The sequence below is a fragment of the Hydra viridissima genome, unplaced genomic scaffold (genome assembly GCF_058129835.1).
Source record: "Hydra viridissima isolate aposymbiotic clone 2 unplaced genomic scaffold, HvirCarnegie_v1 scaffold_31, whole genome shotgun sequence".
Taxonomy (NCBI): domain Eukaryota; kingdom Metazoa; phylum Cnidaria; class Hydrozoa; order Anthoathecata; family Hydridae; genus Hydra; species Hydra viridissima.
Window position 1 is genome coordinate 37,239 of NW_028324326.1, and position 69,838 is coordinate 107,076.

General features: G+C 35.0%; 4 protein-coding genes and 2 long non-coding RNA genes across 10 annotated transcripts; 4 read left to right on the forward strand and 2 right to left on the reverse strand.

Moving 5' to 3' along the window:
• The first annotated feature begins 3,692 nt into the window (after positions 1-3,692).
• Positions 3,693-10,978, forward strand: LOC149876103 (uncharacterized). 2 transcript variants are annotated; one of them, XM_090075699.1, is made up of 5 exons: positions 3,693-3,765; positions 7,018-9,837; positions 10,071-10,136; positions 10,396-10,452; positions 10,611-10,978. In XM_090075699.1, exons 2-5 carry the CDS (start codon positions 7,047-7,049, stop codon positions 10,928-10,930), a joined length of 3,234 nt encoding a protein of 1,077 aa, XP_089931825.1. In that variant the 5' UTR covers positions 3,693-3,765; positions 7,018-7,046; the 3' UTR covers positions 10,931-10,978. The 2 variants fall into 2 exon arrangements, with proteins under 2 accessions (XP_089931825.1, XP_089931824.1); XM_090075698.1 differs by having other exon boundaries at positions 3,693-9,837.
• LOC149876104 (uncharacterized) lies at positions 7,657-11,722 on the reverse strand. The gene is made up of 2 exons (XR_016448917.1): positions 11,626-11,722; positions 7,657-10,818 (listed from the first exon to the last, which is right to left on the reverse strand). It is a non-coding gene; the product is annotated as an uncharacterized LOC149876104 (long non-coding RNA).
• Positions 11,723-21,214: 9,492 nt separating this feature from the next.
• On the forward strand, positions 21,215-28,500 carry LOC149876105 (uncharacterized). 2 transcript variants are annotated; one of them, XM_090075697.1, is made up of 5 exons: positions 21,215-21,287; positions 24,540-27,359; positions 27,593-27,658; positions 27,918-27,974; positions 28,133-28,500. In XM_090075697.1, exons 2-5 carry the CDS (start codon positions 24,569-24,571, stop codon positions 28,450-28,452), a joined length of 3,234 nt encoding a protein of 1,077 aa, XP_089931823.1. In that variant the 5' UTR covers positions 21,215-21,287; positions 24,540-24,568; the 3' UTR covers positions 28,453-28,500. The 2 variants fall into 2 exon arrangements, with proteins under 2 accessions (XP_089931823.1, XP_089931822.1); XM_090075696.1 differs by having other exon boundaries at positions 21,215-27,359.
• A 10,239-nt stretch (positions 28,501-38,739) lies between these two features.
• LOC149876106 (uncharacterized) lies at positions 38,740-46,025 on the forward strand. 2 transcript variants are annotated; one of them, XM_090075701.1, is made up of 5 exons: positions 38,740-38,812; positions 42,065-44,884; positions 45,118-45,183; positions 45,443-45,499; positions 45,658-46,025. In XM_090075701.1, the coding sequence occupies exons 2-5, from the start codon at positions 42,094-42,096 to the stop codon at positions 45,975-45,977; spliced, it is 3,234 nt and encodes a 1,077-aa protein (XP_089931827.1). In that variant the 5' UTR covers positions 38,740-38,812; positions 42,065-42,093; the 3' UTR covers positions 45,978-46,025. The 2 variants fall into 2 exon arrangements, with proteins under 2 accessions (XP_089931827.1, XP_089931826.1); XM_090075700.1 differs by having other exon boundaries at positions 38,740-44,884.
• LOC149876107 (uncharacterized) lies at positions 42,704-46,767 on the reverse strand. The gene is made up of 2 exons (XR_016448918.1): positions 46,673-46,767; positions 42,704-45,865 (listed from the first exon to the last, which is right to left on the reverse strand). It is a non-coding gene; the product is annotated as an uncharacterized LOC149876107 (long non-coding RNA).
• A 9,499-nt stretch (positions 46,768-56,266) lies between these two features.
• On the forward strand, positions 56,267-63,548 carry LOC149876108 (uncharacterized). Of its 2 annotated transcripts, XM_090075702.1 has the most exons (5): positions 56,267-56,339; positions 59,588-62,407; positions 62,641-62,706; positions 62,966-63,022; positions 63,181-63,548. In XM_090075702.1, the coding sequence occupies exons 2-5, from the start codon at positions 59,617-59,619 to the stop codon at positions 63,498-63,500; spliced, it is 3,234 nt and encodes a 1,077-aa protein (XP_089931828.1). In that variant the 5' UTR covers positions 56,267-56,339; positions 59,588-59,616; the 3' UTR covers positions 63,501-63,548. The 2 variants fall into 2 exon arrangements, with proteins under 2 accessions (XP_089931828.1, XP_089931829.1); XM_090075703.1 differs by lacking the exon at positions 56,267-56,339 and having other exon boundaries at positions 56,773-62,407.
• The last annotated feature ends 6,290 nt before the right edge of the window (positions 63,549-69,838 follow it).

Genomic DNA, 69,838 nt, shown 5'->3' on the forward strand with positions numbered 1-69,838 from the left:
GTTTTGCAATTCAGTGGTTCTGTTTTGCAATTCATTTTCTGTTTGTTTAAGTATCATCGATGGTGGTGTCGTGCATGCAAACTTTCCGAAACTCTGATGCTTGTTTTTCTTGAATGGAGAGATGAGCTTATACTTTAGGTGACTTTTAAAACTGCAGTAATTAGTGCCTCGAATGGAAAAACGAACTCATTCATTACAGACCAAGGTTGTTCCTGGCCATCCGTTAACATATTAGGCAACAGTACAGCGAAGCTGTTTGTTTTACAAGCTTTTGTCGTTTCGAGAAATCACTACATTAAGCATTCGATGGTGATACACGACTGATGGCCAGGTTCTGATTTTCGAATGAAAAGAAGAGTCGCATCCGACCACCGGTCGGCTTTCGACGCAAAACAGCTGTACACACTCGTCCAACGATCCAGTGACTAACTGTTGCAACGAGAAAGTTAGCTTTATTTGTCGTGCAGATTGTCCGCTTTGACGTAAAATGCTAGAAATTTGCTGAACGCTCGGTTTGCGCCGCCCAAGAGTCATTCTGTTTCTGCGTTGCCAGCGTCTGTCGGCTAAATACAACTGTAGACTCCGCGCAAGCTTTTTCACCGCAAAAGTTGTACAGAGCCACACCGAAGGCTAAAATCGACTTTAAGGTCGAAGGTTAAAATCGACCCTAGAGGTTTGAAAACGACGTCACGAAATTTTCAAGACATCATCGAAGAAAATTACGGCGGCCAGATGCAACTCTTAGTACTAACTCTACTAATCTTAGTACGTTAAGCATTCCAGTCGAGAGATCAGACGTTTTTTCGTCACCTAAGAGACCGGCCGATGCGTTTGCGACGCTGCGGAAAGAAAGAAGATGGCAAACCACAGGGTTGTTACCGTAACAAACCTCCGTGAGTACCTCCATCTCGAGTGGCTTTTGAAGAAACGTTCGTTTTAAACTCAAAGGGATGGTTGTTAAAGCTCACAAACGCCTGGTTAACGATTTTCTAACGGCAGACACCGTGTTTACAATGGATACAGACCGATTAACTGAGCCCAAAGCGCAAGATCTATCAGAAAACTCCTCTAGGTCGATGCAACGAGACGACTAGACACGTGCGTCTAAAGGCATTTTACAATTGAAGGACGCCCCTCGTGGGCCCTTTAACCTTAACACTAAACTCCTGCTTGATATCCTCGTCCCCAGGTTTCCAAACCGTAACCCCAACCCCCTCTAATCCTAACCCCCTTACCCTCTAACTCTCCCCCCTCAAAAAAACAAAAAACATAAAAAAGCAAACAAAACGAAAAAAAAACTTGCTTCCCTCCTCACTTTTAGCTCTAGGATGCAACACCTTTTTGCCGCCCTCCGCTAGAAGGGAGTAGGGAGTAACGAAAGCTTGACATCAAAGTAGCGTTTCGTATGAGATTTGTTTGCCAAAATTTGAGCGTTTTTAAAAAAGCCAAGACTTCGTCAGAGGGGTTTCTTCTTTTCTCCTAAAGCTATCGATCGATTAAAAAGCTCAAAGCAAAGAAATTCAAAACAAAATACAAAAACGGGAAGTTTTAGTTTCTGCACCACAAGCCAAGCACTAGTTCAAACTGGAGATAATAAAAGGAAATCGAATGATCTCACTTCTCAAACCACTGAGCTGCCATTGGTCGGCAGTCTCTTGTTTGGAGACCATTGAGCTGCCATTGGTTGGCTGTTTAATCGTTGCGATTGGTCGGCAGTTTTATCGTTGGAGACCATTGAGAGATATAAAAGGAATTTTTTTTTTGAGCACAACATTAAACGTTAAATCGTTAGATGTTGTTATAAAGGCACCATTAGAATGCGATGTCCTCAAATATTTTCCTCGATATTTTAATAAGTAAACAAAAACAAAACTAAGTCTTGCAACTGGCGAAAACTTTCAATAAGCAAACAAAGCAACAACTTTCCTTTCGAGTTTTTTACATTTTAAACAAAAGACAAACAAAGAAAAAAAAAAAACAAACAAAAACAAAAACAAAAACAAAAAAACAAAACAAAAACAAAACAGAAAAGGGAGAATGAGTGAGTCGACTGATTTCGCTCAACTGTCTTAAACGAGAAGTCATAAACGTTTGCTTGTGCCAGCAAGTTGCAAATTAAGTTGTAAATGAACTGCACCGCAAAAGCTTAACCACAGTTTATTAAGCATATTAAGCCTTTGCTGACATGTTAAGACATTTTAAGCCTTTGCTATTATCATGAGGCTTTTGCTCCACGAGCCAAAAAAGTACGCTAGAGTTGACAAACTGCATCGCGGTCGAAAAGTGTAATTACGCCAACACTTTTATCCGTTTTAAGCATTTCGTTTTCGCACGAACAACAATTAAAGCAGCTCGTTGAGCTTAACGACGTTCGTATTTTTTTTCGAAGCCAAAACTTCGGCTATAAGTAGAATGAAGAGGCACTTCGAAAAACAACAAAGCTGTTCGCAGTCGATAGCAACGAGCGACAACATCTCTGCGAGTCTGGCATCAAGGTAAACAGTTTTTTTTTACATTTTCATTTGTAAGTGCCACTTTTGTGTACATTATGTATTCAAAAATTTCTTGCTGACGCTAGATTTTTCGTTTTCAATGAACAACAGTTGCAACCTCTAGTCGTTTGCTAAAACAGCTTGCTAGGACAACCAAATCAATCATATGTTGTGAAAATTTCTTTTTGTTCAACTGACTAAGGAAGATCGAGCGAACGCTTTTTTTTTTATAACTTGTTTGTATCATATTGCTATTAAGAAAACAGCGTTGTGTATACTAAACGTGACATAATTGGCAATTATCCGTAACTAAAAATAAGATAGAAATTACAAACTTGATACCATATTTTAATTACTCTAACAAAACTAGACGTCATCGCGTGAGAAAATAAATGTTCATAACACATAACCTATTTTTTTGTTTTTTTTTTCTTCTCTTTTTTCCTTTTAATCTCTTTTCTTTCGTCCAAAAAGCGTTTTGATTTTTGCCTCGCCACAAGCGATGAAATCGATAAAAAAACCTGCTCGGACATTCTCAATTCTCAACAACAAAAGCAATCAAAGTTCTAGCTCTCGAGCACGTGCGCCGACAGGTTGATGAAACCGTTCAAATATGCTCGATCGCTAGAATTTAAAGAAAGAAACAAGCCAGAAACAAACCAAAATAAAAAAAACAAAAACAAAAATGGACATCTTTAGAACGCTTAAATTTTATAAAATATTTTCCTCTGCGTTTTTAACCAGCTAAACTGTCGTAAAGTTTTTTCGGTGCAGTTCATTTAAAAAACTTAGTTTTCAACTTTTAAACGTTTTAGACTTCTCGTTTAAGGCAGTCGAAAGAAATGAGTCGACTCACTCTCTCTCTCCCTATTCGGTTTTGTTTTTGTTTATTTGTTTTTGTTTTTTCTTCGTTTGCCTTCGTTTGCCTTTGTTTGCTTTTGGAAAAGTTGTCGCCATGCGAGACTTAGTTTTTTTTTTTTTTTGCTCAAATTGAGCACAAGTGAGTTTCTAGTCTTGAAAGTGTGCAAAGTGTGGGCCAATCTGGTGGCTGGAGTGATGACACGTGAATGCTGGAAATTCCAGACTTTGAGCGGATTCAGCGTACATAGAAAGAAAATGTAGCATTCACGTGGGTCTCTCCTAAGCGTGCCATTGGTCGGTCTGCTGTCCTTAAGTACCCCCCTCCCCCCCCTCAACGTCACGTTTGCTCAACTTTCTCGGTCTTTGGCGCCCAGAGAAAGCTTGAGGAAGGATAAAAAATGGCGAGGTTTCGGTACTGCGTTTTCTGTTTTTCTTATTTGTTTTTGTTTGTTTGCTTGTTTGTTTGTTTGTTTGTTTGTTAATTTTTTTAATTTTTTTTTTTTTGTTTGTTTGTTTCGTTCGTTTGTTTGTTTGTTTGTTTCGTTTGCTTCGTTTGTTTTGTGATGTTTTGTTTTCCCTTCTTGATGGCACAAAACAGAAGCAAACAAGACTTTCGGTTATATTCGGTTATATTCGGTTCAATAAAAGTTTGTTGGTTTCTGCACAACAACAACAACAACCACAACAACAAAAGTCCCTCTGTCCCTCAAAAGCAGTTTCTCCTCTGTCCTAAAGAAGAGCCTCTTTGTAATCGATCTTGTCTGAATGCAGCTCTCCTTTTGCCTACAGGTTTTTATTCCAACCCTTTTGTTGTTGTTAGTGCCATGTTGTTGTTATTGTTATACTCTGTAAAAGCAGTTGTTGCTGTTGTACTTGTTTGTTGTTTCTAAAGACACTGTTGTTGCTGCTGTTAGCGCTGTTAGTAATCACCCACTTGGCTTGTATTTTTGTTTCTTGTTTTTGTTTTTTGTTTTATTTATAAACACTCTCTGAGTAAGTGATGCTGTTGCTGTTGTTGTTGTTACAGTTGCAATGAGTGTTTGTTAATGTTCCCCCACTTGGCTTGTACTTTTGTTTTCTGTTTTGTTTTGTTTTTTTTTTGTTTTTGTTTTTTTTTTCTCAACACTCTCTGAGTAAGTGATGCTGTTGCTGTAGTCGTTGTTATAGTTGCAATGAGTGTTTGTTAATGTTCACCAACTTGGCTTGTTTATAATCTATTTTATTTTATCAACACTCTCTGAGTCAGTGATGGTGTTGCTGTTGCTGTTGTCGTTATTATGCTTGCAATGGGAGTTGTTACTGTTCACCCACTTTGCTTGTTTTGTTTTTATTTCTTTATTTTATCAACACCCTTTGAGCCAGTGATGCTGTTGCTGTTGTTGTTGTTATAGTTGCAATGAGTGTTGTTAATGTTCACCCACTTTGCTTGTGTTTTTGTTTTTGTTTATCAACACCCTTTGTGTCAGTGATGCTGTTGCTGTTGTTCTTATTACAGTTGCAATGAGTGTTTGTTAATGTTCACCAACTTGGCTTGTTTATAATCTATTTTGTTTTATCAACACTCTCTGAGTCAGTGATGCTGATGCTGTTGTTGTTATTGTGCTTGCAATAAGTGTTGCTAATGTTCACCCACTTTGCTTGTTTTGTTTGTGCTTTTGTTTTTGTTTATCAACACCCTTTGAGTCACTGATGCTGTTGCTGTTGGTGTTATTATAGTTGCAATGAGTGTTAATGTTCACCCACTTTGCTTGCTTTGTTTGTTTGTTGCTTTTTTTTTTTATCAACACCCTGCGAGTTAGTGATGCTGTTGCTGCTTTTGTCATTTTACTTGTATTTATAGTTGTTACTGTTCAGCCACTTTGCTTGTTTTTTAATCTGTTTTATTTTATCACCACTCTCTGAGTCAGTGATGATGTTGCTGATGCTGTTGTTGTTATTTTACTTGCAATGATAGCTGTTACTGTTCAGCCACTTTGCTTGTTTTGTTTGTTTGTTTGTTTGTTTTTTTTATCAATATCCTCTGAGTAAGTGATGCTGTTGCTGTTGTTGTTGTTATAGTTGCAATGAGTGTTTGTTAATGTTCCCCCCCTTGGCTTGTACTTCTGTTTTCTGTTTTGTTTTGTTTTTGTTTTTTTTGTTGTTTTTTTTCTCAACACTCTCTGAGTAAGTGATGCTGTTGCTGTAGTCGTTGTTATAGTTGCAATGAGTGTTTGTTAATGTTCACAAACTTGGCATGTTTATAATCTATTTTATTTTATCAACACTCTCTGAGTCAGTGATGCTGATGCTGTTGTTGTTATTATGCTTGCAATAAGTGTTGTTAATGTTCACCCACTCTGCTTGTTTTGTTTGTGCCTTTGTTTTTGTTTATCAACACCCTTTGAGTCACTGATGCTGTTGCTGTTGGTGTTATTATAGTTGCAATGAGTGTTAATGTTCACCCACTTTGCTTGCTTTATTTGTTTGTTGCTTTTTTTTTTATCAACACCCTGCGAGTTAGTGATGCTGTTGCTGCTTTTGTCATTTTACTTGTATTTATAGTTGTTACTGTTTAGCCACTTTGCTTGTTTTTTAATCTGTTTTATTTTATCACCACTCTCTGAGTCAGTGATGATGTTGCTGATGCTGTTGTTGTTATTTTACTTGCAATGATAGCTGTTACTGTTCAGCCACTTTGCTTGTTTTTTTTTTGTTTTTGTTTTGTTTGTTTGTTTGTTTGTTTTTTTATATATCCTCTGAGTTAGTGATGCTGTTGTTGTTATTATGCTTTCAATGAGAGCTGTTACTGTTCACCCACTTTGTTTGTTTATAATCTGTTTTATTTTATCAACACTCTCTGAGTCAGTGATGCTGATGCTGATGCTGTTGTTGTTATTATGCTTGCAGTGAGAGTTGTTACTGTTCACCCACTTTGCTTGCTTATTGTCTATTTTATTTTGTCAACACTCTCTGAGTCAGTGATGCTGATGCTGATGCTGTTGTTGTTATTATGCTTGCAATGAGAGTTGTTACTGTTCACCCAATTTGCTTGTTTTGTTTTTTTATTTGTTTTTTTGTTTGTTTTTGTTTTGCTTGTTTTTTTTTATCAATACCCTCTGAGTCAGTGATGCTGTTGCTGTTGTTGTTGTTGTTGTTATAGTTGCAATGAGTGTTTGTTAATGTTCCCCCACTTGGCTTGTACTTTTGTTTTCTTTTTTGTTATGTCAACACTCTCTGAGTCAGTGATGCTGATGCTGTTGTTATTATGCTTGCAATGAGAGTTGTTACTGTTGTAGTTATGTCTGTCATTTGTCCTTGTTAGCAAGTTCTATTTGCCCTCTCTTGCCTTTTTTCAACACAGTTTCTTTCTTTGAGTCATATGGTTGCGAGATCCTCTCAAACTCCATCTCTTTATTTATTTGTTTCTTTTTTTTTTTTTTTTTTCTCATTCTCCTTCTCATAATAGCAATCACTGCTGCCACCATGCATGTAATGCTAGTTGCTCTCATTCTTTTTCATTTGCTAGTGGAAACTTTGTTTCTTCTTGTTGCTCTCTTTTCTTTCTTTTTTCTCTTTTGCAGAGGATTCGAAAAAACACAGCTCTTCCCTGCAGTTGTAAACATTCCAGGATTCCAGGATGCAGGCAGAAGAAAAACACTCTCACTAACTGTCTTCTTTTTTTTAGCATAAACCGTTGCAAACAAACACCTGAACATGTCTTCTTCACAAGAAAACAACACTGTTGTTGCCCCTTCTCCGAACTCTAAAGCGAAAAAAAAGAAAAGAAGGCAGTCACAAGAACAGAGAGACTTAAAGCTCAAAAACAAAGTCAGGGCCGCATTAGTTGCAGCGTGTGGCTCCGTAAACAGGGTTGTACCTTTCTATGGTACCAAGAAGAGGTACGCTGTTAGCTGTCCGATGCCTTTGTGCAAACATTCCTCCACAAGCATTAAAAGACACTTGACTAAAAAAGATCATTCTTGGACTTTGGATGAAGCTTCCATCTTTTACTCTGCAATGGTCAGGAAGTTTCAGCATGCTCGTCTCGAACGCAAGTCCGGCTGTCCAAAACCTTACCCCTGTTTGCAATGTTGGAAGTATTACGACCGACTGGACATACACTTGAAAGAGACTCATTTCTACGATTCCAAGACGATCAAACAAAAGATTGCAGAGGCAAAGCGATACGACAACGACAAGCTCTATGTCCCTCAATTTATTCGACCTGCCTTCTTTGGTATTAAGCCAGTAGCTGAACAAGCGTCTGCATCAGGCTCTGCATCCTCTGCTCCTGGGCCTTCCTCCTCTTTTTCTTCTCCGGTTCTTTCCTCTGATCCTCTTTTAAGCTTGCCCTCATCAGTTGCTGGTTCGTCCGAGGCTCCTTCTGCAAACCACTGCACCTCTGTAGAAAACAAAGAGCTGAACACCGAATCCGTCCTAGACTCTGATTTTAATTCCTTAAAGCACTTGGTTTCCAACTCCTCCGTCTTGACAGAAGATAAGAGACTCTTGTTTCAGCTGGACAAAGATGCTTTTCACTTTTATTACCAGTCAGCAGATGAGCTCTTCAGAGATTTTGAAAAGTGGCTTGTGGTAGCCAACAACAACACTTTGTCACAAGCAAAGATCTACAAAAATGCAGTTGTTGAAATATTGACATGTTGTGACAGCACGCTGACGCTGCACCCGAACGCTCTCACCAATTCCAACGTTTTGGAGGATAGATACTTTTCCATGCACTTTAAAAACATTCAGCTCAATTCCAAGCTGAGTGAACTTGACCAAACAAAAGCCATGTCTTGTCACACGTTGTACAACCGCCTTGTCTACCTTTGTCTCCTGTTTCGTTTCAGTGAAGCCAGGAATGTCTATTTCGGACTTTCTCATGAGGCCATCCGACGTTTGCGCTGCAAGGTGGAGGAGTTACAAAAAGTGCTGAGGCCCTTTCGTTCTTTGAGGAGGAGCCTTGTGAAAAGCAAAAAATGCATCAACATCATCAATGTCAGTTTGCTGAACGAATATGGCAAGTCTGCATACGTAAGACAGTTAGTGGAATCGATTAGAAAGCCGTCTCTTACACCGACTAGAGACAATGCTGTGTCTCTACGAAACCATCTTCTGCTCTCTGTCACTGTAATTAACAGTTTAAGAAAATCTAACATTGCTCTTTTAAACATTAGAGACTACATGGCTGCTGAGAAGAGTGAGTGTGGATATTGCATTGTGCAAGAGCGCTACAAAACAGCATACAAGTACGGAGCCAAAAACATTCTAGTGCCGAACGACTTGAAAGTGTTGATCGATATTTATTTGCTGAGATACAGAGACCTTCTTGTCAACGACTCTCACTACATGGCTGCAGACACCAAGACTGTTTTGGAGTTGAGCGACTGCTACAGGCCCCTTTTTCCATCGATGAGACCCAACAAAGACGAATGTGTGACACTCGGTGCAACTAGAGTGCCTGTTTACCAGATGGGTTCCTCTGCTATCTCCTCTTGCCTGACGTCCTGCTTCAGAAAAAGCCAAGTAAACATTCCCATGAAGCGTCTTACTCCCACTTGCATTCGCGGTTCGATAGCCACTTACTTTGCCAACAACAGCAAAGAAGATCGCGAGCGGTTTGCTACACTCTACATGAAGCACAGCAGGAACACAATGGATAGCTTTTATGTGTCCCAGTGGAACGCTGCAGAGGAGTTGCGCTTTGCCCTGGGCATCGGACAGTCCTTCGGAGTCATAGAGTCTTTGACTGTTGAAAAGTCTGAGAGACCACCAAAGAAGGAGAAGGATGTGATGGACTGGCTCCAAACTAATGCAGAGGAGTACGGTTTTCATGAGGTTGAGGACATCTTTGAGGAAGATTTAGACTCCGGTTCTGACTCTGAAGAATGTGCTGCTACTTTCAGCTGTACCACAGTGGTTCCGTTTTCTCCAGCTGTAGAAAACAATGTTCCTTTAGAGGATAGCAACGACCATGCCGTAGATTTCTTGTGTGAACCTACCTCAACTCCTGTTTCGTCTGTTCCATCTGAACAAACAATCGCTGGTCCAGTTCTTGAACTATCCCCTGCTCTTGCACAACTAGTTCCTAACGAACAAGCTGTTTGTATGGATGTAGATCAGACTCTAGCTGTTCCTGTTGGCACAGCTTGTTCTCCTCTTGCATTAACATTATTTCCTGATGAACCGGATTTTATTGAACACCATGCAAAACTTTCTCCAGTTTACTTTAATGAGCAAGTGGTTGCCAAACCTGTTTCTGCTTCTCCTTCTCAGCAAGTCGCTTTCTGTCCTTCAAAAGAGGTCTTTTCTGTTCCTCTGACTCCTAGCCTTGTTGCTTTTCAGCAAACATTGGCCAAACCCAGTTTGTTTCTTTCATCTGATCCAGTTTCAGCTGTTCCTGTCCAACAGGCTGGTACTGTTCTTGCAAAGCAGCTCTCACCTTATGCTGTTCAATCTGTTGGTAGCCTATTTAGCCAAAGTCTTGCCTCTACATCCAGAGGTAAATTCTTTTTGATTTTTGATTTTTGATTTTTATGCAAATCTCAACACGCTTTCAAAAAATGAAAATGCCCAAATCAACTCCTTGCCCTATTGTTATTGTTAGAGCTGTAAAAAAAACAAAACAAAACAAAAAAACAACACAGAAGTGTGTATGTATTTGTTGCAGGACTAATTCTGTGATTGCTTAAATGTTTATACAAGTGAATGATACTAAAACTGATTATGTTTTAGAAGTAAAAGATCCAAGAAGAAAAAAAATCAAGTTGGAAATGCCATCTTTCACTCAAGAACTCATCGGTAATGTAAAACCTAATTTATACAAAGATATATAAACACAAACCTCTTCTTGCACAATTTCAGATGGTTAACTGTTAACAAAAACTAGCCATCATTGCTAAGTGCACTTTTAGAAAGTTGTGTCTACCCGATTTCTAATGATGAAGTTAGAAACATCACCGTTAGAAATCATGCACAGCTTGTTATCATCTCTAACACTTAGAAACTGTTGATGGTTTTTATGAATTAGAAAAATGAACATGGTTTTATTTTATTTCAGGATCAACTCAGCCAAGAACAAAGGAAAACAAAGCAGAAGTTAGCCAATGCCATTTAGGTAATCTTTCAAAAACCAGTTATTGCTATCAGTGCAAACAATAAGGTCAACAAAAAAAAAATAAATAAAAAAACAGAATAAATCTTGTCTTACTTCAGAACCAAATGAATATTTGATTTAATCACTTTGTGTTATGACTTGAGTTTGTAAAATTTTAGATGAAATAGTTGAAGAGCTGAATGCTTGCCCTGGCCACAACGAATGGTTCAACACCAGAAGTTTTCCACGATGTGCAGCTTTGGTGTTGGCATACATCTTGCAAGACGTGTTTACAGATGTAAGCTCAAGTTGCTCGTACAAAGATTACCTTGGCATCTTGGCAAATCATAGCAGTGACAAGCTCATTCATGTCTTGCAAAAGTACTCCTACCAAAGCCATATTAAAGACAAAATTAAAAACATGAAGCTAAAAATTCAAAAAGAGGGTAGTTTAGAAAAGTTTGTTCAATATGGCAATATCGTGAAACCATTTATGTAGTTTAGATAAGTTTGTTCAGTTTGGCAATAAAGATGGGCCTTTTGTGTAGTTTGTTTTATCTATGCTTTTGCAAATATTTTTATCTGTTTCGCTAAAGACATAATAAACAAGAAGTTCTGTTAAACTGTTCTCACATTTCTTATTTAAAGATAGTTCAAACTTTTTTTTATCTTTAAAAAAAAAAAAAAGAAGTCGTTTTGTTATTCTGTGAAAACTTTTAATAGAGTTGCATTTAGAATTACTTCTGATGTTTTTAAGAGTTTGTTAAAAAGCAAAATAAATTTCCTGTGATGTTAAACTGCATAAGTGAAATTTAAAAAAGGAAAACTGCTCCAACCATTTTTCGGAAAAAGAAATCAAAAAGTTCCTTATTTTAAAAGATCTAGACATCCATTTCTTCTTCAGCAAAATAGCGAGGCTTTTTTATGAACTCTTACTCTCTATTTTTTCATATCTTTACACAAAGGATTTTGTTTAGATCAATGTAAACATACATAGAAGTATATTATGTTTTTTTTTTTTTTTTTTGTTTTTATGCAGTCTAACTTTTGTTTCACTTCTATTTTATTTTACGTTTATCTTGTATTTTATCATGCCTTATTGGTTTTTGCGTTTTGTGATGTCAAGCTGCGTAAGCTAAACTTAAAAGGGGAAAACTACGCTAACTTTTCTTTGAAAAAATATTCAAGAAGTACCTTAAACGAAAGAGAAAGCACACGAATCTTGCCATCCAATTCTTCTTCTGCAAAGTAGCGAGGCTTTTTATGTACTTTTGCTCTCTAATTTATCTCTATTTACGCAAAGGGTTTTATTTCAATGTAAACACGTATAAAAGAATACTTTGTTAAAAATAATGTTAAAGGAGTTGCGTAAAAAAAAACGTCTGAATAAAGTTTCTTTACAAAAAAAACAACTAAGAAACAAGCGCGCCTAAGAAAAACCAGATCGCGATTCACTAAGTCAAAAAACGAAAGAAACAAAGTTTAAAAGGTCTTTCTAGACAACAAATTCTATTTTTGGCAATGCAGTTTTTGTATTTATGCAACCTAACTTTTGTTTGACTTCTATTTTATTTTACGTTTACCTTGTATTTTATCTTGCCTTTTTGTGTTTTGTGATGTCAAGCTACATAATCTAAACTTAAAAGAAGGAAACTAGGCTAACTTTTCTAGTAGAATATTATGTTGTTGGTTTTGTATGCAGCCTAACTTTAGTTTCATCTATATTTTATTTTGCGTTTATCTTATATTTTATCTTGTCTTTTTGAGTTTTGTATTTTGTGATGTCAAGCTACATAATTTAAACTTAAAAGAAGAAAACTAGGCTAACTTTTCTTTGAAAAATTGTTCAAAAACTACCTTACACCGATAGAGATAGCTCACGAATTTAAAAAGTTGCATCTATTCATCTTCTTCTTCAGCAAAGTAAAGCTTTTTATGCACTTTTACTCTCTAACTTACCTATATTTGCGTAAAGGATTTTATTTAATTCAATTTAAACATAACTAGTAGAATATTATGTTGTTGGTTTTGTATGCAGCCTAACTTTAGTTTCATCTATATTTTATTTTGCGTTTATCTTATATTTTATCTTGTCTTTTTGAGTTTTATATTTTGTGATGTCAAGCTACATAAGCTAAACTTTAAAGAGGAAATTTACGCTAACCTGTCTTTGAAAAACTATTCAAAAACTACCTTTAACAAAGTAGCGAGGCTTTTTATGCGCTTTTACTCTCTAACATACCTATTTTTGCGCAAAGGATTTTATTTAATTCAATTTAAACATGCCTAGTAGATTATTATGTTGTTGGTTTTTTATGCAGCCTAACTTTAGCTACATCTATTTTTCATTTTACGTTTGTCTTATATTTTATTTTATCTTTTTGTGTTCTGTGATGTCAAGCTACATAAGCTAATGTTAAAAGAGGAAAGCTGCGCTAACCTTTCTTTGAAAAACTATTCGAAATCTATTTTTGAGATAATCTAGATTTAAAAGAGGAACACTACGCTAATTTTGCTTTGAAAAAACTCTCGAAAACTAACTTATTCGATAGAGATAGCACACAAATTTAAAAAATTGTATCTACTCATCCACTTCTTCTACAGCAAAGTACTGAGGCTTTTTATGCACTTTTATTCTCTAACATACCTATATTTGCGCAAAGGATTTTATTTAACTCAATGTAAACATACATAGAAGAGTATTGTTACCCGTTTGTTTTATGCAGCCTAACTTTAGTTTCATCTATACATTATATTGCGTTTACCTTATATTTTATCTTGCCTTTGTTAGTTTTGTGTTTTGTTATGTCAAGCTTCATAATCTAATCTTAAAAGGGGAAAACTGCGCTAACTTTTCTTTGAAAAAGTACTCAAAAAGGACCTAAATCGATATAGATAGCTCACAATTTTAAAAAGTTGCATATAGTCATCTTCTTCTTCAGCAAAGTATCGAGGCTTTTTATGGATTTTTACTCTAACTTTCCTATATTTGCGCAAAGGACATTATTTAATTCAACTTAAACATGCCTAGTAGATTATTATGTTGTTGGTTTTTTATGCAGTCTAAACTTTGTTACATCTATATTTTACGATTAACTTATATTTTATCTTGCCTTTTTGAGCTTTGTGTTCTGTGATGTCAAGCTACATAGTCTAAACATAAAAGAGGAAAACTACGCTAAACTTGCTTTGAAAAACTATTCAAAAACTACCTTTAACAAAGTAGCGAGGCTTTTCATGCACTTTTACTCTCTAACATACCTACATTTGCGCAAAGGATTTTATTTAATTCAATTTAAACATGCCTAGTAGATTATTATGTTGTTGGTTTTTTATGCAGCCTAACTTTAGTTTCATCTATATTATGTTTTAGGTTTATCATATATTTTATCTTTTCTTTTTGAGTTTTGAGTTTTGTGATGCCAAGCAACTTAAGCTAAACTTAAAAGTGGAATGCTACGCTAACCTTTCTTTGAAAATCTATTCATAAACTACCCTAGACAAAAGCTAGATTTAAAAGAGGAAAACTACACTATTTTTACTTTGAAAAAACTTTCGAAAACTACCTTAATCGATAGAGATAGCACACGATTTTAAAAAATTGCATATAGTCATCCACTACTTCTGCAGCAAAGTAGCGAGGCTCTTTATGCACTTTTTCTCACTAGTTTGCTTATATTTACGCAAAGGAATTCATTTAATTCAATCCAAACATATATAGAAGATTATTATGTTACGATTTTTTTTTTCTTTTATGCAGCCTAACATTTATTTCACCTACATTTTATTTTACGATTAACTTTTATATTACCTTTCCTTTTAGTGTTTTGTGTTTTGTGATGTCAAGCTACATAAGCCAAACTTTAAAGAGGAAAACTACGCTAAGCTTTCTTTGAAAAACTATTCAAAAACTACCTTAAACAAAGTAGCGAGGCTTTTTATGCACTTTTACTCTCTAACATACCTACATTTGTGCATAGGGTTTTATTAGATTCTAGTAGGTTATTACGTTGTTGTTTTTTTATGCAGTCTAACTTTAGCTTCATCTATATTTTATTTTACGTTTATCTTATATTTTATTTTGTCTTTTTGAATTTTGTGTTTTGTGATGTCAAGCTACATAAGCTAAACTTAAAAGAGGAAAGCTACGCTAACCTTTCTTTGAAAAGCTGTTCAAAAACTACCTTAGACATAATCTAGATTTAAAAGAGAAAGACTACGCTATTTTTGCTTTGAAAAATCTTTCGAAAACTACCTTAATCGATAGAGATAGCACAGGATTTTAAAAAGTTGTATCTAGTCATCCACTTCTTTCACAGCAAAGTAGCGAGGCTTTCTATGCGCTTTTACTCTCTAACATACCTATTTTTGCGCAAAGGATTTTATTTAATTCAATTTAAACATGCCTAGTAGATTATTATGTTGTTGGTTTTTTATGCTGCCTAACTTTAGCTACATCTATTTTTCATTTTACGTTTGTCTTATATTTTATTTTATCTTTTTGTGTTCTGTGATGTCAAGCTACATAAGCTAATGTTAAAAGAGGAAAGCTGCGCTAACCTTTCTTTGAAAAACTATTCGAAATCTATTTTTGAGATAATCTAGATTTAAAAGAGGAACACTACGCTAATTTTGCTTTGAAAAAACTCTCGAAAACTACCTTATTCAATAGAGATAGCACACAAATTTAAAAAATTGTATCTACTCATCCACTTCTTCTTTTTATGGATTTTTACTCTCTTATTTACCCAAATTTGCGCAAAGGACTTTACTTAATTCAACTTAAACATGTCTAGTAGATTATTAAGTTGTTTGTTTTTTATGCAGCCTAACTTTAGTTTCATTTATATTTTATTTTACGTTTATCTGATACTTTATCTTGTCTTTTTGTGTGTTGTTTTGTCAAGCTACATAAGCTAAACTTAAAAGTGGAAAAGTACGCTAACCTTTCTTTGAAAATCTATTCAAAAACTGCCTTAGACATAAGCTAGATTTAAAAGAGGAAGACTACGCTATTTATGCTTTTAAAAAACTTTCGAAAAATACCTTAATCCATTGAGGTAGTGCACGAATTTACAAAGTTGTATCTAGTCATCCACTTCTTCTATAGCAAAGTAGCGAGGCTTTTTATGCACTTTTGCGTTCTAATTTATCTCTGTTTACGCATATGGTTTTTGTTTATTTCTATGTAATGATATACAAAAGAGTATTTTGTTAAAGATTATGCTGCAGGAGCTGCGTAAAAAAACTCTGGCGACCTTTCCTTAAGAAAAAAGCAACTGAAAGACATGTGCGCCTTAGAAAATTCAAATCGCGATTCACCAAATTAAAAGACGAAAAGAACGACCTTTAAAAGCTCTCACTAGACATTTGTGTTTATGATAGGCAATGCAGTTTTTGATTTTATGCAGCCTAACATTTGTTTCATCTATATCTTATTTTACGTTTATCTTATACTTTATCTTGCCTTTTTGAGTTTAGTATTTTGTGATGTCATGCTAAATAAACTATACTTTGCTAATTTTTATTTGAAAAAATATTCAAAAACTACCTGAATTATAAGCTAGATCTAAAGGAGGAAAACTACGCTAACTTTTCTTTAAAAAAAATATTTAAAAACTACCTTAAACATAAGCTATATCCAAAAGAGGAAAACTATGCTAACTTTTCTTTAAAAAAATATTTAAAAACTACCTTAAACATAAGCTAGATCTAAAAGAGGAAAACTACGCTAACTTTTCTTTGAAAAAATACTCAAAAACTACCTTAAACATAAGCTAGATCTAAAAGAGGAAAACTACGCTAACTTTTCTTTGAAAAAATACTCAAAAACTACCTTAAACATAAGCTAGATCTAAAAGAGGAAAACTACGCTAACAATTCTTTGAAAAAATATTCGAAAACTACCTTTAAACATGATTTAGATTTAATAGATGAAAACTACGCTAACATTTCTTTGAAAAAACATTCAAAAACTACCTTTAAACATGATTTAAATTTAATAGATGAAAACTACGCTAACATTTCTTTGAAAAAACATTCAAAAACTACCTTTAAACATGATTTAAATTTAAAAAAGGAAAACTACGCTAACATTTCTTTGAAAAAATATTCAAAAAGTACCTTAATCGAAAGAGATAGCACACGAAATTAAAAAGTTGCATTTAGTCATCCGTTTCTTCTTCATCAAAGTAGCGAGGCGTTTATGCACTTTTTATTCTCTAAGTTATCTCTACTTACGCAAATGGCTTTTGTTTATTTCAATGTAAAACTTTTCAAAAGAGTATTTTGTTAAAGATTATGCTGCAGGGGCTGTGTAAGAAAACTCTGGTGACCTTTCTTTAAGAAAAAGCAACTAAAGTAGATGTGCGCCTAAGAAAATCCAAATTGCGATTCACTAAATTAAAAGACATATACAACAAACTTTAAAAGTGAAACTATTTTTACAAGCGTATTTGGTAAAGATGAAATGTTCTTATGACATTTTAACGTTACGAAAGGGATTTTCTTCTGTTCATATTACAATTTAAAGTGTTAAATAATGTTACAGAAACGACCTAAAACGCCTGTTGTATTAATTTAAACGAACAAAATAGATAAAAAAAAAGAAAAACTATCATTAAAAAAAAAAAAGTAAAAAAAGAAAAGAAATAGAAGTTGAGGAAAAATAAAAATAAGAACTTCTAACAAAGAGCTCTTCTTTTTATTTTTCAGATTTTAGATGCTTAATTCCTTGAATGAAAAGTTGAACTGATGACTCACTACTAAGGTTGTTCCTAGCCTTCCGTTCTCAAACTAGGCCATTCTGAGAGGCTGTTTGATTAAGTACCGTTGATAGTAGTATCGCACGTAAGAGACTTCTAAAACTCTGATTATTATTAATTCCTGGAATGAAGAGATGACTTCATACTCACTAACGAGGTTGTTCTTAGCCATCCGTTCTTAAACTAAGCAAAACAGTGAAGTTGTTTGATTAAGTATCACAGTTTGCTGATTTGCACATGCACCATTGCCGAAACTGTGATGCTTGGTTCCTTGATTGGATTGAAGAAGCTCATCACCATGCATTTTACAAGCTGTCCGTTGTTATGTTTTGCAATTCAGTGGTTCTGTTTTGCAATTCATTTTCTGTTTGTTTAAGTATCATCGATGGTGGTGTCGTGCATGCAAACTTTCCGAAACTCTGATGCTTGTTTTTCTTGAATGGAGAGATGAGCTTATACTTTAGGTGACTTTTAAAACTGCAGTAATTAGTGCCTCGAATGGAAAAACGAACTCATTCATTACAGACCAAGGTTGTTCCTGGCCATCCGTTAACATATTAGGCAACAGTACAGCGAAGCTGTTTGTTTTACAAGCTTTTGTCGTTTCGAGAAATCACTACATTAAGCATTCGATGGTGATACACGACTGATGGCCAGGTTCTGATTTTCGAATGAAAAGAAGAGTCGCATCCGACCACCGGTCGGCTTTCGACGCAAAACAGCTGTACACACTCGTCCAACGATCCAGTGACTAACTGTTGCAACGAGAAAGTTAGCTTTATTTGTCGTGCAGATTGTCCGCTTTGACGTAAAATGCTAGAAATTTGCTGAACGCTCGGTTTGCGCCGCCCAAGAGTCATTCTGTTTCTGCGTTGCCAGCGTCTGTCGGCTAAATACAACTGTAGACTCCGCGCAAGCTTTTTCACCGCAAAAGTTGTACAGAGCCACACCGAAGGCTAAAATCGACTTTAAGGTCGAAGGTTAAAATCGACCCTAGAGGTTTGAAAACGACGTCACGAAATTTTCAAGACATCATCGAAGAAAATTACGGCGGCCAGATGCAACTCTTAGTACTAACTCTACTAATCTTAGTACGTTAAGCATTCCAGTCGAGAGATCAGACGTTTTTTCGTCACCTAAGAGACCGGCCGATGCGTTTGCGACGCTGCGGAAAGAAAGAAGATGGCAAACCACAGGGTTGTTACCGTAACAAACCTCCGTGAGTACCTCCATCTCGAGTGGCTTTTGAAGAAACGTTCGTTTTAAACTCAAAGGGATGGTTGTTAAAGCTCACAAACGCCTGGTTAACGATTTTCTAACGGCAGACACCGTGTTTACAATGGATACAGACCGATTAACTGAGCCCAAAGCGCAAGATCTATCAGAAAACTCCTCTAGGTCGATGCAACGAGACGACTAGACACGTGCGTCTAAAGGCATTTTACAATTGAAGGACGCCCCTCGTGGGCCCTTTAACCTTAACACTAAACTCCTGCTTGATATCCTCGTCCCCAGGTTTCCAAACCGTAACCCCAACCCCCTCTAATCCTAACCCCCTTACCCTCTAACTCTCCCCCCTCAAAAAAACAAAAAACATAAAAAAGCAAACAAAACGAAAAAAAAACTTGCTTCCCTCCTCACTTTTAGCTCTAGGATGCAACACCTTTTTGCCGCCCTCCGCTAGAAGGGAGTAGGGAGTAACGAAAGCTTGACATCAAAGTAGCGTTTCGTATGAGATTTGTTTGCCAAAATTTGAGCGTTTTTAAAAAAGCCAAGACTTCGTCAGAGGGGTTTCTTCTTTTCTCCTAAAGCTATCGATCGATTAAAAAGCTCAAAGCAAAGAAATTCAAAACAAAATACAAAAACGGGAAGTTTTAGTTTCTGCACCACAAGCCAAGCACTAGTTCAAACTGGAGATAATAAAAGGAAATCGAATGATCTCACTTCTCAAACCACTGAGCTGCCATTGGTCGGCAGTCTCTTGTTTGGAGACCATTGAGCTGCCATTGGTTGGCTGTTTAATCGTTGCGATTGGTCGGCAGTTTTATCGTTGGAGACCATTGAGAGATATAAAAGGAATTTTTTTTTTGAGCACAACATTAAACGTTAAATCGTTAGATGTTGTTATAAAGGCACCATTAGAATGCGATGTCCTCAAATATTTTCCTCGATATTTTAATAAGTAAACAAAAACAAAACTAAGTCTTGCAACTGGCGAAAACTTTCAATAAGCAAACAAAGCAACAACTTTCCTTTCGAGTTTTTTACATTTTAAACAAAAGACAAACAAAGAAAAAAAAAAAACAAACAAAAACAAAAACAAAAACAAAAAAACAAAACAAAAACAAAACAGAAAAGGGAGAATGAGTGAGTCGACTGATTTCGCTCAACTGTCTTAAACGAGAAGTCATAAACGTTTGCTTGTGCCAGCAAGTTGCAAATTAAGTTGTAAATGAACTGCACCGCAAAAGCTTAACCACAGTTTATTAAGCATATTAAGCCTTTGCTGACATGTTAAGACATTTTAAGCCTTTGCTATTATCATGAGGCTTTTGCTCCACGAGCCAAAAAAGTACGCTAGAGTTGACAAACTGCATCGCGGTCGAAAAGTGTAATTACGCCAACACTTTTATCCGTTTTAAGCATTTCGTTTTCGCACGAACAACAATTAAAGCAGCTCGTTGAGCTTAACGACGTTCGTATTTTTTTTCGAAGCCAAAACTTCGGCTATAAGTAGAATGAAGAGGCACTTCGAAAAACAACAAAGCTGTTCGCAGTCGATAGCAACGAGCGACAACATCTCTGCGAGTCTGGCATCAAGGTAAACAGTTTTTTTTTACATTTTCATTTGTAAGTGCCACTTTTGGTGTACATTATGTATTCAAAAATTTCTTGCTGACGCTAGATTTTTCGTTTTCAATGAACAACAGTTGCAACCTCTAGTCGTTTGCTAAAACAGCTTGCTAGGACAACCAAATCAATCATATGTTGTGAAAATTTCTTTTTGTTCAACTGACTAAGGAAGATCGAGCGAACGCTTTTTTTTTTATAACTTGTTTGTATCATATTGCTATTAAGAAAACAGCGTTGTGTATACTAAACGTGACATAATTGGCAATTATCCGTAACTAAAAATAAGATAGAAATTACAAACTTGATACCATATTTTAATTACTCTAACAAAACTAGACGTCATCGCGTGAGAAAATAAATGTTCATAACACATAACCTATTTTTTTGTTTTTTTTTTCTTCTCTTTTTTCCTTTTAATCTCTTTTCTTTCGTCCAAAAAGCGTTTTGATTTTTGCCTCGCCACAAGCGATGAAATCGATAAAAAAACCTGCTCGGACATTCTCAATTCTCAACAACAAAAGCAATCAAAGTTCTAGCTCTCGAGCACGTGCGCCGACAGGTTGATGAAACCGTTCAAATATGCTCGATCGCTAGAATTTAAAGAAAGAAACAAGCCAGAAACAAACCAAAATAAAAAAAACAAAAACAAAAATGGACATCTTTAGAACGCTTAAATTTTATAAAATATTTTCCTCTGCGTTTTTAACCAGCTAAACTGTCGTAAAGTTTTTTCGGTGCAGTTCATTTAAAAAACTTAGTTTTCAACTTTTAAACGTTTTAGACTTCTCGTTTAAGGCAGTCGAAAGAAATGAGTCGACTCACTCTCTCTCTCCCTATTCGGTTTTGTTTTTGTTTATTTGTTTTTGTTTTTTCTTCGTTTGCCTTCGTTTGCCTTTGTTTGCTTTTGGAAAAGTTGTCGCCATGCGAGACTTAGTTTTTTTTTTTTTTTGCTCAAATTGAGCACAAGTGAGTTTCTAGTCTTGAAAGTGTGCAAAGTGTGGGCCAATCTGGTGGCTGGAGTGATGACACGTGAATGCTGGAAATTCCAGACTTTGAGCGGATTCAGCGTACATAGAAAGAAAATGTAGCATTCACGTGGGTCTCTCCTAAGCGTGCCATTGGTCGGTCTGCTGTCCTTAAGTACCCCCCTCCCCCCCCTCAACGTCACGTTTGCTCAACTTTCTCGGTCTTTGGCGCCCAGAGAAAGCTTGAGGAAGGATAAAAAATGGCGAGGTTTCGGTACTGCGTTTTCTGTTTTTCTTATTTGTTTTTGTTTGTTTGCTTGTTTGTTTGTTTGTTTGTTTGTTAATTTTTTTAATTTTTTTTTTTTTGTTTGTTTGTTTCGTTCGTTTGTTTGTTTGTTTGTTTCGTTTGCTTCGTTTGTTTTGTGATGTTTTGTTTTCCCTTCTTGATGGCACAAAACAGAAGCAAACAAGACTTTCGGTTATATTCGGTTATATTCGGTTCAATAAAAGTTTGTTGGTTTCTGCACAACAACAACAACAACCACAACAACAAAAGTCCCTCTGTCCCTCAAAAGCAGTTTCTCCTCTGTCCTAAAGAAGAGCCTCTTTGTAATCGATCTTGTCTGAATGCAGCTCTCCTTTTGCCTACAGGTTTTTATTCCAACCCTTTTGTTGTTGTTAGTGCCATGTTGTTGTTATTGTTATACTCTGTAAAAGCAGTTGTTGCTGTTGTACTTGTTTGTTGTTTCTAAAGACACTGTTGTTGCTGCTGTTAGCGCTGTTAGTAATCACCCACTTGGCTTGTATTTTTGTTTCTTGTTTTTGTTTTTTGTTTTATTTATAAACACTCTCTGAGTAAGTGATGCTGTTGCTGTTGTTGTTGTTACAGTTGCAATGAGTGTTTGTTAATGTTCCCCCACTTGGCTTGTACTTTTGTTTTCTGTTTTGTTTTGTTTTTTTTTTGTTTTTGTTTTTTTTTTCTCAACACTCTCTGAGTAAGTGATGCTGTTGCTGTAGTCGTTGTTATAGTTGCAATGAGTGTTTGTTAATGTTCACCAACTTGGCTTGTTTATAATCTATTTTATTTTATCAACACTCTCTGAGTCAGTGATGGTGTTGCTGTTGCTGTTGTCGTTATTATGCTTGCAATGGGAGTTGTTACTGTTCACCCACTTTGCTTGTTTTGTTTTTATTTCTTTATTTTATCAACACCCTTTGAGCCAGTGATGCTGTTGCTGTTGTTGTTGTTATAGTTGCAATGAGTGTTGTTAATGTTCACCCACTTTGCTTGTGTTTTTGTTTTTGTTTATCAACACCCTTTGTGTCAGTGATGCTGTTGCTGTTGTTCTTATTACAGTTGCAATGAGTGTTTGTTAATGTTCACCAACTTGGCTTGTTTATAATCTATTTTGTTTTATCAACACTCTCTGAGTCAGTGATGCTGATGCTGTTGTTGTTATTGTGCTTGCAATAAGTGTTGCTAATGTTCACCCACTTTGCTTGTTTTGTTTGTGCTTTTGTTTTTGTTTATCAACACCCTTTGAGTCACTGATGCTGTTGCTGTTGGTGTTATTATAGTTGCAATGAGTGTTAATGTTCACCCACTTTGCTTGCTTTGTTTGTTTGTTGCTTTTTTTTTTTATCAACACCCTGCGAGTTAGTGATGCTGTTGCTGCTTTTGTCATTTTACTTGTATTTATAGTTGTTACTGTTCAGCCACTTTGCTTGTTTTTTAATCTGTTTTATTTTATCACCACTCTCTGAGTCAGTGATGATGTTGCTGATGCTGTTGTTGTTATTTTACTTGCAATGATAGCTGTTACTGTTCAGCCACTTTGCTTGTTTTGTTTGTTTGTTTGTTTGTTTTTTTTATCAATATCCTCTGAGTAAGTGATGCTGTTGCTGTTGTTGTTGTTATAGTTGCAATGAGTGTTTGTTAATGTTCCCCCCCTTGGCTTGTACTTCTGTTTTCTGTTTTGTTTTGTTTTTGTTTTTTTTGTTGTTTTTTTTCTCAACACTCTCTGAGTAAGTGATGCTGTTGCTGTAGTCGTTGTTATAGTTGCAATGAGTGTTTGTTAATGTTCACAAACTTGGCATGTTTATAATCTATTTTATTTTATCAACACTCTCTGAGTCAGTGATGCTGATGCTGTTGTTGTTATTATGCTTGCAATAAGTGTTGTTAATGTTCACCCACTCTGCTTGTTTTGTTTGTGCCTTTGTTTTTGTTTATCAACACCCTTTGAGTCACTGATGCTGTTGCTGTTGGTGTTATTATAGTTGCAATGAGTGTTAATGTTCACCCACTTTGCTTGCTTTATTTGTTTGTTGCTTTTTTTTTTATCAACACCCTGCGAGTTAGTGATGCTGTTGCTGCTTTTGTCATTTTACTTGTATTTATAGTTGTTACTGTTTAGCCACTTTGCTTGTTTTTTAATCTGTTTTATTTTATCACCACTCTCTGAGTCAGTGATGATGTTGCTGATGCTGTTGTTGTTATTTTACTTGCAATGATAGCTGTTACTGTTCAGCCACTTTGCTTGTTTTTTTTTTGTTTTTGTTTTGTTTGTTTGTTTGTTTGTTTTTTTATATATCCTCTGAGTTAGTGATGCTGTTGTTGTTATTATGCTTTCAATGAGAGCTGTTACTGTTCACCCACTTTGTTTGTTTATAATCTGTTTTATTTTATCAACACTCTCTGAGTCAGTGATGCTGATGCTGATGCTGTTGTTGTTATTATGCTTGCAGTGAGAGTTGTTACTGTTCACCCACTTTGCTTGCTTATTGTCTATTTTATTTTGTCAACACTCTCTGAGTCAGTGATGCTGATGCTGATGCTGTTGTTGTTATTATGCTTGCAATGAGAGTTGTTACTGTTCACCCAATTTGCTTGTTTTGTTTTTTTATTTGTTTTTTTGTTTGTTTTTGTTTTGCTTGTTTTTTTTTATCAATACCCTCTGAGTCAGTGATGCTGTTGCTGTTGTTGTTGTTGTTGTTATAGTTGCAATGAGTGTTTGTTAATGTTCCCCCACTTGGCTTGTACTTTTGTTTTCTTTTTTGTTATGTCAACACTCTCTGAGTCAGTGATGCTGATGCTGTTGTTATTATGCTTGCAATGAGAGTTGTTACTGTTGTAGTTATGTCTGTCATTTGTCCTTGTTAGCAAGTTCTATTTGCCCTCTCTTGCCTTTTTTCAACACAGTTTCTTTCTTTGAGTCATATGGTTGCGAGATCCTCTCAAACTCCATCTCTTTATTTATTTGTTTCTTTTTTTTTTTTTTTTTTCTCATTCTCCTTCTCATAATAGCAATCACTGCTGCCACCATGCATGTAATGCTAGTTGCTCTCATTCTTTTTCATTTGCTAGTGGAAACTTTGTTTCTTCTTGTTGCTCTCTTTTCTTTCTTTTTTCTCTTTTGCAGAGGATTCGAAAAAACACAGCTCTTCCCTGCAGTTGTAAACATTCCAGGATTCCAGGATGCAGGCAGAAGAAAAACACTCTCACTAACTGTCTTCTTTTTTTTAGCATAAACCGTTGCAAACAAACACCTGAACATGTCTTCTTCACAAGAAAACAACACTGTTGTTGCCCCTTCTCCGAACTCTAAAGCGAAAAAAAAGAAAAGAAGGCAGTCACAAGAACAGAGAGACTTAAAGCTCAAAAACAAAGTCAGGGCCGCATTAGTTGCAGCGTGTGGCTCCGTAAACAGGGTTGTACCTTTCTATGGTACCAAGAAGAGGTACGCTGTTAGCTGTCCGATGCCTTTGTGCAAACATTCCTCCACAAGCATTAAAAGACACTTGACTAAAAAAGATCATTCTTGGACTTTGGATGAAGCTTCCATCTTTTACTCTGCAATGGTCAGGAAGTTTCAGCATGCTCGTCTCGAACGCAAGTCCGGCTGTCCAAAACCTTACCCCTGTTTGCAATGTTGGAAGTATTACGACCGACTGGACATACACTTGAAAGAGACTCATTTCTACGATTCCAAGACGATCAAACAAAAGATTGCAGAGGCAAAGCGATACGACAACGACAAGCTCTATGTCCCTCAATTTATTCGACCTGCCTTCTTTGGTATTAAGCCAGTAGCTGAACAAGCGTCTGCATCAGGCTCTGCATCCTCTGCTCCTGGGCCTTCCTCCTCTTTTTCTTCTCCGGTTCTTTCCTCTGATCCTCTTTTAAGCTTGCCCTCATCAGTTGCTGGTTCGTCCGAGGCTCCTTCTGCAAACCACTGCACCTCTGTAGAAAACAAAGAGCTGAACACCGAATCCGTCCTAGACTCTGATTTTAATTCCTTAAAGCACTTGGTTTCCAACTCCTCCGTCTTGACAGAAGATAAGAGACTCTTGTTTCAGCTGGACAAAGATGCTTTTCACTTTTATTACCAGTCAGCAGATGAGCTCTTCAGAGATTTTGAAAAGTGGCTTGTGGTAGCCAACAACAACACTTTGTCACAAGCAAAGATCTACAAAAATGCAGTTGTTGAAATATTGACATGTTGTGACAGCACGCTGACGCTGCACCCGAACGCTCTCACCAATTCCAACGTTTTGGAGGATAGATACTTTTCCATGCACTTTAAAAACATTCAGCTCAATTCCAAGCTGAGTGAACTTGACCAAACAAAAGCCATGTCTTGTCACACGTTGTACAACCGCCTTGTCTACCTTTGTCTCCTGTTTCGTTTCAGTGAAGCCAGGAATGTCTATTTCGGACTTTCTCATGAGGCCATCCGACGTTTGCGCTGCAAGGTGGAGGAGTTACAAAAAGTGCTGAGGCCCTTTCGTTCTTTGAGGAGGAGCCTTGTGAAAAGCAAAAAATGCATCAACATCATCAATGTCAGTTTGCTGAACGAATATGGCAAGTCTGCATACGTAAGACAGTTAGTGGAATCGATTAGAAAGCCGTCTCTTACACCGACTAGAGACAATGCTGTGTCTCTACGAAACCATCTTCTGCTCTCTGTCACTGTAATTAACAGTTTAAGAAAATCTAACATTGCTCTTTTAAACATTAGAGACTACATGGCTGCTGAGAAGAGTGAGTGTGGATATTGCATTGTGCAAGAGCGCTACAAAACAGCATACAAGTACGGAGCCAAAAACATTCTAGTGCCGAACGACTTGAAAGTGTTGATCGATATTTATTTGCTGAGATACAGAGACCTTCTTGTCAACGACTCTCACTACATGGCTGCAGACACCAAGACTGTTTTGGAGTTGAGCGACTGCTACAGGCCCCTTTTTCCATCGATGAGACCCAACAAAGACGAATGTGTGACACTCGGTGCAACTAGAGTGCCTGTTTACCAGATGGGTTCCTCTGCTATCTCCTCTTGCCTGACGTCCTGCTTCAGAAAAAGCCAAGTAAACATTCCCATGAAGCGTCTTACTCCCACTTGCATTCGCGGTTCGATAGCCACTTACTTTGCCAACAACAGCAAAGAAGATCGCGAGCGGTTTGCTACACTCTACATGAAGCACAGCAGGAACACAATGGATAGCTTTTATGTGTCCCAGTGGAACGCTGCAGAGGAGTTGCGCTTTGCCCTGGGCATCGGACAGTCCTTCGGAGTCATAGAGTCTTTGACTGTTGAAAAGTCTGAGAGACCACCAAAGAAGGAGAAGGATGTGATGGACTGGCTCCAAACTAATGCAGAGGAGTACGGTTTTCATGAGGTTGAGGACATCTTTGAGGAAGATTTAGACTCCGGTTCTGACTCTGAAGAATGTGCTGCTACTTTCAGCTGTACCACAGTGGTTCCGTTTTCTCCAGCTGTAGAAAACAATGTTCCTTTAGAGGATAGCAACGACCATGCCGTAGATTTCTTGTGTGAACCTACCTCAACTCCTGTTTCGTCTGTTCCATCTGAACAAACAATCGCTGGTCCAGTTCTTGAACTATCCCCTGCTCTTGCACAACTAGTTCCTAACGAACAAGCTGTTTGTATGGATGTAGATCAGACTCTAGCTGTTCCTGTTGGCACAGCTTGTTCTCCTCTTGCATTAACATTATTTCCTGATGAACCGGATTTTATTGAACACCATGCAAAACTTTCTCCAGTTTACTTTAATGAGCAAGTGGTTGCCAAACCTGTTTCTGCTTCTCCTTCTCAGCAAGTCGCTTTCTGTCCTTCAAAAGAGGTCTTTTCTGTTCCTCTGACTCCTAGCCTTGTTGCTTTTCAGCAAACATTGGCCAAACCCAGTTTGTTTCTTTCATCTGATCCAGTTTCAGCTGTTCCTGTCCAACAGGCTGGTACTGTTCTTGCAAAGCAGCTCTCACCTTATGCTGTTCAATCTGTTGGTAGCCTATTTAGCCAAAGTCTTGCCTCTACATCCAGAGGTAAATTCTTTTTGATTTTTGATTTTTGATTTTTATGCAAATCTCAACACGCTTTCAAAAAATGAAAATGCCCAAATCAACTCCTTGCCCTATTGTTATTGTTAGAGCTGTAAAAAAAACAAAACAAAACAAAAAAACAACACAGAAGTGTGTATGTATTTGTTGCAGGACTAATTCTGTGATTGCTTAAATGTTTATACAAGTGAATGATACTAAAACTGATTATGTTTTAGAAGTAAAAGATCCAAGAAGAAAAAAAATCAAGTTGGAAATGCCATCTTTCACTCAAGAACTCATCGGTAATGTAAAACCTAATTTATACAAAGATATATAAACACAAACCTCTTCTTGCACAATTTCAGATGGTTAACTGTTAACAAAAACTAGCCATCATTGCTAAGTGCACTTTTAGAAAGTTGTGTCTACCCGATTTCTAATGATGAAGTTAGAAACATCACCGTTAGAAATCATGCACAGCTTGTTATCATCTCTAACACTTAGAAACTGTTGATGGTTTTTATGAATTAGAAAAATGAACATGGTTTTATTTTATTTCAGGATCAACTCAGCCAAGAACAAAGGAAAACAAAGCAGAAGTTAGCCAATGCCATTTAGGTAATCTTTCAAAAACCAGTTATTGCTATCAGTGCAAACAATAAGGTCAACAAAAAAAAAATAAATAAAAAAACAGAATAAATCTTGTCTTACTTCAGAACCAAATGAATATTTGATTTAATCACTTTGTGTTATGACTTGAGTTTGTAAAATTTTAGATGAAATAGTTGAAGAGCTGAATGCTTGCCCTGGCCACAACGAATGGTTCAACACCAGAAGTTTTCCACGATGTGCAGCTTTGGTGTTGGCATACATCTTGCAAGACGTGTTTACAGATGTAAGCTCAAGTTGCTCGTACAAAGATTACCTTGGCATCTTGGCAAATCATAGCAGTGACAAGCTCATTCATGTCTTGCAAAAGTACTCCTACCAAAGCCATATTAAAGACAAAATTAAAAACATGAAGCTAAAAATTCAAAAAGAGGGTAGTTTAGAAAAGTTTGTTCAATATGGCAATATCGTGAAACCATTTATGTAGTTTAGATAAGTTTGTTCAGTTTGGCAATAAAGATGGGCCTTTTGTGTAGTTTGTTTTATCTATGCTTTTGCAAATATTTTTATCTGTTTCGCTAAAGACATAATAAACAAGAAGTTCTGTTAAACTGTTCTCACATTTCTTATTTAAAGATAGTTCAAACTTTTTTTTATCTTTAAAAAAAAAAAAAAGAAGTCGTTTTGTTATTCTGTGAAAACTTTTAATAGAGTTGCATTTAGAATTACTTCTGATGTTTTTAAGAGTTTGTTAAAAAGCAAAATAATATTTCCTGTGATGTTAAACTGCATAAGTGAAATTTAAAAAAGGAAAACTGCTCCAACCATTTTTCGGAAAAAGAAATCAAAAAGTTCCTTATTTTAAAAGATCTAGACATCCATTTCTTCTTCAGCAAAATAGCGAGGCTTTTTTATGAACTCTTACTCTCTATTTTTTCATATCTTTACACAAAGGATTTTGTTTAGATCAATGTAAACATACATAGAAGTATATTATGTTTTTTTTTTTTTTTTTGTTTTTATGCAGTCTAACTTTTGTTTCACTTCTATTTTATTTTACGTTTATCTTGTATTTTATCATGCCTTATTGGTTTTTGCGTTTTGTGATGTCAAGCTGCGTAAGCTAAACTTAAAAGGGGAAAACTACGCTAACTTTTCTTTGAAAAAATATTCAAGAAGTACCTTAAACGAAAGAGAAAGCACACGAATCTTGCCATCCAATTCTTCTTCTGCAAAGTAGCGAGGCTTTTTATGTACTTTTGCTCTCTAATTTATCTCTATTTACGCAAAGGGTTTTATTTCAATGTAAACACGTATAAAAGAATACTTTGTTAAAAATAATGTTAAAGGAGTTGCGTAAAAAAAAACGTCTGAATAAAGTTTCTTTACAAAAAAAACAACTAAGAAACAAGCGCGCCTAAGAAAAACCAGATCGCGATTCACTAAGTCAAAAAACGAAAGAAACAAAGTTTAAAAGGTCTTTCTAGACAACAAATTCTATTTTTGGCAATGCAGTTTTTGTATTTATGCAACCTAACTTTTGTTTGACTTCTATTTTATTTTACGTTTACCTTGTATTTTATCTTGCCTTTTTGTGTTTTGTGATGTCAAGCTACATAATCTAAACTTAAAAGAAGGAAACTAGGCTAACTTTTCTAGTAGAATATTATGTTGTTGGTTTTGTATGCAGCCTAACTTTAGTTTCATCTATATTTTATTTTGCGTTTATCTTATATTTTATCTTGTCTTTTTGAGTTTTGTATTTTGTGATGTCAAGCTACATAATTTAAACTTAAAAGAAGAAAACTAGGCTAACTTTTCTTTGAAAAATTGTTCAAAAACTACCTTACACCGATAGAGATAGCTCACGAATTTAAAAAGTTGCATCTATTCATCTTCTTCTTCAGCAAAGTAAAGCTTTTTATGCACTTTTACTCTCTAACTTACCTATATTTGCGTAAAGGATTTTATTTAATTCAATTTAAACATAACTAGTAGAATATTATGTTGTTGGTTTTGTATGCAGCCTAACTTTAGTTTCATCTATATTTTATTTTGCGTTTATCTTATATTTTATCTTGTCTTTTTGAGTTTTATATTTTGTGATGTCAAGCTACATAAGCTAAACTTTAAAGAGGAAATTTACGCTAACCTGTCTTTGAAAAACTATTCAAAAACTACCTTTAACAAAGTAGCGAGGCTTTTTATGCGCTTTTACTCTCTAACATACCTATTTTTGCGCAAAGGATTTTATTTAATTCAATTTAAACATGCCTAGTAGATTATTATGTTGTTGGTTTTTTATGCAGCCTAACTTTAGCTACATCTATTTTTCATTTTACGTTTGTCTTATATTTTATTTTATCTTTTTGTGTTCTGTGATGTCAAGCTACATAAGCTAATGTTAAAAGAGGAAAGCTGCGCTAACCTTTCTTTGAAAAACTATTCGAAATCTATTTTTGAGATAATCTAGATTTAAAAGAGGAACACTACGCTAATTTTGCTTTGAAAAAACTCTCGAAAACTAACTTATTCGATAGAGATAGCACACAAATTTAAAAAATTGTATCTACTCATCCACTTCTTCTACAGCAAAGTACTGAGGCTTTTTATGCACTTTTATTCTCTAACATACCTATATTTGCGCAAAGGATTTTATTTAACTCAATGTAAACATACATAGAAGAGTATTGTTACCCGTTTGTTTTATGCAGCCTAACTTTAGTTTCATCTATACATTATATTGCGTTTACCTTATATTTTATCTTGCCTTTGTTAGTTTTGTGTTTTGTTATGTCAAGCTTCATAATCTAATCTTAAAAGGGGAAAACTGCGCTAACTTTTCTTTGAAAAAGTACTCAAAAAGGACCTAAATCGATATAGATAGCTCACAATTTTAAAAAGTTGCATATAGTCATCTTCTTCTTCAGCAAAGTATCGAGGCTTTTTATGGATTTTTACTCTAACTTTCCTATATTTGCGCAAAGGACATTATTTAATTCAACTTAAACATGCCTAGTAGATTATTATGTTGTTGGTTTTTTATGCAGTCTAAACTTTGTTACATCTATATTTTACGATTAACTTATATTTTATCTTGCCTTTTTGAGCTTTGTGTTCTGTGATGTCAAGCTACATAGTCTAAACATAAAAGAGGAAAACTACGCTAAACTTGCTTTGAAAAACTATTCAAAAACTACCTTTAACAAAGTAGCGAGGCTTTTCATGCACTTTTACTCTCTAACATACCTACATTTGCGCAAAGGATTTTATTTAATTCAATTTAAACATGCCTAGTAGATTATTATGTTGTTGGTTTTTTATGCAGCCTAACTTTAGTTTCATCTATATTATGTTTTAGGTTTATCATATATTTTATCTTTTCTTTTTGAGTTTTGAGTTTTGTGATGCCAAGCAACTTAAGCTAAACTTAAAAGTGGAATGCTACGCTAACCTTTCTTTGAAAATCTATTCATAAACTACCCTAGACAAAAGCTAGATTTAAAAGAGGAAAACTACACTATTTTTACTTTGAAAAAACTTTCGAAAACTACCTTAATCGATAGAGATAGCACACGATTTTAAAAAATTGCATATAGTCATCCACTACTTCTGCAGCAAAGTAGCGAGGCTCTTTATGCACTTTTTCTCACTAGTTTGCTTATATTTACGCAAAGGAATTCATTTAATTCAATCCAAACATATATAGAAGATTATTATGTTACGATTTTTTTTTTCTTTTATGCAGCCTAACATTTATTTCACCTACATTTTATTTTACGATTAACTTTTATATTACCTTTCCTTTTAGTGTTTTGTGTTTTGTGATGTCAAGCTACATAAGCCAAACTTTAAAGAGGAAAACTACGCTAAGCTTTCTTTGAAAAACTATTCAAAAACTACCTTAAACAAAGTAGCGAGGCTTTTTATGCACTTTTACTCTCTAACATACCTACATTTGTGCATAGGGTTTTATTAGATTCTAGTAGGTTATTACGTTGTTGTTTTTTTATGCAGTCTAACTTTAGCTTCATCTATATTTTATTTTACGTTTATCTTATATTTTATTTTGTCTTTTTGAATTTTGTGTTTTGTGATGTCAAGCTACATAAGCTAAACTTAAAAGAGGAAAGCTACGCTAACCTTTCTTTGAAAAGCTGTTCAAAAACTACCTTAGACATAATCTAGATTTAAAAGAGAAAGACTACGCTATTTTTGCTTTGAAAAATCTTTCGAAAACTACCTTAATCGATAGAGATAGCACAGGATTTTAAAAAGTTGTATCTAGTCATCCACTTCTTTCACAGCAAAGTAGCGAGGCTTTCTATGCGCTTTTACTCTCTAACATACCTATTTTTGCGCAAAGGATTTTATTTAATTCAATTTAAACATGCCTAGTAGATTATTATGTTGTTGGTTTTTTATGCTGCCTAACTTTAGCTACATCTATTTTTCATTTTACGTTTGTCTTATATTTTATTTTATCTTTTTGTGTTCTGTGATGTCAAGCTACATAAGCTAATGTTAAAAGAGGAAAGCTGCGCTAACCTTTCTTTGAAAAACTATTCGAAATCTATTTTTGAGATAATCTAGATTTAAAAGAGGAACACTACGCTAATTTTGCTTTGAAAAAACTCTCGAAAACTACCTTATTCAATAGAGATAGCACACAAATTTAAAAAATTGTATCTACTCATCCACTTCTTCTTTTTATGGATTTTTACTCTCTTATTTACCCAAATTTGCGCAAAGGACTTTACTTAATTCAACTTAAACATGTCTAGTAGATTATTAAGTTGTTTGTTTTTTATGCAGCCTAACTTTAGTTTCATTTATATTTTATTTTACGTTTATCTGATACTTTATCTTGTCTTTTTGTGTGTTGTTTTGTCAAGCTACATAAGCTAAACTTAAAAGTGGAAAAGTACGCTAACCTTTCTTTGAAAATCTATTCAAAAACTGCCTTAGACATAAGCTAGATTTAAAAGAGGAAGACTACGCTATTTATGCTTTTAAAAAACTTTCGAAAAATACCTTAATCCATTGAGGTAGTGCACGAATTTACAAAGTTGTATCTAGTCATCCACTTCTTCTATAGCAAAGTAGCGAGGCTTTTTATGCACTTTTGCGTTCTAATTTATCTCTGTTTACGCATATGGTTTTTGTTTATTTCTATGTAATGATATACAAAAGAGTATTTTGTTAAAGATTATGCTGCAGGAGCTGCGTAAAAAAACTCTGGCGACCTTTCCTTAAGAAAAAAGCAACTGAAAGACATGTGCGCCTTAGAAAATTCAAATCGCGATTCACCAAATTAAAAGACGAAAAGAACGACCTTTAAAAGCTCTCACTAGACATTTGTGTTTATGATAGGCAATGCAGTTTTTGATTTTATGCAGCCTAACATTTGTTTCATCTATATCTTATTTTACGTTTATCTTATACTTTATCTTGCCTTTTTGAGTTTAGTATTTTGTGATGTCATGCTAAATAAACTATACTTTGCTAATTTTTATTTGAAAAAATATTCAAAAACTACCTGAATTATAAGCTAGATCTAAAGGAGGAAAACTACGCTAACTTTTCTTTAAAAAAAATATTTAAAAACTACCTTAAACATAAGCTATATCCAAAAGAGGAAAACTATGCTAACTTTTCTTTAAAAAAATATTTAAAAACTACCTTAAACATAAGCTAGATCTAAAAGAGGAAAACTACGCTAACTTTTCTTTGAAAAAATACTCAAAAACTACCTTAAACATAAGCTAGATCTAAAAGAGGAAAACTACGCTAACTTTTCTTTGAAAAAATACTCAAAAACTACCTTAAACATAAGCTAGATCTAAAAGAGGAAAACTACGCTAACAATTCTTTGAAAAAATATTCGAAAACTACCTTTAAACATGATTTAGATTTAATAGATGAAAACTACGCTAACATTTCTTTGAAAAAACATTCAAAAACTACCTTTAAACATGATTTAAATTTAATAGATGAAAACTACGCTAACATTTCTTTGAAAAAACATTCAAAAACTACCTTTAAACATGATTTAAATTTAAAAAAGGAAAACTACGCTAACATTTCTTTGAAAAAATATTCAAAAAGTACCTTAATCGAAAGAGATAGCACACGAAATTAAAAAGTTGCATTTAGTCATCCGTTTCTTCTTCATCAAAGTAGCGAGGCGTTTATGCACTTTTTATTCTCTAAGTTATCTCTACTTACGCAAATGGCTTTTGTTTATTTCAATGTAAAACTTTTCAAAAGAGTATTTTGTTAAAGATTATGCTGCAGGGGCTGTGTAAGAAAACTCTGGTGACCTTTCTTTAAGAAAAAGCAACTAAAGTAGATGTGCGCCTAAGAAAATCCAAATTGCGATTCACTAAATTAAAAGACATATACAACAAACTTTAAAAGTGAAACTATTTTTACAAGCGTATTTGGTAAAGATGAAATGTTCTTATGACATTTTAACGTTACGAAAGGGATTTTCTTCTGTTCAAATATTTATTACAATTTAAAGTGTTAAATAATGTTACAGAAACGACCTAAAACGCCTGTTGTATTAATTTAAACGAACAAAATAGATAAAAAAAAAGAAAAACTATCATTAAAAAAAAAAAAGTAAAAAAAGAAAAGAAATAGAAGTTGAGGAAAAATAAAAATAAGAACTTCTAACAAAGAGCTCTTCTTTTTATTTTTCAGATTTTAGATGCTTAATTCCTTGAATGAAAAGTTGAACTGATGACTCACTACTAAGGTTGTTCCTAGCCTTCCGTTCTCAAACTAGGCCATTCTGAGAGGCTGTTTGATTAAGTACCGTTGATAGTAGTATCGCACGTAAGAGACTTCTAAAACTCTGATTATTATTAATTCCTGGAATGAAGAGATGACTTCATACTCACTAACGAGGTTGTTCTTAGCCATCCGTTCTTAAACTAAGCAAAACAGTGAAGTTGTTTGATTAAGTATCACAGTTTGCTGATTTGCACATGCACCATTGCCGAAACTGTGATGCTTGGTTCCTTGATTGGATTGAAGAAGCTCATCACCATGCATTTTACAAGCTGTCCGTTGTTATGTTTTGCAATTCAGTGGTTCTGTTTTGCAATTCATTTTCTGTTTGTTTAAGTATCATCGATGGTGGTGTCGTGCATGCAAACTTTCCGAAACTCTGATGCTTGTTTTTCTTGAATGGAGAGATGAGCTTATACTTTAGGTGACTTTTAAAACTGCAGTAATTAGTGCCTCGAATGGAAAAACGAACTCATTCATTACAGACCAAGGTTGTTCCTGGCCATCCGTTAACATATTAGGCAACAGTACAGCGAAGCTGTTTGTTTTACAAGCTTTTGTCGTTTCGAGAAATCACTACATTAAGCATTCGATGGTGATACACGACTGATGGCCAGGTTCTGATTTTCGAATGAAAAGAAGAGTCGCATCCGACCACCGGTCGGCTTTCGACGCAAAACAGCTGTACACACTCGTCCAACGATCCAGTGACTAACTGTTGCAACGAGAAAGTTAGCTTTATTTGTCGTGCAGATTGTCCGCTTTGACGTAAAATGCTAGAAATTTGCTGAACGCTCGGTTTGCGCCGCCCAAGAGTCATTCTGTTTCTGCGTTGCCAGCGTCTGTCGGCTAAATACAACTGTAGACTCCGCGCAAGCTTTTTCACCGCAAAAGTTGTACAGAGCCACACCGAAGGCTAAAATCGACTTTAAGGTCGAAGGTTAAAATCGACCCTAGAGGTTTGAAAACGACGTCACGAAATTTTCAAGACATCATCGAAGAAAATTACGGCGGCCAGATGCAACTCTTAGTACTAACTCTACTAATCTTAGTACGTTAAGCATTCCAGTCGAGAGATCAGACGTTTTTTCGTCACCTAAGAGACCGGCCGATGCGTTTGCGACGCTGCGGAAAGAAAGAAGATGGCAAACCACAGGGTTGTTACCGTAACAAACCTCCGTGAGTACCTCCATCTCGAGTGGCTTTTGAAGAAACGTTCGTTTTAAACTCAAAGGGATGGTTGTTAAAGCTCACAAACGCCTGGTTAACGATTTTCTAACGGCAGACACCGTGTTTACAATGGATACAGACCGATTAACTGAGCCCAAAGCGCAAGATCTATCAGAAAACTCCTCTAGGTCGATGCAACGAGACGACTAGACACGTGCGTCTAAAGGCATTTTACAATTGAAGGACGCCCCTCGTGGGCCCTTTAACCTTAACACTAAACTCCTGCTTGATATCCTCGTCCCCAGGTTTCCAAACCGTAACCCCAACCCCCTCTAATCCTAACCCCCTTACCCTCTAACTCTCCCCCCTCAAAAAAACAAAAAACATAAAAAAGCAAACAAAACGAAAAAAAAACTTGCTTCCCTCCTCACTTTTAGCTCTAGGATGCAACACCTTTTTGCCGCCCTCCGCTAGAAGGGAGTAGGGAGTAACGAAAGCTTGACATCAAAGTAGCGTTTCGTATGAGATTTGTTTGCCAAAATTTGAGCGTTTTTAAAAAAGCCAAGACTTCGTCAGAGGGGTTTCTTCTTTTCTCCTAAAGCTATCGATCGATTAAAAAGCTCAAAGCAAAGAAATTCAAAACAAAATACAAAAACGGGAAGTTTTAGTTTCTGCACCACAAGCCAAGCACTAGTTCAAACTGGAGATAATAAAAGGAAATCGAATGATCTCACTTCTCAAACCACTGAGCTGCCATTGGTCGGCAGTCTCTTGTTTGGAGACCATTGAGCTGCCATTGGTTGGCTGTTTAATCGTTGCGATTGGTCGGCAGTTTTATCGTTGGAGACCATTGAGAGATATAAAAGGAATTTTTTTTTTGAGCACAACATTAAACGTTAAATCGTTAGATGTTGTTATAAAGGCACCATTAGAATGCGATGTCCTCAAATATTTTCCTCGATATTTTAATAAGTAAACAAAAACAAAACTAAGTCTTGCAACTGGCGAAAACTTTCAATAAGCAAACAAAGCAACAACTTTCCTTTCGAGTTTTTTACATTTTAAACAAAAGACAAACAAAGAAAAAAAAAAAACAAACAAAAACAAAAACAAAAACAAAAAAACAAAACAAAAACAAAACAGAAAAGGGAGAATGAGTGAGTCGACTGATTTCGCTCAACTGTCTTAAACGAGAAGTCATAAACGTTTGCTTGTGCCAGCAAGTTGCAAATTAAGTTGTAAATGAACTGCACCGCAAAAGCTTAACCACAGTTTATTAAGCATATTAAGCCTTTGCTGACATGTTAAGACATTTTAAGCCTTTGCTATTATCATGAGGCTTTTGCTCCACGAGCCAAAAAAGTACGCTAGAGTTGACAAACTGCATCGCGGTCGAAAAGTGTAATTACGCCAACACTTTTATCCGTTTTAAGCATTTCGTTTTCGCACGAACAACAATTAAAGCAGCTCGTTGAGCTTAACGACGTTCGTATTTTTTTTCGAAGCCAAAACTTCGGCTATAAGTAGAATGAAGAGGCACTTCGAAAAACAACAAAGCTGTTCGCAGTCGATAGCAACGAGCGACAACATCTCTGCGAGTCTGGCATCAAGGTAAACAGTTTTTTTTTACATTTTCATTTGTAAGTGCCACTTTTGTGTACATTATGTATTCAAAAATTTCTTGCTGACGCTAGATTTTTCGTTTTCAATGAACAACAGTTGCAACCTCTAGTCGTTTGCTAAAACAGCTTGCTAGGACAACCAAATCAATCATATGTTGTGAAAATTTCTTTTTGTTCAACTGACTAAGGAAGATCGAGCGAACGCTTTTTTTTTTATAACTTGTTTGTATCATATTGCTATTAAGAAAACAGCGTTGTGTATACTAAACGTGACATAATTGGCAATTATCCGTAACTAAAAATAAGATAGAAATTACAAACTTGATACCATATTTTAATTACTCTAACAAAACTAGACGTCATCGCGTGAGAAAATAAATGTTCATAACACATAACCTATTTTTTTGTTTTTTTTTTCTTCTCTTTTTTCCTTTTAATCTCTTTTCTTTCGTCCAAAAAGCGTTTTGATTTTTGCCTCGCCACAAGCGATGAAATCGATAAAAAAACCTGCTCGGACATTCTCAATTCTCAACAACAAAAGCAATCAAAGTTCTAGCTCTCGAGCACGTGCGCCGACAGGTTGATGAAACCGTTCAAATATGCTCGATCGCTAGAATTTAAAGAAAGAAACAAGCCAGAAACAAACCAAAATAAAAAAAACAAAAACAAAAATGGACATCTTTAGAACGCTTAAATTTTATAAAATATTTTCCTCTGCGTTTTTAACCAGCTAAACTGTCGTAAAGTTTTTTCGGTGCAGTTCATTTAAAAAACTTAGTTTTCAACTTTTAAACGTTTTAGACTTCTCGTTTAAGGCAGTCGAAAGAAATGAGTCGACTCACTCTCTCTCCCTATTCGGTTTTGTTTTTGTTTATTTGTTTTTGTTTTTTCTTCGTTTGCCTTCGTTTGCCTTTGTTTGCTTTTGGAAAAGTTGTCGCCATGCGAGACTTAGTTTTTTTTTTTTTTTGCTCAAATTGAGCACAAGTGAGTTTCTAGTCTTGAAAGTGTGCAAAGTGTGGGCCAATCTGGTGGCTGGAGTGATGACACGTGAATGCTGGAAATTCCAGACTTTGAGCGGATTCAGCGTACATAGAAAGAAAATGTAGCATTCACGTGGGTCTCTCCTAAGCGTGCCATTGGTCGGTCTGCTGTCCTTAAGTACCCCCCTCCCCCCCCTCAACGTCACGTTTGCTCAACTTTCTCGGTCTTTGGCGCCCAGAGAAAGCTTGAGGAAGGATAAAAAATGGCGAGGTTTCGGTACTGCGTTTTCTGTTTTTCTTATTTGTTTTTGTTTGTTTGCTTGTTTGTTTGTTTGTTTGTTTGTTAATTTTTTTAATTTTTTTTTTTTTGTTTGTTTGTTTCGTTCGTTTGTTTGTTTGTTTGTTTCGTTTGCTTCGTTTGTTTTGTGATGTTTTGTTTTCCCTTCTTGATGGCACAAAACAGAAGCAAACAAGACTTTCGGTTATATTCGGTTATATTCGGTTCAATAAAAGTTTGTTGGTTTCTGCACAACAACAACAACAACCACAACAACAAAAGTCCCTCTGTCCCTCAAAAGCAGTTTCTCCTCTGTCCTAAAGAAGAGCCTCTTTGTAATCGATCTTGTCTGAATGCAGCTCTCCTTTTGCCTACAGGTTTTTATTCCAACCCTTTTGTTGTTGTTAGTGCCATGTTGTTGTTATTGTTATACTCTGTAAAAGCAGTTGTTGCTGTTGTACTTGTTTGTTGTTTCTAAAGACACTGTTGTTGCTGCTGTTAGCGCTGTTAGTAATCACCCACTTGGCTTGTATTTTTGTTTCTTGTTTTTGTTTTTTGTTTTATTTATAAACACTCTCTGAGTAAGTGATGCTGTTGCTGTTGTTGTTGTTACAGTTGCAATGAGTGTTTGTTAATGTTCCCCCACTTGGCTTGTACTTTTGTTTTCTGTTTTGTTTTGTTTTTTTTTTGTTTTTGTTTTTTTTTTCTCAACACTCTCTGAGTAAGTGATGCTGTTGCTGTAGTCGTTGTTATAGTTGCAATGAGTGTTTGTTAATGTTCACCAACTTGGCTTGTTTATAATCTATTTTATTTTATCAACACTCTCTGAGTCAGTGATGGTGTTGCTGTTGCTGTTGTCGTTATTATGCTTGCAATGGGAGTTGTTACTGTTCACCCACTTTGCTTGTTTTGTTTTTATTTCTTTATTTTATCAACACCCTTTGAGCCAGTGATGCTGTTGCTGTTGTTGTTGTTATAGTTGCAATGAGTGTTGTTAATGTTCACCCACTTTGCTTGTGTTTTTGTTTTTGTTTATCAACACCCTTTGTGTCAGTGATGCTGTTGCTGTTGTTCTTATTACAGTTGCAATGAGTGTTTGTTAATGTTCACCAACTTGGCTTGTTTATAATCTATTTTGTTTTATCAACACTCTCTGAGTCAGTGATGCTGATGCTGTTGTTGTTATTGTGCTTGCAATAAGTGTTGCTAATGTTCACCCACTTTGCTTGTTTTGTTTGTGCTTTTGTTTTTGTTTATCAACACCCTTTGAGTCACTGATGCTGTTGCTGTTGGTGTTATTATAGTTGCAATGAGTGTTAATGTTCACCCACTTTGCTTGCTTTGTTTGTTTGTTGCTTTTTTTTTTTATCAACACCCTGCGAGTTAGTGATGCTGTTGCTGCTTTTGTCATTTTACTTGTATTTATAGTTGTTACTGTTCAGCCACTTTGCTTGTTTTTTAATCTGTTTTATTTTATCACCACTCTCTGAGTCAGTGATGATGTTGCTGATGCTGTTGTTGTTATTTTACTTGCAATGATAGCTGTTACTGTTCAGCCACTTTGCTTGTTTTGTTTGTTTGTTTGTTTGTTTTTTTTATCAATATCCTCTGAGTAAGTGATGCTGTTGCTGTTGTTGTTGTTATAGTTGCAATGAGTGTTTGTTAATGTTCCCCCCCTTGGCTTGTACTTCTGTTTTCTGTTTTGTTTTGTTTTTGTTTTTTTTGTTGTTTTTTTTCTCAACACTCTCTGAGTAAGTGATGCTGTTGCTGTAGTCGTTGTTATAGTTGCAATGAGTGTTTGTTAATGTTCACAAACTTGGCATGTTTATAATCTATTTTATTTTATCAACACTCTCTGAGTCAGTGATGCTGATGCTGTTGTTGTTATTATGCTTGCAATAAGTGTTGTTAATGTTCACCCACTCTGCTTGTTTTGTTTGTGCCTTTGTTTTTGTTTATCAACACCCTTTGAGTCACTGATGCTGTTGCTGTTGGTGTTATTATAGTTGCAATGAGTGTTAATGTTCACCCACTTTGCTTGCTTTATTTGTTTGTTGCTTTTTTTTTTATCAACACCCTGCGAGTTAGTGATGCTGTTGCTGCTTTTGTCATTTTACTTGTATTTATAGTTGTTACTGTTTAGCCACTTTGCTTGTTTTTTAATCTGTTTTATTTTATCACCACTCTCTGAGTCAGTGATGATGTTGCTGATGCTGTTGTTGTTATTTTACTTGCAATGATAGCTGTTACTGTTCAGCCACTTTGCTTGTTTTTTTTTTGTTTTTGTTTTGTTTGTTTGTTTGTTTGTTTTTTTATATATCCTCTGAGTTAGTGATGCTGTTGTTGTTATTATGCTTTCAATGAGAGCTGTTACTGTTCACCCACTTTGTTTGTTTATAATCTGTTTTATTTTATCAACACTCTCTGAGTCAGTGATGCTGATGCTGATGCTGTTGTTGTTATTATGCTTGCAGTGAGAGTTGTTACTGTTCACCCACTTTGCTTGCTTATTGTCTATTTTATTTTGTCAACACTCTCTGAGTCAGTGATGCTGATGCTGATGCTGTTGTTGTTATTATGCTTGCAATGAGAGTTGTTACTGTTCACCCAATTTGCTTGTTTTGTTTTTTTATTTGTTTTTTTGTTTGTTTTTGTTTTGCTTGTTTTTTTTTATCAATACCCTCTGAGTCAGTGATGCTGTTGCTGTTGTTGTTGTTGTTGTTATAGTTGCAATGAGTGTTTGTTAATGTTCCCCCACTTGGCTTGTACTTTTGTTTTCTTTTTTGTTATGTCAACACTCTCTGAGTCAGTGATGCTGATGCTGTTGTTATTATGCTTGCAATGAGAGTTGTTACTGTTGTAGTTATGTCTGTCATTTGTCCTTGTTAGCAAGTTCTATTTGCCCTCTCTTGCCTTTTTTCAACACAGTTTCTTTCTTTGAGTCATATGGTTGCGAGATCCTCTCAAACTCCATCTCTTTATTTATTTGTTTCTTTTTTTTTTTTTTTTTTCTCATTCTCCTTCTCATAATAGCAATCACTGCTGCCACCATGCATGTAATGCTAGTTGCTCTCATTCTTTTTCATTTGCTAGTGGAAACTTTGTTTCTTCTTGTTGCTCTCTTTTCTTTCTTTTTTCTCTTTTGCAGAGGATTCGAAAAAACACAGCTCTTCCCTGCAGTTGTAAACATTCCAGGATTCCAGGATGCAGGCAGAAGAAAAACACTCTCACTAACTGTCTTCTTTTTTTTAGCATAAACCGTTGCAAACAAACACCTGAACATGTCTTCTTCACAAGAAAACAACACTGTTGTTGCCCCTTCTCCGAACTCTAAAGCGAAAAAAAAGAAAAGAAGGCAGTCACAAGAACAGAGAGACTTAAAGCTCAAAAACAAAGTCAGGGCCGCATTAGTTGCAGCGTGTGGCTCCGTAAACAGGGTTGTACCTTTCTATGGTACCAAGAAGAGGTACGCTGTTAGCTGTCCGATGCCTTTGTGCAAACATTCCTCCACAAGCATTAAAAGACACTTGACTAAAAAAGATCATTCTTGGACTTTGGATGAAGCTTCCATCTTTTACTCTGCAATGGTCAGGAAGTTTCAGCATGCTCGTCTCGAACGCAAGTCCGGCTGTCCAAAACCTTACCCCTGTTTGCAATGTTGGAAGTATTACGACCGACTGGACATACACTTGAAAGAGACTCATTTCTACGATTCCAAGACGATCAAACAAAAGATTGCAGAGGCAAAGCGATACGACAACGACAAGCTCTATGTCCCTCAATTTATTCGACCTGCCTTCTTTGGTATTAAGCCAGTAGCTGAACAAGCGTCTGCATCAGGCTCTGCATCCTCTGCTCCTGGGCCTTCCTCCTCTTTTTCTTCTCCGGTTCTTTCCTCTGATCCTCTTTTAAGCTTGCCCTCATCAGTTGCTGGTTCGTCCGAGGCTCCTTCTGCAAACCACTGCACCTCTGTAGAAAACAAAGAGCTGAACACCGAATCCGTCCTAGACTCTGATTTTAATTCCTTAAAGCACTTGGTTTCCAACTCCTCCGTCTTGACAGAAGATAAGAGACTCTTGTTTCAGCTGGACAAAGATGCTTTTCACTTTTATTACCAGTCAGCAGATGAGCTCTTCAGAGATTTTGAAAAGTGGCTTGTGGTAGCCAACAACAACACTTTGTCACAAGCAAAGATCTACAAAAATGCAGTTGTTGAAATATTGACATGTTGTGACAGCACGCTGACGCTGCACCCGAACGCTCTCACCAATTCCAACGTTTTGGAGGATAGATACTTTTCCATGCACTTTAAAAACATTCAGCTCAATTCCAAGCTGAGTGAACTTGACCAAACAAAAGCCATGTCTTGTCACACGTTGTACAACCGCCTTGTCTACCTTTGTCTCCTGTTTCGTTTCAGTGAAGCCAGGAATGTCTATTTCGGACTTTCTCATGAGGCCATCCGACGTTTGCGCTGCAAGGTGGAGGAGTTACAAAAAGTGCTGAGGCCCTTTCGTTCTTTGAGGAGGAGCCTTGTGAAAAGCAAAAAATGCATCAACATCATCAATGTCAGTTTGCTGAACGAATATGGCAAGTCTGCATACGTAAGACAGTTAGTGGAATCGATTAGAAAGCCGTCTCTTACACCGACTAGAGACAATGCTGTGTCTCTACGAAACCATCTTCTGCTCTCTGTCACTGTAATTAACAGTTTAAGAAAATCTAACATTGCTCTTTTAAACATTAGAGACTACATGGCTGCTGAGAAGAGTGAGTGTGGATATTGCATTGTGCAAGAGCGCTACAAAACAGCATACAAGTACGGAGCCAAAAACATTCTAGTGCCGAACGACTTGAAAGTGTTGATCGATATTTATTTGCTGAGATACAGAGACCTTCTTGTCAACGACTCTCACTACATGGCTGCAGACACCAAGACTGTTTTGGAGTTGAGCGACTGCTACAGGCCCCTTTTTCCATCGATGAGACCCAACAAAGACGAATGTGTGACACTCGGTGCAACTAGAGTGCCTGTTTACCAGATGGGTTCCTCTGCTATCTCCTCTTGCCTGACGTCCTGCTTCAGAAAAAGCCAAGTAAACATTCCCATGAAGCGTCTTACTCCCACTTGCATTCGCGGTTCGATAGCCACTTACTTTGCCAACAACAGCAAAGAAGATCGCGAGCGGTTTGCTACACTCTACATGAAGCACAGCAGGAACACAATGGATAGCTTTTATGTGTCCCAGTGGAACGCTGCAGAGGAGTTGCGCTTTGCCCTGGGCATCGGACAGTCCTTCGGAGTCATAGAGTCTTTGACTGTTGAAAAGTCTGAGAGACCACCAAAGAAGGAGAAGGATGTGATGGACTGGCTCCAAACTAATGCAGAGGAGTACGGTTTTCATGAGGTTGAGGACATCTTTGAGGAAGATTTAGACTCCGGTTCTGACTCTGAAGAATGTGCTGCTACTTTCAGCTGTACCACAGTGGTTCCGTTTTCTCCAGCTGTAGAAAACAATGTTCCTTTAGAGGATAGCAACGACCATGCCGTAGATTTCTTGTGTGAACCTACCTCAACTCCTGTTTCGTCTGTTCCATCTGAACAAACAATCGCTGGTCCAGTTCTTGAACTATCCCCTGCTCTTGCACAACTAGTTCCTAACGAACAAGCTGTTTGTATGGATGTAGATCAGACTCTAGCTGTTCCTGTTGGCACAGCTTGTTCTCCTCTTGCATTAACATTATTTCCTGATGAACCGGATTTTATTGAACACCATGCAAAACTTTCTCCAGTTTACTTTAATGAGCAAGTGGTTGCCAAACCTGTTTCTGCTTCTCCTTCTCAGCAAGTCGCTTTCTGTCCTTCAAAAGAGGTCTTTTCTGTTCCTCTGACTCCTAGCCTTGTTGCTTTTCAGCAAACATTGGCCAAACCCAGTTTGTTTCTTTCATCTGATCCAGTTTCAGCTGTTCCTGTCCAACAGGCTGGTACTGTTCTTGCAAAGCAGCTCTCACCTTATGCTGTTCAATCTGTTGGTAGCCTATTTAGCCAAAGTCTTGCCTCTACATCCAGAGGTAAATTCTTTTTGATTTTTGATTTTTGATTTTTATGCAAATCTCAACACGCTTTCAAAAAATGAAAATGCCCAAATCAACTCCTTGCCCTATTGTTATTGTTAGAGCTGTAAAAAAAACAAAACAAAACAAAAAAACAACACAGAAGTGTGTATGTATTTGTTGCAGGACTAATTCTGTGATTGCTTAAATGTTTATACAAGTGAATGATACTAAAACTGATTATGTTTTAGAAGTAAAAGATCCAAGAAGAAAAAAAATCAAGTTGGAAATGCCATCTTTCACTCAAGAACTCATCGGTAATGTAAAACCTAATTTATACAAAGATATATAAACACAAACCTCTTCTTGCACAATTTCAGATGGTTAACTGTTAACAAAAACTAGCCATCATTGCTAAGTGCACTTTTAGAAAGTTGTGTCTACCCGATTTCTAATGATGAAGTTAGAAACATCACCGTTAGAAATCATGCACAGCTTGTTATCATCTCTAACACTTAGAAACTGTTGATGGTTTTTATGAATTAGAAAAATGAACATGGTTTTATTTTATTTCAGGATCAACTCAGCCAAGAACAAAGGAAAACAAAGCAGAAGTTAGCCAATGCCATTTAGGTAATCTTTCAAAAACCAGTTATTGCTATCAGTGCAAACAATAAGGTCAACAAAAAAAAAATAAATAAAAAAACAGAATAAATCTTGTCTTACTTCAGAACCAAATGAATATTTGATTTAATCACTTTGTGTTATGACTTGAGTTTGTAAAATTTTAGATGAAATAGTTGAAGAGCTGAATGCTTGCCCTGGCCACAACGAATGGTTCAACACCAGAAGTTTTCCACGATGTGCAGCTTTGGTGTTGGCATACATCTTGCAAGACGTGTTTACAGATGTAAGCTCAAGTTGCTCGTACAAAGATTACCTTGGCATCTTGGCAAATCATAGCAGTGACAAGCTCATTCATGTCTTGCAAAAGTACTCCTACCAAAGCCATATTAAAGACAAAATTAAAAACATGAAGCTAAAAATTCAAAAAGAGGGTAGTTTAGAAAAGTTTGTTCAATATGGCAATATCGTGAAACCATTTATGTAGTTTAGATAAGTTTGTTCAGTTTGGCAATAAAGATGGGCCTTTTGTGTAGTTTGTTTTATCTATGCTTTTGCAAATATTTTTATCTGTTTCGCTAAAGACATAATAAACAAGAAGTTCTGTTAAACTGTTCTCACATTTCTTATTTAAAGATAGTTCAAACTTTTTTTTATCTTTAAAAAAAAAAAAAAGAAGTCGTTTTGTTATTCTGTGAAAACTTTTAATAGAGTTGCATTTAGAATTACTTCTGATGTTTTTAAGAGTTTGTTAAAAAGCAAAATAATATTTCCTGTGATGTTAAACTGCATAAGTGAAATTTAAAAAAGGAAAACTGCTCCAACCATTTTTCGGAAAAAGAAATCAAAAAGTTCCTTATTTTAAAAGATCTAGACATCCATTTCTTCTTCAGCAAAATAGCGAGGCTTTTTTATGAACTCTTACTCTCTATTTTTTCATATCTTTACACAAAGGATTTTGTTTAGATCAATGTAAACATACATAGAAGTATATTATGTTTTTTTTTTTTTTTTTGTTTTTATGCAGTCTAACTTTTGTTTCACTTCTATTTTATTTTACGTTTATCTTGTATTTTATCATGCCTTATTGGTTTTTGCGTTTTGTGATGTCAAGCTGCGTAAGCTAAACTTAAAAGGGGAAAACTACGCTAACTTTTCTTTGAAAAAATATTCAAGAAGTACCTTAAACGAAAGAGAAAGCACACGAATCTTGCCATCCAATTCTTCTTCTGCAAAGTAGCGAGGCTTTTTATGTACTTTTGCTCTCTAATTTATCTCTATTTACGCAAAGGGTTTTATTTCAATGTAAACACGTATAAAAGAATACTTTGTTAAAAATAATGTTAAAGGAGTTGCGTAAAAAAAAACGTCTGAATAAAGTTTCTTTACAAAAAAAACAACTAAGAAACAAGCGCGCCTAAGAAAAACCAGATCGCGATTCACTAAGTCAAAAAACGAAAGAAACAAAGTTTAAAAGGTCTTTCTAGACAACAAATTCTATTTTTGGCAATGCAGTTTTTGTATTTATGCAACCTAACTTTTGTTTGACTTCTATTTTATTTTACGTTTACCTTGTATTTTATCTTGCCTTTTTGTGTTTTGTGATGTCAAGCTACATAATCTAAACTTAAAAGAAGGAAACTAGGCTAACTTTTCTAGTAGAATATTATGTTGTTGGTTTTGTATGCAGCCTAACTTTAGTTTCATCTATATTTTATTTTGCGTTTATCTTATATTTTATCTTGTCTTTTTGAGTTTTGTATTTTGTGATGTCAAGCTACATAATTTAAACTTAAAAGAAGAAAACTAGGCTAACTTTTCTTTGAAAAATTGTTCAAAAACTACCTTACACCGATAGAGATAGCTCACGAATTTAAAAAGTTGCATCTATTCATCTTCTTCTTCAGCAAAGTAAAGCTTTTTATGCACTTTTACTCTCTAACTTACCTATATTTGCGTAAAGGATTTTATTTAATTCAATTTAAACATAACTAGTAGAATATTATGTTGTTGGTTTTGTATGCAGCCTAACTTTAGTTTCATCTATATTTTATTTTGCGTTTATCTTATATTTTATCTTGTCTTTTTGAGTTTTATATTTTGTGATGTCAAGCTACATAAGCTAAACTTTAAAGAGGAAATTTACGCTAACCTGTCTTTGAAAAACTATTCAAAAACTACCTTTAACAAAGTAGCGAGGCTTTTTATGCGCTTTTACTCTCTAACATACCTATTTTTGCGCAAAGGATTTTATTTAATTCAATTTAAACATGCCTAGTAGATTATTATGTTGTTGGTTTTTTATGCAGCCTAACTTTAGCTACATCTATTTTTCATTTTACGTTTGTCTTATATTTTATTTTATCTTTTTGTGTTCTGTGATGTCAAGCTACATAAGCTAATGTTAAAAGAGGAAAGCTGCGCTAACCTTTCTTTGAAAAACTATTCGAAATCTATTTTTGAGATAATCTAGATTTAAAAGAGGAACACTACGCTAATTTTGCTTTGAAAAAACTCTCGAAAACTAACTTATTCGATAGAGATAGCACACAAATTTAAAAAATTGTATCTACTCATCCACTTCTTCTACAGCAAAGTACTGAGGCTTTTTATGCACTTTTATTCTCTAACATACCTATATTTGCGCAAAGGATTTTATTTAACTCAATGTAAACATACATAGAAGAGTATTGTTACCCGTTTGTTTTATGCAGCCTAACTTTAGTTTCATCTATACATTATATTGCGTTTACCTTATATTTTATCTTGCCTTTGTTAGTTTTGTGTTTTGTTATGTCAAGCTTCATAATCTAATCTTAAAAGGGGAAAACTGCGCTAACTTTTCTTTGAAAAAGTACTCAAAAAGGACCTAAATCGATATAGATAGCTCACAATTTTAAAAAGTTGCATATAGTCATCTTCTTCTTCAGCAAAGTATCGAGGCTTTTTATGGATTTTTACTCTAACTTTCCTATATTTGCGCAAAGGACATTATTTAATTCAACTTAAACATGCCTAGTAGATTATTATGTTGTTGGTTTTTTATGCAGTCTAAACTTTGTTACATCTATATTTTACGATTAACTTATATTTTATCTTGCCTTTTTGAGCTTTGTGTTCTGTGATGTCAAGCTACATAGTCTAAACATAAAAGAGGAAAACTACGCTAAACTTGCTTTGAAAAACTATTCAAAAACTACCTTTAACAAAGTAGCGAGGCTTTTCATGCACTTTTACTCTCTAACATACCTACATTTGCGCAAAGGATTTTATTTAATTCAATTTAAACATGCCTAGTAGATTATTATGTTGTTGGTTTTTTATGCAGCCTAACTTTAGTTTCATCTATATTATGTTTTAGGTTTATCATATATTTTATCTTTTCTTTTTGAGTTTTGAGTTTTGTGATGCCAAGCAACTTAAGCTAAACTTAAAAGTGGAATGCTACGCTAACCTTTCTTTGAAAATCTATTCATAAACTACCCTAGACAAAAGCTAGATTTAAAAGAGGAAAACTACACTATTTTTACTTTGAAAAAACTTTCGAAAACTACCTTAATCGATAGAGATAGCACACGATTTTAAAAAATTGCATATAGTCATCCACTACTTCTGCAGCAAAGTAGCGAGGCTCTTTATGCACTTTTTCTCACTAGTTTGCTTATATTTACGCAAAGGAATTCATTTAATTCAATCCAAACATATATAGAAGATTATTATGTTACGATTTTTTTTTTCTTTTATGCAGCCTAACATTTATTTCACCTACATTTTATTTTACGATTAACTTTTATATTACCTTTCCTTTTAGTGTTTTGTGTTTTGTGATGTCAAGCTACATAAGCCAAACTTTAAAGAGGAAAACTACGCTAAGCTTTCTTTGAAAAACTATTCAAAAACTACCTTAAACAAAGTAGCGAGGCTTTTTATGCACTTTTACTCTCTAACATACCTACATTTGTGCATAGGGTTTTATTAGATTCTAGTAGGTTATTACGTTGTTGTTTTTTTATGCAGTCTAACTTTAGCTTCATCTATATTTTATTTTACGTTTATCTTATATTTTATTTTGTCTTTTTGAATTTTGTGTTTTGTGATGTCAAGCTACATAAGCTAAACTTAAAAGAGGAAAGCTACGCTAACCTTTCTTTGAAAAGCTGTTCAAAAACTACCTTAGACATAATCTAGATTTAAAAGAGAAAGACTACGCTATTTTTGCTTTGAAAAATCTTTCGAAAACTACCTTAATCGATAGAGATAGCACAGGATTTTAAAAAGTTGTATCTAGTCATCCACTTCTTTCACAGCAAAGTAGCGAGGCTTTCTATGCGCTTTTACTCTCTAACATACCTATTTTTGCGCAAAGGATTTTATTTAATTCAATTTAAACATGCCTAGTAGATTATTATGTTGTTGGTTTTTTATGCTGCCTAACTTTAGCTACATCTATTTTTCATTTTACGTTTGTCTTATATTTTATTTTATCTTTTTGTGTTCTGTGATGTCAAGCTACATAAGCTAATGTTAAAAGAGGAAAGCTGCGCTAACCTTTCTTTGAAAAACTATTCGAAATCTATTTTTGAGATAATCTAGATTTAAAAGAGGAACACTACGCTAATTTTGCTTTGAAAAAACTCTCGAAAACTACCTTATTCAATAGAGATAGCACACAAATTTAAAAAATTGTATCTACTCATCCACTTCTTCTTTTTATGGATTTTTACTCTCTTATTTACCCAAATTTGCGCAAAGGACTTTACTTAATTCAACTTAAACATGTCTAGTAGATTATTAAGTTGTTTGTTTTTTATGCAGCCTAACTTTAGTTTCATTTATATTTTATTTTACGTTTATCTGATACTTTATCTTGTCTTTTTGTGTGTTGTTTTGTCAAGCTACATAAGCTAAACTTAAAAGTGGAAAAGTACGCTAACCTTTCTTTGAAAATCTATTCAAAAACTGCCTTAGACATAAGCTAGATTTAAAAGAGGAAGACTACGCTATTTATGCTTTTAAAAAACTTTCGAAAAATACCTTAATCCATTGAGGTAGTGCACGAATTTACAAAGTTGTATCTAGTCATCCACTTCTTCTATAGCAAAGTAGCGAGGCTTTTTATGCACTTTTGCGTTCTAATTTATCTCTGTTTACGCATATGGTTTTTGTTTATTTCTATGTAATGATATACAAAAGAGTATTTTGTTAAAGATTATGCTGCAGGAGCTGCGTAAAAAAACTCTGGCGACCTTTCCTTAAGAAAAAAGCAACTGAAAGACATGTGCGCCTTAGAAAATTCAAATCGCGATTCACCAAATTAAAAGACGAAAAGAACGACCTTTAAAAGCTCTCACTAGACATTTGTGTTTATGATAGGCAATGCAGTTTTTGATTTTATGCAGCCTAACATTTGTTTCATCTATATCTTATTTTACGTTTATCTTATACTTTATCTTGCCTTTTTGAGTTTAGTATTTTGTGATGTCATGCTAAATAAACTATACTTTGCTAATTTTTATTTGAAAAAATATTCAAAAACTACCTGAATTATAAGCTAGATCTAAAGGAGGAAAACTACGCTAACTTTTCTTTAAAAAAAATATTTAAAAACTACCTTAAACATAAGCTATATCCAAAAGAGGAAAACTATGCTAACTTTTCTTTAAAAAAATATTTAAAAACTACCTTAAACATAAGCTAGATCTAAAAGAGGAAAACTACGCTAACTTTTCTTTGAAAAAATACTCAAAAACTACCTTAAACATAAGCTAGATCTAAAAGAGGAAAACTACGCTAACTTTTCTTTGAAAAAATACTCAAAAACTACCTTAAACATAAGCTAGATCTAAAAGAGGAAAACTACGCTAACAATTCTTTGAAAAAATATTCGAAAACTACCTTTAAACATGATTTAGATTTAATAGATGAAAACTACGCTAACATTTCTTTGAAAAAACATTCAAAAACTACCTTTAAACATGATTTAAATTTAATAGATGAAAACTACGCTAACATTTCTTTGAAAAAACATTCAAAAACTACCTTTAAACATGATTTAAATTTAAAAAAGGAAAACTACGCTAACATTTCTTTGAAAAAATATTCAAAAAGTACCTTAATCGAAAGAGATAGCACACGAAATTAAAAAGTTGCATTTAGTCATCCGTTTCTTCTTCATCAAAGTAGCGAGGCGTTTATGCACTTTTTATTCTCTAAGTTATCTCTACTTACGCAAATGGCTTTTGTTTATTTCAATGTAAAACTTTTCAAAAGAGTATTTTGTTAAAGATTATGCTGCAGGGGCTGTGTAAGAAAACTCTGGTGACCTTTCTTTAAGAAAAAGCAACTAAAGTAGATGTGCGCCTAAGAAAATCCAAATTGCGATTCACTAAATTAAAAGACATATACAACAAACTTTAAAAGTGAAACTATTTTTACAAGCGTATTTGGTAAAGATGAAATGTTCTTATGACATTTTAACGTTACGAAAGGGATTTTCTTCTGTTCAAATATTTATTACAATTTAAAGTGTTAAATAATGTTACAGAAACGACCTAAAACGCCTGTTGTATTAATTTAAACGAACAAAATAGATAAAAAAAAAGAAAAACTATCATTAAAAAAAAAAAAGTAAAAAAAGAAAAGAAATAGAAGTTGAGGAAAAATAAAAATAAGAACTTCTAACAAAGAGCTCTTCTTTTTATTTTTCAGATTTTAGATGCTTAATTCCTTGAATGAAAAGTTGAACTGATGACTCACTACTAAGGTTGTTCCTAGCCTTCCGTTCTCAAACTAGGCCATTCTGAGAGGCTGTTTGATTAAGTACCGTTGATAGTAGTATCGCACGTAAGAGACTTCTAAAACTCTGATTATTATTAATTCCTGGAATGAAGAGATGACTTCATACTCACTAACGAGGTTGTTCTTAGCCATCCGTTCTTAAACTAAGCAAAACAGTGAAGTTGTTTGATTAAGTATCACAGTTTGCTGATTTGCACATGCACCATTGCCGAAACTGTGATGCTTGGTTCCTTGATTGGATTGAAGAAGCTCATCACCATGCATTTTACAAGCTGTCCGTTGTTATGTTTTGCAATTCAGTGGTTCTGTTTTGCAATTCATTTTCTGTTTGTTTAAGTATCATCGATGGTGGTGTCGTGCATGCAAACTTTCCGAAACTCTGATGCTTGTTTTTCTTGAATGGAGAGATGAGCTTATACTTTAGGTGACTTTTAAAACTGCAGTAATTAGTGCCTCGAATGGAAAAACGAACTCATTCATTACAGACCAAGGTTGTTCCTGGCCATCCGTTAACATATTAGGCAACAGTACAGCGAAGCTGTTTGTTTTACAAGCTTTTGTCGTTTCGAGAAATCACTACATTAAGCATTCGATGGTGATACACGACTGATGGCCAGGTTCTGATTTTCGAATGAAAAGAAGAGTCGCATCCGACCACCGGTCGGCTTTCGACGCAAAACAGCTGTACACACTCGTCCAACGATCCAGTGACTAACTGTTGCAACGAGAAAGTTAGCTTTATTTGTCGTGCAGATTGTCCGCTTTGACGTAAAATGCTAGAAATTTGCTGAACGCTCGGTTTGCGCCGCCCAAGAGTCATTCTGTTTCTGCGTTGCCAGCGTCTGTCGGCTAAATACAACTGTAGACTCCGCGCAAGCTTTTTCACCGCAAAAGTTGTACAGAGCCACACCGAAGGCTAAAATCGACTTTAAGGTCGAAGGTTAAAATCGACCCTAGAGGTTTGAAAACGACGTCACGAAATTTTCAAGACATCATCGAAGAAAATTACGGCGGCCAGATGCAACTCTTAGTACTAACTCTACTAATCTTAGTACGTTAAGCATTCCAGTCGAGAGATCAGACGTTTTTTCGTCACCTAAGAGACCGGCCGATGCGTTTGCGACGCTGCGGAAAGAAAGAAGATGGCAAACCACAGGGTTGTTACCGTAACAAACCTCCGTGAGTACCTCCATCTCGAGTGGCTTTTGAAGAAACGTTCGTTTTAAACTCAAAGGGATGGTTGTTAAAGCTCACAAACGCCTGGTTAACGATTTTCTAACGGCAGACACCGTGTTTACAATGGATACAGACCGATTAACTGAGCCCAAAGCGCAAGATCTATCAGAAAACTCCTCTAGGTCGATGCAACGAGACGACTAGACACGTGCGTCTAAAGGCATTTTACAATTGAAGGACGCCCCTCGTGGGCCCTTTAACCTTAACACTAAACTCCTGCTTGATATCCTCGTCCCCAGGTTTCCAAACCGTAACCCCAACCCCCTCTAATCCTAACCCCCTTACCCTCTAACTCTCCCCCCTCAAAAAAACAAAAAACATAAAAAAGCAAACAAAACGAAAAAAAAACTTGCTTCCCTCCTCACTTTTAGCTCTAGGATGCAACACCTTTTTGCCGCCCTCCGCTAGAAGGGAGTAGGGAGTAACGAAAGCTTGACATCAAAGTAGCGTTTCGTATGAGATTTGTTTGCCAAAATTTGAGCGTTTTTAAAAAAGCCAAGACTTCGTCAGAGGGGTTTCTTCTTTTCTCCTAAAGCTATCGATCGATTAAAAAGCTCAAAGCAAAGAAATTCAAAACAAAATACAAAAACGGGAAGTTTTAGTTTCTGCACCACAAGCCAAGCACTAGTTCAAACTGGAGATAATAAAAGGAAATCGAATGATCTCACTTCTCAAACCACTGAGCTGCCATTGGTCGGCAGTCTCTTGTTTGGAGACCATTGAGCTGCCATTGGTTGGCTGTTTAATCGTTGCGATTGGTCGGCAGTTTTATCGTTGGAGACCATTGAGAGATATAAAAGGAATTTTTTTTTTGAGCACAACATTAAACGTTAAATCGTTAGATGTTGTTATAAAGGCACCATTAGAATGCGATGTCCTCAAATATTTTCCTCGATATTTTAATAAGTAAACAAAAACAAAACTAAGTCTTGCAACTGGCGAAAACTTTCAATAAGCAAACAAAGCAACAACTTTCCTTTCGAGTTTTTTACATTTTAAACAAAAGACAAACAAAGAAAAAAAAAAAACAAACAAAAACAAAAACAAAAACAAAAAAACAAAACAAAAACAAAACAGAAAAGGGAGAATGAGTGAGTCGACTGATTTCGCTCAACTGTCTTAAACGAGAAGTCATAAACGTTTGCTTGTGCCAGCAAGTTGCAAATTAAGTTGTAAATGAACTGCACCGCAAAAGCTTAACCACAGTTTATTAAGCATATTAAGCCTTTGCTGACATGTTAAGACATTTTAAGCCTTTGCTATTATCATGAGGCTTTTGCTCCACGAGCCAAAAAAGTACGCTAGAGTTGACAAACTGCATCGCGGTCGAAAAGTGTAATTACGCCAACACTTTTATCCGTTTTAAGCATTTCGTTTTCGCACGAACAACAATTAAAGCAGCTCGTTGAGCTTAACGACGTTCGTATTTTTTTTCGAAGCCAAAACTTCGGCTATAAGTAGAATGAAGAGGCACTTCGAAAAACAACAAAGCTGTTCGCAGTCGATAGCAACGAGCGACAACATCTCTGCGAGTCTGGCATCAAGGTAAACAGTTTTTTTTTACATTTTCATTTGTAAGTGCCACTTTTGTGTACATTATGTATTCAAAAATTTCTTGCTGACGCTAGATTTTTCGTTTTCAATGAACAACAGTTGCAACCTCTAGTCGTTTGCTAAAACAGCTTGCTAGGACAACCAAATCAATCATATGTTGTGAAAATTTCTTTTTGTTCAACTGACTAAGGAAGATCGAGCGAACGCTTTTTTTTTTATAACTTGTTTGTATCATATTGCTATTAAGAAAACAGCGTTGTGTATACTAAACGTGACATAATTGGCAATTATCCGTAACTAAAAATAAGATAGAAATTACAAACTTGATACCATATTTTAATTACTCTAACAAAACTAGACGTCATCGCGTGAGAAAATAAATGTTCATAACACATAACCTATTTTTTTGTTTTTTTTTTCTTCTCTTTTTTCCTTTTAATCTCTTTTCTTTCGTCCAAAAAGCGTTTTGATTTTTGCCTCGCCACAAGCGATGAAATCGATAAAAAAACCTGCTCGGACATTCTCAATTCTCAACAACAAAAGCAATCAAAGTTCTAGCTCTCGAGCACGTGCGCCGACAGGTTGATGAAACCGTTCAAATATGCTCGATCGCTAGAATTTAAAGAAAGAAACAAGCCAGAAACAAACCAAAATAAAAAAAACAAAAACAAAAATGGACATCTTTAGAACGCTTAAATTTTATAAAATATTTTCCTCTGCGTTTTTAACCAGCTAAACTGTCGTAAAGTTTTTTCGGTGCAGTTCATTTAAAAAACTTAGTTTTCAACTTTTAAACGTTTTAGACTTCTCGTTTAAGGCAGTCGAAAGAAATGAGTCGACTCACTCTCTCTCTCCCTATTCGGTTTTGTTTTTGTTTATTTGTTTTTGTTTTTTCTTCGTTTGCCTTCGTTTGCCTTTGTTTGCTTTTGGAAAAGTTGTCGCCATGCGAGACTTAGTTTTTTTTTTTTTTTGCTCAAATTGAGCACAAGTGAGTTTCTAGTCTTGAAAGTGTGCAAAGTGTGGGCCAATCTGGTGGCTGGAGTGATGACACGTGAATGCTGGAAATTCCAGACTTTGAGCGGATTCAGCGTACATAGAAAGAAAATGTAGCATTCACGTGGGTCTCTCCTAAGCGTGCCATTGGTCGGTCTGCTGTCCTTAAGTACCCCCCTCCCCCCCCTCAACGTCACGTTTGCTCAACTTTCTCGGTCTTTGGCGCCCAGAGAAAGCTTGAGGAAGGATAAAAAATGGCGAGGTTTCGGTACTGCGTTTTCTGTTTTTCTTATTTGTTTTTGTTTGTTTGCTTGTTTGTTTGTTTGTTTGTTAATTTTTTTAATTTTTTTTTTTTTGTTTGTTTGTTTCGTTCGTTTGTTTGTTTGTTTGTTTCGTTTGCTTCGTTTGTTTTGTGATGTTTTGTTTTCCCTTCTTGATGGCACAAAACAGAAGCAAACAAGACTTTCGGTTATATTCGGTTATATTCGGTTCAATAAAAGTTTGTTGGTTTCTGCACAACAACAACAACAACCACAACAACAAAAGTCCCTCTGTCCCTCAAAAGCAGTTTCTCCTCTGTCCTAAAGAAGAGCCTCTTTGTAATCGATCTTGTCTGAATGCAGCTCTCCTTTTGCCTACAGGTTTTTATTCCAACCCTTTTGTTGTTGTTAGTGCCATGTTGTTGTTATTGTTATACTCTGTAAAAGCAGTTGTTGCTGTTGTACTTGTTTGTTGTTTCTAAAGACACTGTTGTTGCTGCTGTTAGCGCTGTTAGTAATCACCCACTTGGCTTGTATTTTTGTTTCTTGTTTTTGTTTTTTGTTTTATTTATAAACACTCTCTGAGTAAGTGATGCTGTTGCTGTTGTTGTTGTTACAGTTGCAATGAGTGTTTGTTAATGTTCCCCCACTTGGCTTGTACTTTTGTTTTCTGTTTTGTTTTGTTTTTTTTTTGTTTTTGTTTTTTTTTTCTCAACACTCTCTGAGTAAGTGATGCTGTTGCTGTAGTCGTTGTTATAGTTGCAATGAGTGTTTGTTAATGTTCACCAACTTGGCTTGTTTATAATCTATTTTATTTTATCAACACTCTCTGAGTCAGTGATGGTGTTGCTGTTGCTGTTGTCGTTATTATGCTTGCAATGGGAGTTGTTACTGTTCACCCACTTTGCTTGTTTTGTTTTTATTTCTTTATTTTATCAACACCCTTTGAGCCAGTGATGCTGTTGCTGTTGTTGTTGTTATAGTTGCAATGAGTGTTGTTAATGTTCACCCACTTTGCTTGTGTTTTTGTTTTTGTTTATCAACACCCTTTGTGTCAGTGATGCTGTTGCTGTTGTTCTTATTACAGTTGCAATGAGTGTTTGTTAATGTTCACCAACTTGGCTTGTTTATAATCTATTTTGTTTTATCAACACTCTCTGAGTCAGTGATGCTGATGCTGTTGTTGTTATTGTGCTTGCAATAAGTGTTGCTAATGTTCACCCACTTTGCTTGTTTTGTTTGTGCTTTTGTTTTTGTTTATCAACACCCTTTGAGTCACTGATGCTGTTGCTGTTGGTGTTATTATAGTTGCAATGAGTGTTAATGTTCACCCACTTTGCTTGCTTTGTTTGTTTGTTGCTTTTTTTTTTTATCAACACCCTGCGAGTTAGTGATGCTGTTGCTGCTTTTGTCATTTTACTTGTATTTATAGTTGTTACTGTTCAGCCACTTTGCTTGTTTTTTAATCTGTTTTATTTTATCACCACTCTCTGAGTCAGTGATGATGTTGCTGATGCTGTTGTTGTTATTTTACTTGCAATGATAGCTGTTACTGTTCAGCCACTTTGCTTGTTTTGTTTGTTTGTTTGTTTGTTTTTTTTATCAATATCCTCTGAGTAAGTGATGCTGTTGCTGTTGTTGTTGTTATAGTTGCAATGAGTGTTTGTTAATGTTCCCCCCCTTGGCTTGTACTTCTGTTTTCTGTTTTGTTTTGTTTTTGTTTTTTTTGTTGTTTTTTTTCTCAACACTCTCTGAGTAAGTGATGCTGTTGCTGTAGTCGTTGTTATAGTTGCAATGAGTGTTTGTTAATGTTCACAAACTTGGCATGTTTATAATCTATTTTATTTTATCAACACTCTCTGAGTCAGTGATGCTGATGCTGTTGTTGTTATTATGCTTGCAATAAGTGTTGTTAATGTTCACCCACTCTGCTTGTTTTGTTTGTGCCTTTGTTTTTGTTTATCAACACCCTTTGAGTCACTGATGCTGTTGCTGTTGGTGTTATTATAGTTGCAATGAGTGTTAATGTTCACCCACTTTGCTTGCTTTATTTGTTTGTTGCTTTTTTTTTTATCAACACCCTGCGAGTTAGTGATGCTGTTGCTGCTTTTGTCATTTTACTTGTATTTATAGTTGTTACTGTTTAGCCACTTTGCTTGTTTTTTAATCTGTTTTATTTTATCACCACTCTCTGAGTCAGTGATGATGTTGCTGATGCTGTTGTTGTTATTTTACTTGCAATGATAGCTGTTACTGTTCAGCCACTTTGCTTGTTTTTTTTTTGTTTTTGTTTTGTTTGTTTGTTTGTTTGTTTTTTTATATATCCTCTGAGTTAGTGATGCTGTTGTTGTTATTATGCTTTCAATGAGAGCTGTTACTGTTCACCCACTTTGTTTGTTTATAATCTGTTTTATTTTATCAACACTCTCTGAGTCAGTGATGCTGATGCTGATGCTGTTGTTGTTATTATGCTTGCAGTGAGAGTTGTTACTGTTCACCCACTTTGCTTGCTTATTGTCTATTTTATTTTGTCAACACTCTCTGAGTCAGTGATGCTGATGCTGATGCTGTTGTTGTTATTATGCTTGCAATGAGAGTTGTTACTGTTCACCCAATTTGCTTGTTTTGTTTTTTTATTTGTTTTTTTGTTTGTTTTTGTTTTGCTTGTTTTTTTTTATCAATACCCTCTGAGTCAGTGATGCTGTTGCTGTTGTTGTTGTTGTTGTTATAGTTGCAATGAGTGTTTGTTAATGTTCCCCCACTTGGCTTGTACTTTTGTTTTCTTTTTTGTTATGTCAACACTCTCTGAGTCAGTGATGCTGATGCTGTTGTTATTATGCTTGCAATGAGAGTTGTTACTGTTGTAGTTATGTCTGTCATTTGTCCTTGTTAGCAAGTTCTATTTGCCCTCTCTTGCCTTTTTTCAACACAGTTTCTTTCTTTGAGTCATATGGTTGCGAGATCCTCTCAAACTCCATCTCTTTATTTATTTGTTTCTTTTTTTTTTTTTTTTTTCTCATTCTCCTTCTCATAATAGCAATCACTGCTGCCACCATGCATGTAATGCTAGTTGCTCTCATTCTTTTTCATTTGCTAGTGGAAACTTTGTTTCTTCTTGTTGCTCTCTTTTCTTTCTTTTTTCTCTTTTGCAGAGGATTCGAAAAAACACAGCTCTTCCCTGCAGTTGTAAACATTCCAGGATTCCAGGATGCAGGCAGAAGAAAAACACTCTCACTAACTGTCTTCTTTTTTTTAGCATAAACCGTTGCAAACAAACACCTGAACATGTCTTCTTCACAAGAAAACAACACTGTTGTTGCCCCTTCTCCGAACTCTAAAGCGAAAAAAAAGAAAAGAAGGCAGTCACAAGAACAGAGAGACTTAAAGCTCAAAAACAAAGTCAGGGCCGCATTAGTTGCAGCGTGTGGCTCCGTAAACAGGGTTGTACCTTTCTATGGTACCAAGAAGAGGTACGCTGTTAGCTGTCCGATGCCTTTGTGCAAACATTCCTCCACAAGCATTAAAAGACACTTGACTAAAAAAGATCATTCTTGGACTTTGGATGAAGCTTCCATCTTTTACTCTGCAATGGTCAGGAAGTTTCAGCATGCTCGTCTCGAACGCAAGTCCGGCTGTCCAAAACCTTACCCCTGTTTGCAATGTTGGAAGTATTACGACCGACTGGACATACACTTGAAAGAGACTCATTTCTACGATTCCAAGACGATCAAACAAAAGATTGCAGAGGCAAAGCGATACGACAACGACAAGCTCTATGTCCCTCAATTTATTCGACCTGCCTTCTTTGGTATTAAGCCAGTAGCTGAACAAGCGTCTGCATCAGGCTCTGCATCCTCTGCTCCTGGGCCTTCCTCCTCTTTTTCTTCTCCGGTTCTTTCCTCTGATCCTCTTTTAAGCTTGCCCTCATCAGTTGCTGGTTCGTCCGAGGCTCCTTCTGCAAACCACTGCACCTCTGTAGAAAACAAAGAGCTGAACACCGAATCCGTCCTAGACTCTGATTTTAATTCCTTAAAGCACTTGGTTTCCAACTCCTCCGTCTTGACAGAAGATAAGAGACTCTTGTTTCAGCTGGACAAAGATGCTTTTCACTTTTATTACCAGTCAGCAGATGAGCTCTTCAGAGATTTTGAAAAGTGGCTTGTGGTAGCCAACAACAACACTTTGTCACAAGCAAAGATCTACAAAAATGCAGTTGTTGAAATATTGACATGTTGTGACAGCACGCTGACGCTGCACCCGAACGCTCTCACCAATTCCAACGTTTTGGAGGATAGATACTTTTCCATGCACTTTAAAAACATTCAGCTCAATTCCAAGCTGAGTGAACTTGACCAAACAAAAGCCATGTCTTGTCACACGTTGTACAACCGCCTTGTCTACCTTTGTCTCCTGTTTCGTTTCAGTGAAGCCAGGAATGTCTATTTCGGACTTTCTCATGAGGCCATCCGACGTTTGCGCTGCAAGGTGGAGGAGTTACAAAAAGTGCTGAGGCCCTTTCGTTCTTTGAGGAGGAGCCTTGTGAAAAGCAAAAAATGCATCAACATCATCAATGTCAGTTTGCTGAACGAATATGGCAAGTCTGCATACGTAAGACAGTTAGTGGAATCGATTAGAAAGCCGTCTCTTACACCGACTAGAGACAATGCTGTGTCTCTACGAAACCATCTTCTGCTCTCTGTCACTGTAATTAACAGTTTAAGAAAATCTAACATTGCTCTTTTAAACATTAGAGACTACATGGCTGCTGAGAAGAGTGAGTGTGGATATTGCATTGTGCAAGAGCGCTACAAAACAGCATACAAGTACGGAGCCAAAAACATTCTAGTGCCGAACGACTTGAAAGTGTTGATCGATATTTATTTGCTGAGATACAGAGACCTTCTTGTCAACGACTCTCACTACATGGCTGCAGACACCAAGACTGTTTTGGAGTTGAGCGACTGCTACAGGCCCCTTTTTCCATCGATGAGACCCAACAAAGACGAATGTGTGACACTCGGTGCAACTAGAGTGCCTGTTTACCAGATGGGTTCCTCTGCTATCTCCTCTTGCCTGACGTCCTGCTTCAGAAAAAGCCAAGTAAACATTCCCATGAAGCGTCTTACTCCCACTTGCATTCGCGGTTCGATAGCCACTTACTTTGCCAACAACAGCAAAGAAGATCGCGAGCGGTTTGCTACACTCTACATGAAGCACAGCAGGAACACAATGGATAGCTTTTATGTGTCCCAGTGGAACGCTGCAGAGGAGTTGCGCTTTGCCCTGGGCATCGGACAGTCCTTCGGAGTCATAGAGTCTTTGACTGTTGAAAAGTCTGAGAGACCACCAAAGAAGGAGAAGGATGTGATGGACTGGCTCCAAACTAATGCAGAGGAGTACGGTTTTCATGAGGTTGAGGACATCTTTGAGGAAGATTTAGACTCCGGTTCTGACTCTGAAGAATGTGCTGCTACTTTCAGCTGTACCACAGTGGTTCCGTTTTCTCCAGCTGTAGAAAACAATGTTCCTTTAGAGGATAGCAACGACCATGCCGTAGATTTCTTGTGTGAACCTACCTCAACTCCTGTTTCGTCTGTTCCATCTGAACAAACAATCGCTGGTCCAGTTCTTGAACTATCCCCTGCTCTTGCACAACTAGTTCCTAACGAACAAGCTGTTTGTATGGATGTAGATCAGACTCTAGCTGTTCCTGTTGGCACAGCTTGTTCTCCTCTTGCATTAACATTATTTCCTGATGAACCGGATTTTATTGAACACCATGCAAAACTTTCTCCAGTTTACTTTAATGAGCAAGTGGTTGCCAAACCTGTTTCTGCTTCTCCTTCTCAGCAAGTCGCTTTCTGTCCTTCAAAAGAGGTCTTTTCTGTTCCTCTGACTCCTAGCCTTGTTGCTTTTCAGCAAACATTGGCCAAACCCAGTTTGTTTCTTTCATCTGATCCAGTTTCAGCTGTTCCTGTCCAACAGGCTGGTACTGTTCTTGCAAAGCAGCTCTCACCTTATGCTGTTCAATCTGTTGGTAGCCTATTTAGCCAAAGTCTTGCCTCTACATCCAGAGGTAAATTCTTTTTGATTTTTGATTTTTGATTTTTATGCAAATCTCAACACGCTTTCAAAAAATGAAAATGCCCAAATCAACTCCTTGCCCTATTGTTATTGTTAGAGCTGTAAAAAAAACAAAACAAAACAAAAAAACAACACAGAAGTGTGTATGTATTTGTTGCAGGACTAATTCTGTGATTGCTTAAATGTTTATACAAGTGAATGATACTAAAACTGATTATGTTTTAGAAGTAAAAGATCCAAGAAGAAAAAAAATCAAGTTGGAAATGCCATCTTTCACTCAAGAACTCATCGGTAATGTAAAACCTAATTTATACAAAGATATATAAACACAAACCTCTTCTTGCACAATTTCAGATGGTTAACTGTTAACAAAAACTAGCCATCATTGCTAAGTGCACTTTTAGAAAGTTGTGTCTACCCGATTTCTAATGATGAAGTTAGAAACATCACCGTTAGAAATCATGCACAGCTTGTTATCATCTCTAACACTTAGAAACTGTTGATGGTTTTTATGAATTAGAAAAATGAACATGGTTTTATTTTATTTCAGGATCAACTCAGCCAAGAACAAAGGAAAACAAAGCAGAAGTTAGCCAATGCCATTTAGGTAATCTTTCAAAAACCAGTTATTGCTATCAGTGCAAACAATAAGGTCAACAAAAAAAAAATAAATAAAAAAACAGAATAAATCTTGTCTTACTTCAGAACCAAATGAATATTTGATTTAATCACTTTGTGTTATGACTTGAGTTTGTAAAATTTTAGATGAAATAGTTGAAGAGCTGAATGCTTGCCCTGGCCACAACGAATGGTTCAACACCAGAAGTTTTCCACGATGTGCAGCTTTGGTGTTGGCATACATCTTGCAAGACGTGTTTACAGATGTAAGCTCAAGTTGCTCGTACAAAGATTACCTTGGCATCTTGGCAAATCATAGCAGTGACAAGCTCATTCATGTCTTGCAAAAGTACTCCTACCAAAGCCATATTAAAGACAAAATTAAAAACATGAAGCTAAAAATTCAAAAAGAGGGTAGTTTAGAAAAGTTTGTTCAATATGGCAATATCGTGAAACCATTTATGTAGTTTAGATAAGTTTGTTCAGTTTGGCAATAAAGATGGGCCTTTTGTGTAGTTTGTTTTATCTATGCTTTTGCAAATATTTTTATCTGTTTCGCTAAAGACATAATAAACAAGAAGTTCTGTTAAACTGTTCTCACATTTCTTATTTAAAGATAGTTCAAACTTTTTTTTATCTTTAAAAAAAAAAAAAAGAAGTCGTTTTGTTATTCTGTGAAAACTTTTAATAGAGTTGCATTTAGAATTACTTCTGATGTTTTTAAGAGTTTGTTAAAAAGCAAAATAATATTTCCTGTGATGTTAAACTGCATAAGTGAAATTTAAAAAAGGAAAACTGCTCCAACCATTTTTCGGAAAAAGAAATCAAAAAGTTCCTTATTTTAAAAGATCTAGACATCCATTTCTTCTTCAGCAAAATAGCGAGGCTTTTTTATGAACTCTTACTCTCTATTTTTTCATATCTTTACACAAAGGATTTTGTTTAGATCAATGTAAACATACATAGAAGTATATTATGTTTTTTTTTTTTTTTTTGTTTTTATGCAGTCTAACTTTTGTTTCACTTCTATTTTATTTTACGTTTATCTTGTATTTTATCATGCCTTATTGGTTTTTGCGTTTTGTGATGTCAAGCTGCGTAAGCTAAACTTAAAAGGGGAAAACTACGCTAACTTTTCTTTGAAAAAATATTCAAGAAGTACCTTAAACGAAAGAGAAAGCACACGAATCTTGCCATCCAATTCTTCTTCTGCAAAGTAGCGAGGCTTTTTATGTACTTTTGCTCTCTAATTTATCTCTATTTACGCAAAGGGTTTTATTTCAATGTAAACACGTATAAAAGAATACTTTGTTAAAAATAATGTTAAAGGAGTTGCGTAAAAAAAAACGTCTGAATAAAGTTTCTTTACAAAAAAAACAACTAAGAAACAAGCGCGCCTAAGAAAAACCAGATCGCGATTCACTAAGTCAAAAAACGAAAGAAACAAAGTTTAAAAGGTCTTTCTAGACAACAAATTCTATTTTTGGCAATGCAGTTTTTGTATTTATGCAACCTAACTTTTGTTTGACTTCTATTTTATTTTACGTTTACCTTGTATTTTATCTTGCCTTTTTGTGTTTTGTGATGTCAAGCTACATAATCTAAACTTAAAAGAAGGAAACTAGGCTAACTTTTCTAGTAGAATATTATGTTGTTGGTTTTGTATGCAGCCTAACTTTAGTTTCATCTATATTTTATTTTGCGTTTATCTTATATTTTATCTTGTCTTTTTGAGTTTTGTATTTTGTGATGTCAAGCTACATAATTTAAACTTAAAAGAAGAAAACTAGGCTAACTTTTCTTTGAAAAATTGTTCAAAAACTACCTTACACCGATAGAGATAGCTCACGAATTTAAAAAGTTGCATCTATTCATCTTCTTCTTCAGCAAAGTAAAGCTTTTTATGCACTTTTACTCTCTAACTTACCTATATTTGCGTAAAGGATTTTATTTAATTCAATTTAAACATAACTAGTAGAATATTATGTTGTTGGTTTTGTATGCAGCCTAACTTTAGTTTCATCTATATTTTATTTTGCGTTTATCTTATATTTTATCTTGTCTTTTTGAGTTTTATATTTTGTGATGTCAAGCTACATAAGCTAAACTTTAAAGAGGAAATTTACGCTAACCTGTCTTTGAAAAACTATTCAAAAACTACCTTTAACAAAGTAGCGAGGCTTTTTATGCGCTTTTACTCTCTAACATACCTATTTTTGCGCAAAGGATTTTATTTAATTCAATTTAAACATGCCTAGTAGATTATTATGTTGTTGGTTTTTTATGCAGCCTAACTTTAGCTACATCTATTTTTCATTTTACGTTTGTCTTATATTTTATTTTATCTTTTTGTGTTCTGTGATGTCAAGCTACATAAGCTAATGTTAAAAGAGGAAAGCTGCGCTAACCTTTCTTTGAAAAACTATTCGAAATCTATTTTTGAGATAATCTAGATTTAAAAGAGGAACACTACGCTAATTTTGCTTTGAAAAAACTCTCGAAAACTAACTTATTCGATAGAGATAGCACACAAATTTAAAAAATTGTATCTACTCATCCACTTCTTCTACAGCAAAGTACTGAGGCTTTTTATGCACTTTTATTCTCTAACATACCTATATTTGCGCAAAGGATTTTATTTAACTCAATGTAAACATACATAGAAGAGTATTGTTACCCGTTTGTTTTATGCAGCCTAACTTTAGTTTCATCTATACATTATATTGCGTTTACCTTATATTTTATCTTGCCTTTGTTAGTTTTGTGTTTTGTTATGTCAAGCTTCATAATCTAATCTTAAAAGGGGAAAACTGCGCTAACTTTTCTTTGAAAAAGTACTCAAAAAGGACCTAAATCGATATAGATAGCTCACAATTTTAAAAAGTTGCATATAGTCATCTTCTTCTTCAGCAAAGTATCGAGGCTTTTTATGGATTTTTACTCTAACTTTCCTATATTTGCGCAAAGGACATTATTTAATTCAACTTAAACATGCCTAGTAGATTATTATGTTGTTGGTTTTTTATGCAGTCTAAACTTTGTTACATCTATATTTTACGATTAACTTATATTTTATCTTGCCTTTTTGAGCTTTGTGTTCTGTGATGTCAAGCTACATAGTCTAAACATAAAAGAGGAAAACTACGCTAAACTTGCTTTGAAAAACTATTCAAAAACTACCTTTAACAAAGTAGCGAGGCTTTTCATGCACTTTTACTCTCTAACATACCTACATTTGCGCAAAGGATTTTATTTAATTCAATTTAAACATGCCTAGTAGATTATTATGTTGTTGGTTTTTTATGCAGCCTAACTTTAGTTTCATCTATATTATGTTTTAGGTTTATCATATATTTTATCTTTTCTTTTTGAGTTTTGAGTTTTGTGATGCCAAGCAACTTAAGCTAAACTTAAAAGTGGAATGCTACGCTAACCTTTCTTTGAAAATCTATTCATAAACTACCCTAGACAAAAGCTAGATTTAAAAGAGGAAAACTACACTATTTTTACTTTGAAAAAACTTTCGAAAACTACCTTAATCGATAGAGATAGCACACGATTTTAAAAAATTGCATATAGTCATCCACTACTTCTGCAGCAAAGTAGCGAGGCTCTTTATGCACTTTTTCTCACTAGTTTGCTTATATTTACGCAAAGGAATTCATTTAATTCAATCCAAACATATATAGAAGATTATTATGTTACGATTTTTTTTTTCTTTTATGCAGCCTAACATTTATTTCACCTACATTTTATTTTACGATTAACTTTTATATTACCTTTCCTTTTAGTGTTTTGTGTTTTGTGATGTCAAGCTACATAAGCCAAACTTTAAAGAGGAAAACTACGCTAAGCTTTCTTTGAAAAACTATTCAAAAACTACCTTAAACAAAGTAGCGAGGCTTTTTATGCACTTTTACTCTCTAACATACCTACATTTGTGCATAGGGTTTTATTAGATTCTAGTAGGTTATTACGTTGTTGTTTTTTTATGCAGTCTAACTTTAGCTTCATCTATATTTTATTTTACGTTTATCTTATATTTTATTTTGTCTTTTTGAATTTTGTGTTTTGTGATGTCAAGCTACATAAGCTAAACTTAAAAGAGGAAAGCTACGCTAACCTTTCTTTGAAAAGCTGTTCAAAAACTACCTTAGACATAATCTAGATTTAAAAGAGAAAGACTACGCTATTTTTGCTTTGAAAAATCTTTCGAAAACTACCTTAATCGATAGAGATAGCACAGGATTTTAAAAAGTTGTATCTAGTCATCCACTTCTTTCACAGCAAAGTAGCGAGGCTTTCTATGCGCTTTTACTCTCTAACATACCTATTTTTGCGCAAAGGATTTTATTTAATTCAATTTAAACATGCCTAGTAGATTATTATGTTGTTGGTTTTTTATGCTGCCTAACTTTAGCTACATCTATTTTTCATTTTACGTTTGTCTTATATTTTATTTTATCTTTTTGTGTTCTGTGATGTCAAGCTACATAAGCTAATGTTAAAAGAGGAAAGCTGCGCTAACCTTTCTTTGAAAAACTATTCGAAATCTATTTTTGAGATAATCTAGATTTAAAAGAGGAACACTACGCTAATTTTGCTTTGAAAAAACTCTCGAAAACTACCTTATTCAATAGAGATAGCACACAAATTTAAAAAATTGTATCTACTCATCCACTTCTTCTTTTTATGGATTTTTACTCTCTTATTTACCCAAATTTGCGCAAAGGACTTTACTTAATTCAACTTAAACATGTCTAGTAGATTATTAAGTTGTTTGTTTTTTATGCAGCCTAACTTTAGTTTCATTTATATTTTATTTTACGTTTATCTGATACTTTATCTTGTCTTTTTGTGTGTTGTTTTGTCAAGCTACATAAGCTAAACTTAAAAGTGGAAAAGTACGCTAACCTTTCTTTGAAAATCTATTCAAAAACTGCCTTAGACATAAGCTAGATTTAAAAGAGGAAGACTACGCTATTTATGCTTTTAAAAAACTTTCGAAAAATACCTTAATCCATTGAGGTAGTGCACGAATTTACAAAGTTGTATCTAGTCATCCACTTCTTCTATAGCAAAGTAGCGAGGCTTTTTATGCACTTTTGCGTTCTAATTTATCTCTGTTTACGCATATGGTTTTTGTTTATTTCTATGTAATGATATACAAAAGAGTATTTTGTTAAAGATTATGCTGCAGGAGCTGCGTAAAAAAACTCTGGCGACCTTTCCTTAAGAAAAAAGCAACTGAAAGACATGTGCGCCTTAGAAAATTCAAATCGCGATTCACCAAATTAAAAGACGAAAAGAACGACCTTTAAAAGCTCTCACTAGACATTTGTGTTTATGATAGGCAATGCAGTTTTTGATTTTATGCAGCCTAACATTTGTTTCATCTATATCTTATTTTACGTTTATCTTATACTTTATCTTGCCTTTTTGAGTTTAGTATTTTGTGATGTCATGCTAAATAAACTATACTTTGCTAATTTTTATTTGAAAAAATATTCAAAAACTACCTGAATTATAAGCTAGATCTAAAGGAGGAAAACTACGCTAACTTTTCTTTAAAAAAAATATTTAAAAACTACCTTAAACATAAGCTATATCCAAAAGAGGAAAACTATGCTAACTTTTCTTTAAAAAAATATTTAAAAACTACCTTAAACATAAGCTAGATCTAAAAGAGGAAAACTACGCTAACTTTTCTTTGAAAAAATACTCAAAAACTACCTTAAACATAAGCTAGATCTAAAAGAGGAAAACTACGCTAACTTTTCTTTGAAAAAATACTCAAAAACTACCTTAAACATAAGCTAGATCTAAAAGAGGAAAACTACGCTAACAATTCTTTGAAAAAATATTCGAAAACTACCTTTAAACATGATTTAGATTTAATAGATGAAAACTACGCTAACATTTCTTTGAAAAAACATTCAAAAACTACCTTTAAACATGATTTAAATTTAATAGATGAAAACTACGCTAACATTTCTTTGAAAAAACATTCAAAAACTACCTTTAAACATGATTTAAATTTAAAAAAGGAAAACTACGCTAACATTTCTTTGAAAAAATATTCAAAAAGTACCTTAATCGAAAGAGATAGCACACGAAATTAAAAAGTTGCATTTAGTCATCCGTTTCTTCTTCATCAAAGTAGCGAGGCGTTTATGCACTTTTTATTCTCTAAGTTATCTCTACTTACGCAAATGGCTTTTGTTTATTTCAATGTAAAACTTTTCAAAAGAGTATTTTGTTAAAGATTATGCTGCAGGGGCTGTGTAAGAAAACTCTGGTGACCTTTCTTTAAGAAAAAGCAACTAAAGTAGATGTGCGCCTAAGAAAATCCAAATTGCGATTCACTAAATTAAAAGACATATACAACAAACTTTAAAAGTGAAACTATTTTTACAAGCGTATTTGGTAAAGATGAAATGTTCTTATGACATTTTAACGTTACGAAAGGGATTTTCTTCTGTTCAAATATTTATTACAATTTAAAGTGTTAAATAATGTTACAGAAACGACCTAAAACGCCTGTTGTATTAATTTAAACGAACAAAATAGATAAAAAAAAAGAAAAACTATCATTAAAAAAAAAAAAGTAAAAAAAGAAAAGAAATAGAAGTTGAGGAAAAATAAAAATAAGAACTTCTAACAAAGAGCTCTTCTTTTTATTTTTCAGATTTTAGATGCTTAATTCCTTGAATGAAAAGTTGAACTGATGACTCACTACTAAGGTTGTTCCTAGCCTTCCGTTCTCAAACTAGGCCATTCTGAGAGGCTGTTTGATTAAGTACCG

Coding starts and splice junctions, on each gene's coding strand:
- LOC149876108 (XM_090075702.1), top strand. CDS start 59,617: ATGTCTTCTTCACAAGAAAACAACACTGTTGTTGCCCCTTCTCCGAAC. Junction 62,408..62,640: donor TCTTGCCTCTACATCCAGAG/GTAAATTCTTTT, acceptor ATTATGTTTTAG/AAGTAAAAGATCCAAGAAGA. Junction 63,023..63,180: donor AGTTAGCCAATGCCATTTAG/GTAATCTTTCAA, acceptor GTAAAATTTTAG/ATGAAATAGTTGAAGAGCTG.
- LOC149876106 (XM_090075700.1), top strand. CDS start 42,094: ATGTCTTCTTCACAAGAAAACAACACTGTTGTTGCCCCTTCTCCGAAC. Junction 44,885..45,117: donor TCTTGCCTCTACATCCAGAG/GTAAATTCTTTT, acceptor ATTATGTTTTAG/AAGTAAAAGATCCAAGAAGA. Junction 45,500..45,657: donor AGTTAGCCAATGCCATTTAG/GTAATCTTTCAA, acceptor GTAAAATTTTAG/ATGAAATAGTTGAAGAGCTG.
- LOC149876105 (XM_090075696.1), top strand. CDS start 24,569: ATGTCTTCTTCACAAGAAAACAACACTGTTGTTGCCCCTTCTCCGAAC. Junction 27,360..27,592: donor TCTTGCCTCTACATCCAGAG/GTAAATTCTTTT, acceptor ATTATGTTTTAG/AAGTAAAAGATCCAAGAAGA. Junction 27,975..28,132: donor AGTTAGCCAATGCCATTTAG/GTAATCTTTCAA, acceptor GTAAAATTTTAG/ATGAAATAGTTGAAGAGCTG.
- LOC149876103 (XM_090075698.1), top strand. CDS start 7,047: ATGTCTTCTTCACAAGAAAACAACACTGTTGTTGCCCCTTCTCCGAAC. Junction 10,137..10,395: donor TTTCACTCAAGAACTCATCG/GTAATGTAAAAC, acceptor ATTTTATTTCAG/GATCAACTCAGCCAAGAACA. Junction 10,453..10,610: donor AGTTAGCCAATGCCATTTAG/GTAATCTTTCAA, acceptor GTAAAATTTTAG/ATGAAATAGTTGAAGAGCTG.